Genomic DNA, 71,707 nt, shown 5'->3' with positions numbered 1-71,707 from the left:
CTCTCTCCGTGGACTCACCGTGAGAGCCTTAATTGGTAAACGGCTAAAGCTGCGGAGGCTCTGGGGGTGTTGCCCTCTTTCTCTCTCTCTCTTTCCCCTCTCTCTCTCTCTCTCTTTTTAACTTAGGTGACGTCATGACCGCGCCTTCAGGATTTTAAAGGTATGATGTCACCAGCTCCCATCACTAACATCTTTATTTCACCCCGAGGTGTGTGTGTGTGTGTGTGTGTGTGTGTGTGTGTGTGTGTGTGTGTGTGTATGTATGTGTGTGTGTGGACATCATCTATCCTGTCTCTGTATGAGTCTTTCCTGTTATCTGTTATTGTTCAGACAGATTGTCAATCCCTGCTCTGACTCAATGTGTGTGTGTGTGTGTGTGTGTGTCTGTGTGTGTGTCTGTGTGTGTGTGTGTGTGTGTGTGTGTGTGCACGCTCTCCAGCTGAGCATTGGCTCAGGAAACAGGAATGTGCGGCCTCTGCTGTGCCCTCTACTTACAGTTCATCAGTCTGGAGATGAGGGGAGGAGTGATGGGGAGGAGAATAAGGAGAGATCACAGGCTGCATATCTCTATAACTACATTATAGTGTTTCCTAACGAACCGTGAAAAGTCCCCTGGAGTCTCAGCTAGAGCCTCGCAGCTTCATGAGCCAATGAGAATCTTACTGAGCTGCTACGTTCCAGCTAACAAACCCGGGGCTTTGAGTTCAGCCATTTTAAGCAGCTGCCTTACAGTCCACCAGGTGGATTTACCTTCTAAAGCTGCTTCTGCAAACTCTAAAATCTCTCGGCCACAAAGCAAATACAGCAAAAGTTCTGCTGTTGGCTGCAAGAGTGAACACAAGAGTCTTCATGCATCCCCAGCATCTGAGGAGCTATAGATCCAGTGGATTAATTGTATTTTTGATGACCAAATCACCACAGTAATAGTAAAATCTATCATGTTAATGCGTTGTGCTAACGCTACCATTAGCATAGAACATATGACCTCAGATCCGAGCTCGGTTGAAACTGTAAAGCTGAGAGACATTAACCCTCCTGTTGTCGTCATTTACGGGCACCAAAACATTTTGTTTCCTTGTCTGAAAAAAATCCAAAAAATCTGCAAAAAAAATCCCCAAATTTCTGAAAATTTGCAAAACCTTCAGGAAGGGAACTCCAATAATCCCCTAAAAGTTTTATCCCCCAAATTTGGCAAGAAAATTCTTGTAAATATTTTCAAAAAATGAGTAAAAATCTTACAAAAAAAATCCTAAAAATATCTAAAGTCATTCCATATATATCAGTAAAACTTCTAATATTTTCTTTAACAACATTCAAATAAAAATAAACCAAAATCCAGCAGATTTTGGTTGATTTTTCCACTGGATTTTGGTTGATTTTTATGTGAATGTTCTTAAGAAACATTTTTAACATTTCTTTTTTTCCACCACAAAATGTTCAAAGATTTCCCAAAAATGTTGAAAATGTGGACTTCAGAAGTTTCACTATGAAAATATTTTTTTTGTCACATTTTCAAACTTTAAAATGGGTCAATTTTGACCCACAGAACAACACGAGGGTTAAGAGATCGTGGAAACTTCTTATATTTTAAACCAATGAACAAGGACTGGGTGGGTTTTAGTAGGATGAAATAGAGACTAAAACGTAGCCCATCAAGAATAATCAGCAGACACTTCATTGTCATTTCCAGTCTGCAGATGAACACTGCTAAAAAACTCATCAAATGTGCTGCTGGCTGCAAGAGTGAACACAAGAGTCTTCATGCACTCCCAGCATCTGAGGAGCTATAGATCCAGTGGATTAATTGTATTTTTGATGCCCAGATCAACACAACAGTAGTAAAATCTATCATGTCAGTGCATTGTGCTAAGGCTACCGTTAACTTAGAACATATGACCCCTGATCTGAGCTAGTTGAAACTGTAAAGCTGAGGGACATTAAGATGTGATGGTGGAAACTTACATTTGAAACCAATAAACAAGGCCTGGGTGGGCTGTGATAGTATAAAACATACTTCATTAAGAATAATCAGCAGACTCTTCATTGTCATTTCCAATCTACATATGAGCACCGCTAAAAACTCACCAAATGTTCTGTTGTTGGCTGCAAGAGTGAACACAGCAGTTTTCATGCATTCCCAGCAGCTGAGGAACTGTAGATCCAGTGGATTCCTTGTGTTTCTGATGCCCAAATCACCACAATAATAGTAAATTCTATCATGTTAGTGCGTTGAACAACTTAATGTTGCTAACGTTATCAGTTAGCTTTGATTGTATGACCCCAGATCTGAGCTCTGTTGAAACTGCAAAGCTGAGGGACTTTAAGGTGGTGGAAACTTTAATTTGAAATCAGTAAACAAGGACTGGGTGGGTTTTAGTAGTATGAAATAAAGACTAAAACACAGAACATTAAGAATAACCAGTGGACACTTTATCGTCATTTCCAATCTGCATATGAGCACCGCTAAAAACTGACCAAATGTTCTGCTGTTTCCCACAAGAGTGAACACAGCAGTCTTCATGCACTCCCAGCATCTGAGGAGCTATAGATCCAGTGGATTCCTTGTATTTTTGATGCCCAAATCACCACAATAATAGTAAAATCTATCATGTTCATGTGTTGAACGACTGATATTGCTAACGTTATCAGTTAGCTGTCAGGCCCGATGCTGCAGGCTCCAGATAGTACTCTCCACTCCCCCCGCCCTTTCTGTTGCTCATAGGTGTGCTTGGCAGCAGGTGTGGGTAATCAGCATCAGCAGACGCACGAGCAGGTGGAATTGGGCCAATCAGAATCATCTCTGCTACAATAAAGACTGACTCCACTCACCACTCATTGCTGGACTGTGAATGACTCCCAGTTAGATCTGTGCACCGTTCTCTCCACCCTCTGGTTCTTGTGAACTCTTGGTAACTTATGTTTGTTCTCTCCTAGTCTGGATGCCTACCTGCTCATGTACATTCTGTCCCTCGTCTTCCTGGATCCTGTGGTTATTGGCAGTTCTCCGTCACTCTGCACCCCACCCAGCCTGCCACCACTTCATGCTGTCCAGCCCTTCTGGAAACCCCTCACCTGGTCCACTACCACCACTACCTCCTTCCCTCTGCCCCCCCACACCCAGCCTGTCGCCACAGTCTCCAGCCACCATATTCCTCTCCAGCTACACAACAGCCCTCCTCGCTGCCCAGCATGTACCACCTCAGCTAGAAGGCTCTCTGGTTTTCCTGGTCCCATTCCCCTCAATTCTGTCAGCTAAGTCTCAGTCTCGGCATTCCAGACTAGAGTCGCGTTCTTATTATTTGTATTTATAGTTATCTTCATAGTATTCTGTATAGTTATAGTCCTCAGGTTAGCATTCTGATCGAAGTATTGTGTAATCCAAGTTTTTCTACCTAGTGTGTGTAATCACTCTTCTGTATTATAGTTCTGGTATTTTTGGCCTCGTAATATTGCTCATTGAATTATTCTAGATTTGTATTCTGAGTGAGTTCCTATTTCCGTATTCCAGTTTGTTTCTGATTGAATGCTATCACTCTTCTGGATTGGTTGTTCCTGTTCTTGCTTGGAGTTCTGTATTGTTATACTTGCCTGCCTAGGTATTACCTTCCGTGGGTTAGTTTGTTCCTGCATTAAGTGCCCTGCCAGTCCACTAGGGGCTCTCCTGAGCTATTCTTGTTGGTATGTTTTTGTATTCCACTTCCAGTTGTAGTGTTCCTGTTAGTTTTATAGTTTTGTAATTTTGTATTCTGTCTTTTGCAAAATAAGTCTTTATTCTACAGTTCTGTTCTCCATCTCTTTCTCTGCGCTTGAGCCTTTTGAAACCGTAACATTAGCTTTAATTGTATGACCCCAGATCCAAGTTCTGTTGAGGCTGTAAAGCTGAGGGACATCAAGAAGTGGTGGGAACTTTAATTTGAAACCAGTAAACATGGCCTGGGTGGATTGTGAAACTGTGAAATAGAGAATAAAAAACACCCCATTAAGTATAATCAGATGACCACATGTTCTGCTGTTGGCTGCAAGAGTGAACACAAGAGTCTTCATGCACCCCCAGCATCTGGGGAACTGAAAACCCAGTAGATTATGTTTATTAGTGATAATGTTACCACAACAATGAAGGTTAGCAAGTATCTTCATGCACTCCACGTCTGAGAAGTTATAAATCCAGTGGATTTATAGCTTCTGGAGAACTCCATGATTAACCTTAGTAGTAACCGATGCAGAGAGAGTCTTCTTCCTGAAGGGGGCATGGACACTGAAACAACCAGTTTAGAATAGGACTAAAAACAGAAGTTATGGTGGTGAAGTCAACCATCTTTGTGGTATTTTGGGATGAAAAACTTGGAACTGTCATTAAATTGCTGAAATGACACAATATGAGACCTTCAAAGCGTCTGGGATTGTCACTTACAGTCTTTATGCTAGGCTTAGCAGCTCCTGGCTTCACATTTACAGCACATACGTAAAGGGAACTGACCTCAGCCAACCTTTAGAAGTGCCAAAAGTGTATTTTAAAACAAGGTCCTATTTGTTTGATCTGGGTTATGATGACATTTATGGGGCCTCCTAAAAAATGTTGCGACCAGCTCACATAGCTTCTGTGTGAGAGAGGAGGCAGCAGTATGGAAGGGAAGTGGAGGATGAAGGAGAAAAGACGAAGAGAAGGTTTTAGAGCGAGAAGAAAGAAGGAGATGGATTTTATTTACCCTCAGCTAGTCCCTTAAAGTCACAAAGTTCTATTTGAGAGTGTGTTTGAAGCAGCATGTATTAATCAGAGGCAGATGTGTGCCGCTGTGAGTCCGTCCAGTCGGTCAGTGACATCATGCCTGTGCAGCTTGTTGAAGTTACCTCACTAAAGGTTTATCTTTTGGCGTAAACACACGCAGGCGAGAATGCGTTTTTAGGTAACTGAGTGGAAGACAAACAAAGCAAAACACATAAACACGAGCATTGTGACAAAAATCAATGCACATCACTGCCTTTGTTATGCAGGTGACACTCTGATCTGTAGGTTTTGAAGAGTGACAAGAGTTGACCTCTGAGCTGTGAGTGAAGCAAAACAATCAAGTTTCTACAGCACATTTAAAATGGCATCCTTAGAGCCAAAGAGCTTCCAGTAAAGAAAGATTCTCAAATTTAAATGCATTTGGGATGCTACAGTGTCACATTATTATTATTATTATTATTATTATTATTATTATTATTATTATTATTATTATTATTATCATCATCATCAAATTTATTCTTTTACTTTATTTTGTTAGTCATTTTATTCTCTTTTATTTATTTTTACTACTATAATTATTAATATTTATAGCCCTGTGCTTTTGCCCTCTATATTTTTTTATTCCATTTGCTCCTTACCTTACTTTGATTTTTTTTTTTGTTTTGTTTTGTTTATGTGGTGTTTTGTTGATTAATTTTGAAAATTTTTACCATGTTTAACTATGTTTCTATGCTTTTGCCTCTCTGGTCTCTCTGTTTTTGAAATGTGCTATATAAACAATTATTATGATGATGATGATGATGATGATGATTGTCTGGTTTTAATGTCAAATTTATTCTTTTATTTTTAAAATTTTCTTGTCCATTTTATTCTGTTTTACCCAGCTTATTTACAAGTTTATTTTATTTATTTACTGTTAATCAAATAATTAGTTTTTTTAAAATTATTTTTCTTTACCTTACTTGGATATGGCATTTTTTTTTTAGTTTATCTGGTGTTGTATTGATTAATAATTTTTATTTATTTTTTTTACTATATTTAACTCTTTTTTTTTACGCTTTTGACTCTGGTCCTCTTGTCCCTCTGTTTTTGAAATGTGCTATATAAACAATTATTATGATTATGATTATTATGATTATCTTGATTATGATGTTATGATGATGAGGATGATGATGAAGATGATTATTATTATTATTATTATGTAATGATGATGAAGAAGATGATGATGGTTATTATTGTTATTATTATTATTATTATTATTATTATTATTATTATTATTATTATTATTATTATGTGAGCTAACCTGACTATATTAGATATTAAGGTAAAGACTCTAGAATTTTACATATAATACAAATTAACTTAACTTGGAGGTGAAGGTTAAGAACCTGCAGTGTTCCACGCTAGAAAAAAAACAACTGGCTAATTTAGGATCCCATATGAGGAACTGGAAAACATTGGTGTGGAGAGGAACGTCTAATGTCCTGTTTGTCCTGCCACCACCATGGATGAGTGTCAGAAAATGGAAAGAAGCCATGATTAGATGTTGGTTATATTCCATTAAAGTAATCTGGAATAATTAATTAATTAGTTTATTTATTTATTTGGACGGGACAGCGCATATTATTGAATGTACAATCTCATAAGTTTACACAAGGTTGTAGTAAATAAGCCAGATTTAGCAAAAGTGCTGATTTCCATCCGTGCACATTTGTTTCCTGAACCATTCCATGAAGTCGACTCTTTAAAAAAATAAAAGAGTTTTGTTGTTTTGAATCCATGAAGATAGGACACAAATGCACCTGAACGTCATGCTGAAGACGTGTTTGGTGCCTCTGAGAGCACCGCATTGTTACACATTATGAAATGTTTCAAGCTGCCTGTAGAATGAGTTTTATAGGATATTTATATCAATGAAACTGGAATAAATCCTGTGGTAAAGTGTTGTTAGAAACACGACATCACATGTGGACTTCTGGTGTGTTTGAGGTACATTTCCACTTGTTTCCCGAAGCCTGGTGTGAGTGTGAAGTCTTATTTATCAAAAGGAAGCTTAAACGGGATTTGTTCCAATCCAGTGAAGACTTTTAGCTGCAGCAAGTTGGCAACTGAAAGCTGCATCTGTGTTTTCTGTCCGACTTCCTTGCAAATCAGCAGATTTACTCATTTTGTTCATTTTTGTCTAATCATAACTGACTTTATCAGTCCACTCCCTAAGCCAGTGTTGAGTCTCAGTCATCATGTTCCATTAAATCTGTTGCATATTTTCATGTGATTGCATCTCCTGAGTGATGTCTATTTAAATTGTAGCTTCTAAGGATATACTGGTCAAATTTGTCTTTTCTTTATCTTATAATCTTCATAATTACTAAGAAAGTGATTATTTGGTTAAGTTCACATACCTTTCTGATTTAGCAGCATACTGCAGGCTGCTTTTGAATAATTTCTCCATTATTTGGTTCTGCATGTGTTACATAACAACGAGATCTCAGGACAAGACAACACGAATGCCTGCTCTGACTTCCTTCAAGTAAAGCAGAGCTTGAAAGCTGACGGTCGAGAGCCGAAAGTGTGATTATGAGAAAGAACGAGAGATTCTTTATTCCCATAAATGATACGAAAACTGAACAAGCCGTCTAAGCCTCTGCAAAACTTGTTCCCAGCTGCATTGCTAAAGAGCTATTTTTTCTCCTCCTTGTATGAGATGGATCATTTTGACCTTTGCAGCTAACAGCTAGACAGGCAAAAAATGATAATAACCCTGATGAAGAGGGTGCAACAGAGCGATGCCTCACAAACGTCGAAATGTGGAGGATGAGCCTTGTGTAAAGCACAAAGAGGGACGTGCAAGAGCAGAGAAACCCACAAAGAGAGTTTCACAGAAAGTAGTTAAAAATCAGGGAGTCAGAGTCCAGCTGACAACCTCATAACAACGCTTCCCTCTGTTAGCCAGTTAAGGAGCTAAAGTGGTAAATTGTTTAACTGAAAATGACGGAGTAGGCCGTCTCAGATGGTCCGCTCGCTTTTGTTCCGCACACAAACACACACATGACGCAGCTAAATTTAAACACGCGTGCTGATACTGTACACATGAAGTCATGGCTGACATGGGACCCGTGCACTCAGATTAGACCCATAAACAGCACATTAAAACCCACTTGCAGGTAATTAAGCAAATATGTGTCTTGACACGCATTCCTCACTCACTCATCCACGCCTCTGGAATCAAAGGAGCTCACACATGCACATAAAAGTGGCTCCCATATGACAAAGTGAAGTAAATATGGAACAAATGCTACTCATTAATTGGAGTGAAGTCCATACTTAGATATGGAACGGCTTTAATGACCAGCTGAAGAGGAGCAGTGCACTGAAAAATGAGTTTTATTGATGTAATTTTATGAACAATGCATTTTTATTTTACATTTTTATTCAGTTTTGTGAAATTATATATGCTAACTAGTAAATCACAGAAAAAATAGTTAATTTGCATGCTAAATGTAAAAAAGGCCAAAATTGTACATAATGTCCATATCAATAGTTTGTTCTTTCACAGTGTCAGACCATAAAATTATACTATTTTACATTGTTTGATACCTAAAAAAAACAACATTATTTTACAAATACTTGCCATTATTTTCACATTTTAATTTTTTTTAGTCATTTTTTTGCTGCCAGATTTTTTACTGTTTTTATTTTACTGCATTTTCTAACAATCTTTTTAATGTTCTATGTGCAACTTGTGAGCAATAAGCAGCTGCCTCTCAGTCCACCAGGTTTATTTACATTCTACTAAATACACCAAATATTCTGCTGCTGGCTGTAAGAGTGAACACAAGAGTCTCCATGCACTCCCAGCATCTATAAAACTAGAGAGCCACGGGGGATTATTTTTATTTTTGATTGCAATGTAACCACAACAACGGGAAAATATTTAGTGTTGGAATGTTGTACAGATAATGTGGCTAACATTAGCATTAGCTTTGATCCTATGCTCAGGTTAGAGCTCTGTGGAAACTGTAAATGGTGGAAGCCTTAATTTGAAGCTAATAAACAGGGACTGGACGGGTTACTGTGTTTACGTGTCATCTGTCATACTTAAGTTCAACCTAAACTCAGCTGCTGTTAGCTTCTCTCCTGCTGTCTGTGCTCACATAATCTGTATTTTAATACAACTGAATTACCAATGAAGCTGTTTTCAGTTATATATTTTCTTGTTTCTGTTATCAGACAGAAGGACAAAATCAAAAACCAGAAAAGCACTCAGAGAACGCTGTTCATTCCCCCATATGGCATTGTCAGAAATGCAGCATTTTTAAAAATAAATGCAGCATTTGTTTATTAGTTATTGATGATCAGAAATCACAGCAACATAGAATGTGGCCATTTAATCTAGATGTACCCACAAACAAAATGACCTTGCGCTGAGCACAGGCATGTGTTATGCATGTCTATGTTATGTACAGATACCAAATTGCATGACCTAAATATGTAGCAGGCGGCAGGAATTGATGGGACTCAGAAACACCCCCACAATTTAATCAGTTGTTCCTTGTATGATTTCCTATGGATAAGTCCCAATAAGTCCACAGTGGTGGATTTGTAGTAGGATCACAATCATGTGATTGTCAGCAGGCAGCTGACGTAGTGTTCACTTGTTGTCATGGTTACAGTGATGCCGTGCTGCTATCTCGCAATGATAAAGAAATCTTTAACAAATCCATGGATCCAGACTATAAGCCGCATCACTGCCAAAATCTAATCACTTGGTCTTTGTGTCATTTCTGACCTTCCCTGAAAATTGAATCCAAATCCATTAGTCTGTTTTTGAGAAATGTTGCTAACAGACAGACAGACAGACAAACCAATGCCTATTGTCACATAACTCTGCTGTGTTCTTTGGCAGAGTAATTAAAGGCATGCTAATAAAACTGATTAGCAGAATGTCATAATGGTCATTTCATTCACTTCTTCTAAAGTTCTGTATGATCTGCAGCATCGTCTCACAAACTCACCAAACACACGAGTTAAAAGCAGCACCTGTGCTGTGAATTCTGTGATATTTCCATGTAAAATGATCACTCAATGGGGAAAACACCCATGCAAAACTGCAATTAAAGCTCTGTGCAGCCTCCTGCAGAAGCAGCCAGACAAGGACAGAACAAGAGTTCATTGTCATTACAGCACAAACCACCACTTAAGACCTCCTGCACCTGCACATACACTCCATTAACACACTTAATATGTGGTATCAACTGTGACCACAGGCACAGTAAACTGTACTGAAGTCATAAAGCGAAGTCAGAGTATAATCACTGTGACTCACTGAGCAGCAGACTCTGATGTCTGAGTCACACACACTGTGGACGTCAGAAGTAAAGGAATAATGGGATGTTCACGTGTGTGTGTGTGTGTGCGTGTGCGTGTGTGTGTGTGTGTGTGTGTGTGTGTGTGTGTGTGTGTGTGTGTGTGTGTGTGTGTGTGTGTGTGTGTGTGTGTCTGTATTATGGTGGATGTACAAGTTTGGGGTCCACCAAGAAATGTCCTTATTTTTGAAAGAAAAGCAGTTTTTTTCAATGAAGATAACATTCAATTAATCATAAATCCAGTGTAGACATTGATAATGTGGTAAATGACTATTCTAGCTGGAAACAGCTGATTTTTAATGGAATATCTCCATAGGGGTACAGAGGAACATTTCCAGCAACCATCACTCCTGTGTTCTAATGCTACATTGTGTTAGCTTATTGTGTTGAAAGGCTGATTGATGATTAGAAAACCTTTGTGCAGTTATGTTAGCACATGAATAAAAGTGTGAACTTTCATGGAAAACTTGACATTGTGTGTGCGTGACCCCAAACTTTTGACCAGTAGTGTACATGTGTGTACAACACGTGTGTGTGTCTGAGGGGGTTTAGTGTCTTGCATGTATGTGTGGTGTAAGTCATGGAAAGTGTGTTATCATCTCCAGTAGGGGTTTCCTTCTGGGAAAGCCCTCTGCATATACATGTGTGTGTGTGTGTGTGTGTGTGTGTGTGTGTGTGTGTGTGTGTGTGTGTGTGTGTGTGTGTGTGTGTGTGTGTGTGTGTGTGTGTGTGTGTGTGTGTGTGTGTGTGTGTGTGTGTGTGTGTGTGTGTGTGTGTGTCTTTGTGTGTGTGTCTCTGTGTTTGTGTGTGTCTTTGTGTGTGTGCGTTGGTGGAAAATGTGGGTCTGTTTTTTTTCCTGTGTATTCCCACACTGTACTAATCACACCATGTCTGCTCTTTCAACCAGTCTGGGGATGAAATCATTGATACACTCACATGTCTAACACATGTGTGAGTCTATTGTGTAGATGTGTGTGTCTGAATGCTAGCTACAGTCAAACCAGCTGGTCAGGTCCAAAGGAACAGCGAGGTGACTGAACACAAAACAGAAACGTGACATCATCTGGTGTATTTAAAGAACCAATAAAGTACACAGGTTACAACAGAAAAAGACAAATGAATACTGTGAACTTGAGGTATGATTTTCAACTCCTCAGATATCTGAATATTTCTTTTCCAGATAGGGAAAATTGCTCTCATCCCCTTTAATCCCACAACAAACCGCGATTACAGTTTAAAACAAAAACATAGACATTAGGCGCATTTTAATCGACTTTTTTTCAATGCTGACTTGAAATTTGCACACGAAAAGACAACCTAATTAGAAATGCAGATAAAAGTTCTTACAAAAATAGATGATAATGTCAATAAAACCACTAAAATTATATTTTTTCCCTACACCCTTATTGACAATCCATATAAAAAATCTGTTTCACAAAAGAGACAACGTATATGTCATGGTCTTGGGCTTTGTTCAGTTTAATTCCCATTTTATTTTGAAAAGATTTCTGTCCCATTTTCGTGTTTGGCCTGAATTCTTCTCCCACCTTTGGTTTGTACATTTAGTTTTTGACACCTTTCCTGTTTTTTTCTAGCTTCAGGGTTGTATTTTTAAAAAAAAAAAAAATTTTCTAGTCTTTGCTAGCAGCTTCTGCTTCTGATTCATCTCGACTGTGGTTTCTTTTTGTATCAGCTTTTAAATAACCTTTTGCTTTTTAAATACCTGCCACTGGTGTCTGTATTTGTGTCTTCTACTCATCAACGCATGGCAATATATAAAACTCCACAATAAAACAAAAAAACATCCAAAACCATCTGTCCGATCCACAACATTCTTTAAGATGCAGTTAGATTTATTAGTAACTTCCTCCCATTACTGTATGTAAAGCAAATAGTAATGCCATATATTGTTTATAACATTTACTTAACTAGAGCCCTTTTATTGTTATGTCATGTCACTGTGCCTTCCTCTTTTTCAATAGTTTAATTAGTTCCAACTGCAGAATTAGCAGCACCAGATGTTCATCTCAACAATTACAGTTACAATCTGGACCACATTTGGTTGACTCACTCACACCACTACAGAGCTCAGATCCTAAAGTTCCCACATTATTCCCCGAGTCTCCAGAGTGTCTTACATTCAAAATACCACAAAGATGGTTATTATTATTATTATTATTATTAATATTATTATTATTATTATTATTATTATTATTATTATTATTATTATTATTATTATTATTATTATTATTATTATTTTACCAATTCTCTATAAGTCCTGGTTTTATTCCTGTTCTGAATATGTTGTTTCAGTGTAGCTTAAAACTGAACTGTTGATGGCCACTGTTAGAAGGTTTTTATATTTTTCATTAATAGTTGTACTGTGAACTGTGTTAACCCTGATTGTGATATATGATGTTTTATGCGTTTACCACACTCATTATATTTTTCTACTCTTTCTACTTTTCTACGAGAATATATCCACACCCACATTCATTTTACTCACTCCCATTTTGGGTCTATTTGCATATCATTATCCTGTAACCCACCTGTATAAATAAAGAATGACAGGGACCACCTCTTTGTAACTTACACTAGAAGTGTCTCGTTGCACTGAGTGGGTTACCCTTGCTGCAAGTACAGAGAAGCCTCCGTGTCGTTCATCACAGCGAGCGGTTCCTGGTTGGAGAGTGAGCCGCCTAAGAGCGCTCCTCTCTGACAGCCACGCCCCCTTCAGGAAGAAGACTGTCTCTGAGTCTGTGATCGACAATGTAGAGCAAAACCGCAAAGTAGAAAAAACATTGCTAACCTTGTATTCGGAGCAGTCTAAAGCCTGAAACCCATTTTTACCAATGTTCTATGAGTACAAACATGATGCGAACAAAAAATTTTAGTTAGGACATTTGGGCTTCAAAAGTTTTGAAAAATAAACCTTCTCTTCTACAATTTTCTGCTCCATATTCATCAATAATAGGTAATAAACTATCAAAGGCTTGATTGGCTCAGCTTCCACATCAATGGTAGCATTTTTATTCCATGTTTTCTGTGTTGTCTGCTAACCCTACTCTAATCACAGTAACAGGGTTGCTAATCCATGCTAATGTGATCTTTTTCTCAGCAGTAGAAGCTAGATATTTAGCTGCTGTTACTGCTGACCAAGAGGACAAACTGACTGATGGAAAATGAAAAATAGAAGAGAGGACATAGCTTTGCTCTACCCATTCTTTAGGAAAACTGATTACGTTAATTCCAGCATATCATGTGATTCACTGTTTTCTTCTTCTTCTACCAGTTAAAAAGGTTATGCTAACAGGGTTGTTGGGGGACACACGTTCCTTGAATAATAGTTATTATTCAAAATATTATTTTGATGTAAAAAAATGTTCCCACAATTACAGGAGACATCAATGAAAAAACAATACCCAAAAAAAGGAGATTTAATTTGGTCTTCAGGCAGGTGGGACAAGAGAAACATTACATTTTAGGGGAACTCCAGACGTATTTGGCATTTTAAAAAGTATTTTCAAACATTCTTTTCTGGTCTCAGGACAAGTAAATTTACACAAATGCATGTTTTAGTAAATTCTACATGGATTACTTGAAAATTAATTGGTAGGACATAAAATGTCCTCCAATTCTGGAATGACCCACATAAGTTCCTCAATTTAAAAGAAAAACTCCACAAGGAACCTTTAAGGTGTGCTGGAAACATATTATCAGTGTTCTCTGGGTTGCAAATGCACATGAACAACAAAAATAACATTATTTAAGCGAAGCAACTCTCAACGTGTCGATTTTCCATTTACTTGACATTTTAGAACTGATTGTGGATGTTTAGTACCAGCTTAAAGTTGAGACACATCTGCTCATTCACGGCTTTTTCTCTATTTATCTTGTCCAACAGTCTTGTAGGAGTTCACCATCATGCTGAACTGTTGTTGGTGGCTTTTCCTTCACTCTGCGCTTGAAATCATTCCAGAACATCTCAGCTGGGTTAAGTTTGGTCTTTCTGGAAGCCAGGTCGTCTAGCGTAGTACTGCGTCACTATTTGTCTTGGTCAGCAGATCTTATAGAGTCTTGAGGTGTGTTTTGTTTCATTGTCCTGCTGAAAAACCAACGATGGTCCCATTGAGCTCAAACATGATGGGATGTCGTGTCTCTGCAGGATGTCGTTGTGGTCGTGCTGGTTAAGTGTTGCCTGGAATTCTGAATAAATGTCCAACAGAGTCAGCAGTAAAGCTCCTCCTGCATGCTTCATGGTTTGAACCACACATGCAAAAACCATCCATTCACTTTTCTGGGTTTTTCAAAGACACAGCAGCTGCGACCAGAATATTCGCATTTGGATTCATCAGACCACAAGCCCAGCTCCCCACTGGTTGACCGGCCATTGCTTGTGATTTTGGTCCATGCAGTGCTCTTCTTCTTCTTCTTCTTCTTGATCTCCCTTGAGACCGAGTTGTGTTTTTTTTTGCAGCAGTTTCAGGCCTGATTCTCACAGTCTTCTCCACACAGTTGATGCTGAGATGTGTCTGCTGCCTGAACTCCGTTAAGCGTTGATGTGACCTCTGAAATGAGATTCTGTTTCCTCAGTGTTTGGTAGTTTTGAGGAGTACAAAACTTTCTAAATTTTGTAGTCCCTAAAGTAATGATGGATTGTTGTCTTTCAAGACTTCATATACAGTTCTTGCTATAAATTGCATTAAAACGGCAAGAGAGCCAGTTAAATATTTACAAGGCTCATGTGCTAACTGGAAACCATTCCAGGTAATGACCTCAAGAAACTGGTTAACACATTTTAAACTGTGTGCAAAGCTGTGATCAAACAGTGACTACTTGAAGAAATCTGAAATATGAAAAATGGTTTGTTTTGGTTAGTACTTTTCATCAACTACATAATTCCATATCTGTTATTTCCTAGTGTAGAAAACTATGGAAAACAGTGACAACAAAGAAAAAACACTGAGTGACTTGATGTGTCAAGGGTTTTTTGAGTTCATCATTGCTGTAATGTTATATGTACACAGAATTTGTCACTTCAGTGCTTCCCATTTATTGTCAACATGAGAATCCTTGCAGTGCATTACTGTAGCTTTACATTGTGGTTCAAGAGACCCTGGCTCTCCTCATTTGCATAAAGTTGAGGTCTCAGCTACTTTATTGAAATAAGGAGCATTAAGCATGATCCAACGCCTCACGAAAATTTCAAACCCTTATTAATCTAAAATCTAGAAAGATTCAGCAGCTTATTTAAAATGTTTTAAGTAATATATTTGGCTGAATTGTTTCGTAATAAGAGAAAGTTTACAAATCAGCCGTCACATTAGAGCAGGCAGCCTCCAAATTAAGTGTCATCCAGTCAAGTGTAGTCAGTGTTTGTGTGATTGTAAAGAGTTTCATTCTTTGTTTAATCCCTGTTAAAATATAGCCTTCAAGTCTAAAAACACCCCAGTGGACACATACTATATGACACAAAGGTCCCATTTTTGAAAGTTTCTTTAAAGTGCAGTCTGAACACCAGTGAGAAAACTGGCTTTCATGGAGGACCATCCCAGGACAGAAAAATGAAGAGTTCCCTCTCCTTCATTTGAGTCTCACCAATTAGCTCAGAGTAGATTCTGTTCTACTTGGAGGAACAGATGAGGGTATTTCCATCCATCCATTATCTAAACACCACTGAATCCTCATTAGGGTCGTGGGGGGTTGGAGTCTATCCCAGCTGACTTAGGGTGAAGACAGGGGACACCTGGACAGGTAACAGTCTGTCTACATATAGAGATGAACAAGCACACTCACATTCACATCTACAGACAATTCAGAATTATCAGTTAACCTCAGCATGTTTTTGGACTGTGGGAGGAAGTAGGAGAACCCAGAGAAAACCCACACATGCACAGGGAGAACATGCAAACTCCATGCAGAAAGATATGAGATATATGAAAGTTAAAATGTCGCAGTAGAAAGATTGTTGTTGCATTACTTTTCAACACTGTGTCCTTTAACTTCAGTGCACTTAGTTCCCTGATGTTCAAGCTTTACTATCCCCTCACGGAAGAAGGTCACATCTTGAACCTCCGGCATGCATGACCGTATCATCACTCTGCAAGTGGTGATCACACAAGTGAGATTTCTGTTTGGGAAACAGAAGTCAGACGGTGTAGGCTGGGTGAGTAAGGTGCAACAGTTCAAAGTCACATTTGGCTGCTTCTGCAACACTTGCTGTATTAACAGACACATTGTCCTGAGGTGACATTAGTCAGCTCCAGCCTCCTGTTCTTCTTTGAATGCTTCCAACATTTGAGCTTTTGTGGACAGTGAAATAAGGGTTTATATTAGACAGCTATGCCCCAAAATGTGAGTTGTGCCCCTTGTAGCCAGATGAGGTTGAACTTTTTAAATTACTCTCATATATGAAGCATATTTTATAGTTTGTTTTTAATATTTAGCAAAAACCCTTGACTGGGTAGGTGTGGCACTGTATACAAAACTGAATGACACTCCTAACCTGCACTGATGGCCTTCTAGCTCCTCAGAATAAATACAGTAGTTTGAGGTTCATTGTCAAAGTAAATAAAGCTTTTAATTGCCTAAATCTTTCGGCGATGCTTCATAGTCCCAAGCGTCAAACCCTTCCTCTGTAGAGATTAAACAAACGCTTTGAACTTGGTTTAGTTTGGACGGGGAGGTAAGGAGAGAAGACGGATGGACTATGGGACCTTTTAGCTTCTTACCACAGTCCAGCTCTCTCCGACGCTTCTCACTCCCTCTCTGGCCATATTAAGAAAATCACTCAGATTGGCGGAGAGCAGGGATGACAAATTGAGAGAGACTGAGAGAAACCTGGACTCGTTCCCAGATCTTCAGTTCCTGTTGGGTAATGACTACATGGGAGCCGAGGCAGGATGAGCCTCTGTGTTCATGTAACCAGAACAGGCGCATATTTGAGAGTGAGCTGCAGTAAAACTGGAATAGATACTGAAATTACACAGGAGTGTCCGGCATCATGACAACACATACACAGTCTTTAAAAGGAGATTAGACTGAACTGAATGAATCACAGCTCAGGAATCTATTACTAGTAGCTAACGGCTATTTTGGCAGGAGATGCACATACACATATCCCACAATCACACAACACCTCTATCATCACTACACGGACTAGAAAGTGATGTAAGTCCCGCTCTGAAGGAGGGTGGTCTCTCTTATGTGAATCCCACCTGAAGTTCTGTTTCTCCATAAAGTTTCTTAATCCCCCCACCCATGTGTTAATATAGGTTGGGGACATTTAACAACCTGGACAGCACCCACACGAGTACATTTAAACACTCTTGACGCCCTTCTCCATCTACAAACACAGCCTTTTAAGGTAAGCTCTCCCCGTCCTTTCTCTCCGTCTGTCTTTGCCTCCTCGCACTGACTCTGTTTCTACAGCTTCCACTACCACCACCACCCCCTCCCACTGAGTTTCTGCCCTCCATATTTCTCTGGCTCTTTCCCCGAACAAGCACTGCTGGATTCCCTCATGACCGGCAGTGCATCTCTTAGGTCCTCTACTCTCTTGAACTCATCTAAACAGGCAGGATTCTTGTGTGTGCCAGCGATCAGGCCAAACAAGCCCAGTGAGGAAAAGAGTAAAGCAAACAAACAGAGGCTTGCAGCGATGCAGGGAGAGATGTCTCTGGATAGCAAGGGGGGTATTTTTGTCTTGTAACGGGGTGCAAAAACAGCAAATGCAAGTCTTAAATTTGCGCCAGGGGGGGCTTTAAGAGGTGAACAACCCCGAACTGTTTGTAGTTTGGTGGATTTGTGTGTGTTATAGACATGGAGAGATGGGCTCCAGTAGTTTTGTCCATATAAGGGGGGTAGGAATGTGGAGAGAGAGCAGCTATGAATGACTGATCTCCCTCTCACCCTCCCTCTATCTGCCCCCCCCTGTTTTTTCCTCTCTTGCGCTAAATCTTCTGCATTTCTGTTGCTGCTTTCGCACATAGCGTTCATGCATCAGTGTCTGTTCGGTGTTCGTCTGCATGCCGCTCACCTCCGGCTCAGACATAGCTGTGTTTCAGAGGCTGTCTGATCCCGATGACATCACCTTGTGTGTTACATGTGCGTGTTTGAGAAGTTTCTTGCTCAACCTGGTGACACCGTGTGAATTATGTGCATGACGTCAGAAAAACACAGGTACGATCCACACACCTGTGTGATTCATCTGCTGCGTGTGTGTGTCATCCGCATGATGAAATATAAGGTGACAGCCGTCCCCTTCACCTGCATCTGGACTGGATTCAGTGGAAACAGATGTTGAAAGAAACAAATAATGATGTCACCCCAGATGAGCGGCAGACGAAAATATTTGAAAATGATGCATTCCTTGTGGACTGTGCATGCGTGTTACTGCAAGCTACATAGATAAAGTGAGGGGCGATTGAAATCAGAAACCACTTCATGGGAGAGAAGAAGAAGAAAGCCGAGAAGAACGGGGGGGGCTTTCAAAATAAAGTATTTTGGGTGTTTGAGTTGACCCCTGCAATGTGATCCAGAGTTCACCCCTCTGCTTGTTCTTTCCTCTTGACTGTTCAGTTTGCTCTTTGCCATGCTATCACCATGTCTCTATGTATGGGAATGTTGGTTTGCTGGTTGGTTGGTCCACATCTTTGCCTAAGACTAAAGTTCCCACCAAGTAAGGATTGCTATAACATGAAACAGAATTCATGGTCCCCAGTGCTGGGCTATACCATCCTTCCATCCGTTTTTGTTTGTTTAACCGGGTTTGGGTCTTGATGGCAGCAGGCTAAGCAGGTCATTCCAGATGTCTATATTCCCAGTCAGGTTTTCCAGTTAGTCCACGGAGATCCTTAGGTCTTGGTCTACCCTGGGTTGAGTTTGGACAGGGAGGTAAGCAGTGAAGACAGATGGACCATGGGACGTTTTAGCTACTTACCAAAGTCCAGCTCTCTATGAGTCTTCTAACTCCCTTATCGGCCATATTTATAAAATCAAGGGTCAGGTTGAGGTGGCAGCAGGCTAAGCAGGGCATCAAGACATCCATTTCAACAGCAATATTTTCCTTTAACTCCTGGTGGATGCTGAGCTGTTCCCAGGCCAGATAAGATATGTACTACCACTGGGTATCCTCCCAATTAGACATGCCCGGAAATCCTCCAAAAGAAGGCACTAAGGAGACATCCCAGTTCGATACCTGAACCACCTCAGCTGACTTCTTTCAATGCTAAACAGCAGCGACTCTACTCCAAACTCCTTCCAGATGTCTGAACTCCTCAGCCTATCTCTAAGGCTGAATCCAGACATCCTACAGAGGACTCCCATTTCAATGTCCATAATTTCATTTTTTCAGTCACTACCCAGAGCTCATGACCATAGGTGAGGCTTGGAACCAAGATTGACTGGTAATTTGGGAACTTTGCCCTCCAGCTCCATTTCTCTTTTCACCACAACACTCTGGTACAACGGCAACATTAATGTCAATGCTGCACAAATCCATCTGTTGATCTCACGCTCCATTTTCCTGTTCCGAATAACTTCACCTCCTTTGCTTGGGGCAGCAGCTGACCCCTAACCCAGAGGGAGTAATCCACAAGTTTCCAGCAAAGAACCACAGCCTCAGACTTGGAGATGCTAACTCTTATTCTGGCTGCCTTGCAGTTGATGGCAAGTGTGCATCGAAAGTCACCATTTAATGAAGGCAACAAAACCACATCATCCACAATAAGCCCAGCAATAAGCCGACTTTGAGGTTCCCAAATTAGACATTACCTATGTACCAATCCATCACTAAATTTGAAGTTCTGAGGAACTGCTAATTTCAGACTAATGATCTAATAATCGATTCAAATTTATACAAGATCATGTGTCAACAACTAATGGATGGATAGTCATGAAAGACATTCAGACATTTATGTTTCCCTCCTGAATGAATACTTTGGTGACCTTTGCAGTTTATCTATTTATTACAACATAACCAAATACTTGTCAAACTGACATTCACATCAGCTGTACTTTGAAATAAAAGACACCTGAGGATTTGACTTAAAATCTAAATTCAGTTACAGGTGTAGTTTGTGATTCTGGAGAAACATTGCTGATATTTAGCTAGTTAGCATCTTTAGATAGTTAGCATGGACTAGATGTTCTGTCCCTCTCATACATACTGTCATTTATTTTAAAGTCTCTCAAGCAACTGTTAATAATTAGACAGTCCTAAACAATAGTCTCTCAAGCTAGTATCAGTTGACAAACAGGTCCAAATACGTAATGCAAATGTATCAAAATGTCAACGTAAAGGCTTATTCTCCAAAAATGTGAAACAAATGAAAGTATAAAATTACATAGTACCATATACCTCTTGGACTGTGCAGAATATGTTTACTTTGGGGCCATATGTTTTTCCTCTGCAGCCATATTTCTCCCGACCCATAATGCGACAGCTGCAGTCTGAATGACTCATCAAATTAAAACACTGCAATAAAGAGCATTACATTTTTAACCAAACATTACTTTTAAGGTGGCATATTTTACTCATACTTTAAATAGACATAATCTTTTTAACAAAACCTAACCCCTGAAACAACATTTATTAGATGTTTAATCAATTTGAATAACTATATGAATTCAAACATTAATAAAACTTTCCAGGCTGCACAGTGGCTTGGTGGTCAGCACTTTTGCTTTGCAGCTAGAACATTCCCGGTTCGTGTCTCCACCTTCCAGGGATCTTTCTGCATGGAGTTTGCATGTTCTCCCTGTTCATGTGTGGGTTTTCTCTGGGTTCTCCGGCTTCCTCCCACAGTCCAAAAATATGCTGAGGTTAATTGATTATTCTAAATTGCGCGTAGGTGTGAATGTGAGAGTGATTGTTTGTCTGTACAAAAGTTTGGGGTCACCCAGACAATTTCATATTTTCCATGAAAACTCACACTTTTATTCATATGCTAACATAACTGCACAAGGGTTTTCTAATCATCAATGAGCCTTTCAACACCATTAGCTAACACAATGTAGCATTAGAACACAGGAGTGATGGTTGCTGGAAATGTTCCTCTGTACCTCTATGGAGATATTCCATTAAAAATCAGCTGTTTCCAGCTAGAACAGTCATTTACCACATTAACTATGTCTAGACTGTGTTTCTGATCATTGAAATATCATCGTCATTGAAGAAAACTGCTTGTCTTTCAACAACATGGGCATTTCTAAGCGACCCCAAACCTTTGAACAGTAGTGTATATAAAATCTCAACAAAAACTGTCTCTCAGACAGTTACATAGCTGACTCTACCTTTAACTGAGCACTGAAATGCTTTGCAGTAATTGTTCTGGATCAAAATGTTAATGGACAGAAGTCAGTGCCATGAGGAGACAGAATAGCAGAGTAGATACGCTTTAAATAATGCAAAGATTTAAATTATTAGAAGAACAATCGGTGTTGTAGACCATGTGTTTCTGGTCAGAACCAGTATATTACAGGCTATATACACATACATATAGAGGTCTAAATACACTATAGCTCATTCTTTACTTCTCTCTGAAAGGCTCAAACATAGCAGGATTCAGGCAGACTGATGTGAGGGCTGCTCCTGCATGAACTGCATGGCATCATATGATCTCATTACTGAAGCAGCTGAGCCTGACATACAGACCTGCAGAGACACGACGAGCACAGACACACACAGACAGATAATCTGATTTAATACGCAGAACATAATTATGTATGTATTTTTTTTTACAGTCTTTGTCTTTACTGCCTTCTGAATTCTATTTAACGTCTTGTTTTTTGTCCAATTCCTGTCTTTTTTCTTTTGCAAACACATTTGTCATGCCATTATAAGAAAATAAAAACTGGGTCTGAGGTGGAATGGGATCATGTTCGAGTGCTCAGATAAGCTTCCTTTCTAGAGTTTGCTTGGAATCATTGCTCAATATATTTAAAAAACACACCAAGGCAAGCATTACACATGAACAGCATGAGAACCTCAACCTGCTGCTCCTCTGTGATGCCGACTAGTACGAGGTGAGCTGGAAAACAAATAGAAGTAATGATAAGGAAGACTAAAGGGGAGTGAGTCACCTGTTTATGTTTTCCTTGCTCTCGGTCACCATGACAACCCTTCAATTTCACTTCCCCGTCAACAACGTAGGCACCAAATGCCCATTCAGCAAAAAAATTCCCCTCCTGTTGCACAATCTGACAGAGTTCCAACAGACAAATCTATGTCGTCCTTCAGCCTCCAGGTGCTGCCTCAGTGCCAAATAATCAGCTGATTGTAGGGCTCTCCTGTCTTACAGCAATTGTTATTCTCAACAGATTCCATAAAAAGACCTAAACCAGTGTTGTGTTGATCCACTGGCCTTGCTTGTGGCTTCCTGCTTAGTCCACAGACTTCAGATTGGGGTAAAATCCCAACAGCGCCCTCTTAACTAGATGCTGAGAAGTTTTTTTTTTTTTAAAACATATGCAAACATTGTGGGTTAAAAATTCACAATAAAAAGAGCAAAAATTTACTTGTCTACTGTTTTGCAGATGTACAAACATATACAAACAGCTTTTTGAGCCTCATGCAACTGTTTAGATGTAATACCATAAGTGACCACTAGGGTAAAATTGGCGGCAATGCTAACTGACATCAAAATTACATGGATTTACATAAATTTTGTGAGACTTTTCACCATAACAACAACCAGTGCTTGCCTAAACTTTTCCCTGAGCTGGATCTTTAAGGTCCTATATTGTGTCCCTTTTTTCAGCAAAGTCTCACCTGTGCCCAAAATTCAAATTTTCAGCAAAAAACTCCTCTAGATGGTTCATTTTATACAAAATCAGCACATAAAGACCCAAAAGTCACTGTTAAAAGCTGTAAAATCACTGCAAAGACTCAAAAGCCCAACATGAAAACCTAAAAATCAACACAAAAAGAGACAAAATCTCTGCTAAAAAAAAAAGCAATATCTACCACAAGATGCAAAGTCCTCACAAAAAGATTTAAAACTACCACAAGAAAACAGAAGTCACTGCAAAAATGTTTCTCTCTACAGTCACAGTTTCTCGAGCACACCAGCTCACCTGTTACTCTGCACAAACACTGTAAAAAAGTTGGACTATTGTAGTAATTCAAGCATAGGTTTCAATTTAGGAACTGATTCTGTGGAGTAATAATGATACAGAAAGGTGCAGATTGTAAACCTATAGGATTGGAAATGTAAATCTGTGTTTTTGAGATAGTTATTGTCAGAAACGATGAGCGTAACCCCAATTTTTGGGGTATAAATGTAGACTATAAAGCCTTATATCACTGTCCACAAAAACACAGATAGGCACATTGTACCAATGTAAAACAAAAAAGTTTCTAAAAGAGGTAACTGCGCATTCTTGTTTTATAGATTAAGAAATTTAAATGACTAAACAAACAACAAATTAAACAAGACAAAGTTTCTGCATTATCAGTTATTTCAGTGAGTTTTTAACTATACAAAGCCTCAAATCAACCAGAATGCAGTTCATTCTTATGAGAACCTAAATGATCTGTGTTTGCAAAAAACTGCTCTTTCTTTTTTCATTATTTTTTTTTCCGGTGTGGAATAATTAGCCTCGAGGACTTTGAAAAATGTCAACTTTTATAGTGAATTACGGAGAGACTGGACTGTGCTCGCTAATAACAAGGGAAAACGCTAACTGGCTATTAAGCTGCTTGACTGTGTTGATGTTCTAATTGTGTACAAGGGGGTCCTCGACTTACATCGGAATTCCGTTCCTATGGCGCGATGTAACTCGATTTTTGCCGTAAGTCTGAGAACTCACATAATGTGACGTATGTGGAGTACAACTGGTGAATGTGAACAAAGCCGTCTTCCTCATATAGCGCCGTGTGACGACGTATTCGTCCGCTCCACTCACCAACTACTTACGTACGAAATTTGCTTTAAAGTTGCAAACGCTGTATGTCAGGATGATGGAACCAGACTTTCTTAATAAGTTTATGAGAGATGGTGATGTAACTACGAAATACCGTAGGCCGAGGACATCATAAACTGAGGACCTACTGCATATGCGTATTTAAAAAGAACCTTGTTTAGCTACTTTACCACATGCTAGCGGTATAACAGACAACTGTACAAAATTGTCTCGATATGCGAGATCCGAACATGTAGAAGTTTAAACTATTTTTCATACCTAAGCAGTTTTGGTGCGTAAACGTAACCAACCAGTGACTAAAAATAAAACTTACACGTTAATTTCATGAGACATGAAGCCCAGTCTCCTGGCAGAAAGTCTTGTGTAGAACCCCCTCTCCAACCTCCTAATGCTAATTCTGTAGCTCTTTGAAAGTCCAAAAGTTTCCTGCTACCTCATATTGTTACTTCAGAAAACACATTTCATTCAAAATGCAACTGACAACACAGCTTATTTGTATAGAAATGTCATTTTGACAATTTTTAAAAGTCATAATCCTACACTCGTGCACTTTTCCACTGAGCTCTACTGCAATGCAGACTTTAAGTGTTGTGCTATGGGTTCAATCTGTCTTTTGCCATCCATACTTCAGGAGGTGGATGAAGACAGACGTTGCTGCAGCTACGATAAACTTGAATTACCTTGGACCCTGTATTTGGACAGTTCACTCACACAGACACCATGTACGTCCCTGACACACTTCCGCTGTGAGAGTAGCACACAGGGTGTTAACAACCACACCCTCCTGCATTAGAAACACTGGTCAGCGGGTAGCTGTGTGTGTGTGTGAAGTTACATTACACAAGTTGTGAAGACAAAAATCTTTTTACACATTTACGTCGTGGGACTCTGCCTCCCTACAAGTCCCTGTAACGTAAATTATTACATTTTAGTATGATGAGTTGTTCTAAAAGTTTAGTTAATCATTACATTTCAGTCAGTAGTGTGTGTGTGTGTGTGTGTGTGTGTGTGTGTGTGTGTGTGTGTGTGTGTGTGTGTGTGTGTGTGTGTGTGTGAGGGTGTGGTTGGCAGAATGAGCAATGCAGTGCTGATAATGTATTTTTTCAAGCGAGCAGCATGCAGCTGAATAAACCACACAGAAGTCCTTGTTTTGACAACAGGATCATTGTTACCATCAGTGTGGTTTGCTCCACATGGGCTCTGCACAACTGATGCCACTAATAATTTATTGTCTTTCTCGAGATTTAAATTAACATTTCAACAATTCCTGGAAATCCTGTGGATGAAAAATAATTGATTACACTCTCATGTCTGGAGATGTGAGCCAGGAAAAGTGAGCATGAAAACAGGAAGCAACTGATAACATGAAGATGAACATAGAGAGCTGTGTCATCACATTGGTTTGTATCGGAGCTGCTTACAAGCCCAAGGGGCTGTGTTGTAATGAAGTTTACAAGCTCTAGCCTGCAACATGAGATCATCCTTTCTCCTCTTCATTCTGACATCTTTAACCTGTCAAAAGAAATGTCAGTGCTGCAGAGCTTAATTTGTGATTTGCAAGTGATGGTCAGTTGTGAATTGGGATCCTGTTTCTTGTGAAATAGACACCAGAACATACAGTTGATGCGATCTTTTCCTTAAGGAGCTAGAACCTCAGAATTAAGAAGCATGCTCAGGTATCTTGCACACTCTGAACCCACCAGCAGGCCTTAAAAGCATGTTATCTTTTTAAAAATGCCAAAATGGCCCCTTTTCCCCCAAGCTGGTTCCAGTGCAGCGCTAGTTCGGAGCCAGTGCCTGACTTTGCACCAGTTTTTTGTGTTTCCACCACCTAAGCATCGGCTCCAGGCTCCAAAACCTGGTGCTTAGCATGCACCAACTCTTTGCTGGGCCACAGTTAAGAACCGTCAGGGGCTGGGGGCGGGGTTATGGTGACCAATGAACAATGGCAGAAACACAGAACCACCATTTTTAAACAGCCGAGCAAGTAGCGTCTCTAATACAAGTCTAAAAAACTGATTCAAATGTTCAAATTAACACAGTGAAGTAATGAGGACTTGTAAAGTGAATCTATTTGCATAATTTAAAGGTAAAATGCTGATTAATATGAAATTATGAAGTAATTATGAACAGATTTTTTTGGGGTGATTTTTAGTTGTGCCTCAAACAAAACAAAGCATTTAGGGCTGTTGCAAATTATTACAGGTATTTTTTGTAAAACCCACCAGCAGCACTTAAAAGCATGTTATCTTTTTAAAAATGTCACACCATTCATCAGAGCTAGATAGTGTGAAAACAAAAAGAACCACCAGATTGTCAACTTTCCAACAGAACATGCAGTTCAGTTTGGAATATTTACCAACTCTAAGACTAAAATGTGGTATTTTATCAGAACCCATCCATCCATCCATCCATTATCTACACACCGTTTAATCCTCATTAGGGTCATGGGGGGTGGAGTCTATCCCAGCTGACTCAGGGTGAAGGCAGGAGACACCTGGACAGGTAACAGTCTAGCACAGGGATACATATACAGTTGACTAAAGCACCTGAGAGCCTCCAGGACGCTGCAGAAACATCACCTGGAAGGACACTGATTGGGAACATTTTCATCGATTCATTCCTCGACATGACCTCAATTTCCATGTAGGCTTCAGGTTTGTGGTTTATTGGTTGGTGCTGCACCTTTGAATCCAAATTTGGGTGAAGTAATGGTTCATTTGGGGTTTTAATTTAAGTTTTCTTCACATATTAACAGTTAAAACAGACATCACTGAGGTTGAATCTCAGTTTACAGTTTTGAACCTCAAAATAGGTTTAAAAGACATCTTATCTTGTCATATACAGACAAAAAATCCCACTCACAATGTAGAGTTACCAATTAACCTCAGCATGTTTCTTGACTGTGGGAGGAAGCTGGAGAAAGCCCACACATGGACATGGAGAACATGTAAACCCCATGCAGAAAGATCCTGAGACACAGGGATGTGAACTGGGGATTTTCTAGCTGCAAGGCAACAATGCTAACCACCACTCCACTGTGCAGCCCCTTCATCACAATCAGTTCTCATGTTAAAAAGAATGCCTGAAAATAAAACATTAACATGAACTAGACAGTAAAAATCCTAAAATTCTGAGCTCCTCTGGACAACTGAGAAGCCAAGAGTGACTCAGCGGTAAAACAAAAACTCCAGGGACTTTTCAGAGGACTTGAAGTGCAACTGTGCTTACAGAGAACAGATAGGAGACAAATGTGGAGACTCTGTAAAACCTAAGCAGAAAAATAATCTATGGAAAAAGTCACTTTGATCCAGTACTGGCAACATCTGTGTGCACTTGGGAGAATGTTGCATGTGACGATTCCAGGTTTTATCAAAGAATTCAACTTTTGTTCTTTGTTTTGTTTTTTATTTGGGGCATTATAATTGTCTAAAGATATTTTGTGTTCATCCTAGATCTAGTGATGGTTGTGCTGTTTCCATAGAGGTGCAGGACTTTATATTACACTGAAAAATAAATTTACAGTGAGTAAAAAAATGTGACAAGAGCAAAAAAAAAAAAAAAAACGCCAAAAAGCTAACATTAGCCGCTTTAACTACGTGATGCTAACAGATCTGGTCAATCAGCTGCAATCCTTTCTGAATTAGAGCACCTGAATTTAGCAGCTGACACCATAATGAGCCTTAAAAAATGATTGACTCAGTATTTGTAGAGAGAAATTGATGTTTTTGTGTCCAATTTAAGCCTGAGATTTTTTTCATTTTTGGTCAGTTGCTTCAAGTATTTCCTTATTGATTTTAGCCTTGAGTTGCAGCCAGCTTGGCTCCATCCAAACCTAAAAAGTCTCTGTAGAACTAGTTAATAAATAACATCAAGGATTTTGTGAAGTAGACTGACTCCAGCACCCAACAAACACACTTTGTCTGGACTGAGAAGTAATCTATTGATAATAAGTAAGCTTTAGAGGAAAAGAGGAGATATGTTTTTCCAGTTTTTGAGCTATTTTTCAGCTATTTAACTTTGTTTTCCAGTATCTATATGAAGCTAAGCTAATGGCATCGGCATCTAGCTTCATGTTAAATGTATATAAAGGGTATTAATCTTCTCATTTAAACTGCAGTAAAACACTGATTGAGTGCATTTCAGGTCATTATCTACTATGTTCCTGCTTGTTAACAGAACAGAAGTGTGTTTTTTGAAGCTTGGATGTAAATGGAAAATTTTGCCCCACTTTTATGTCTTGTCTGAAAACCCATGAGGCTATTTCTGTTGCAGTGTGTGTGTCTCGGTGTCTCTAAGTGTCTGTCATTGGTCACCAGAAACAGGCACAAACTCTACAACCATTTTTGGTCCTCGCTCCTTTTCCATCGTCACGCCGTCATCGCCGGTCTTCACACACAAGAAAAGTCTGGAGGAGAGTCAGACGAAACTGAGGGACCAGAAAAGATAGAGAGCTGCTTTCTGACCTTCACATGTGCAGAGTTGGGACGTTATCTTAACTAAAACCCCCTTTTAGACGTGCGTTCCTTCCTGTTAATCTCACACTATTTGCATGCATCAGCTTCACGTCTGAAAGAATACTTTGCTCATTTTTCTGTGACGGTTTACAGTCACACTAGGGTGGATCTAGTTTGATTTCCGTGTCATTTTCAACACGACACAAGCCCAAACTGTCACATTTACAGTTGAACTTGGAGTCGTGTGAAAGGATTTGGCTTTTTTTTTTTTTGAATTTCAGCATCAGTATTCATCCAAAAAACATCACAGAGAGCAAAAGATGCAATTTGTGTACTAAAATAAGACAACTTTACTCTACAATTTTCACATCTATCAGTTACATTATCATCGCACATGGACAGAGTTTACAGAAATGTAAATCATACTCGATATAAACTAAAGGTTATTAGGTATTTGAAGTATTGTGTGTCACCTAATGTAGAATAGAACAATCAGACAACATTTTTAAATGTACAGTAAAGAATGTTCAAGTAAAAAAAAATTAAAAATCTAGTGGAAAAATCATGTGTATTCTATGAAAACAGTGAAATGGCTTAACTGGTGTGTTAAGAACTTTAAAAACAGTAGTGTGAGTGATGTTGCACTTCTGGATATTACTGAACATATATGGAAATGTAATGATTTAAAGTAGTACAAAAAGTACATATAATGTGCAGCTGTATGTAAACATTTGTAGGTTCACTATATACAATACTGTTCCAAGGTTTGGGGTCACTTAGAAATGCCCTTATTTTTCAAAGAAAAACTTTTTTTTCAATGAAGATAACATTAAATGAATGATAAATCCAGTCTAGACATAGTTAATGTGGTAAATGACTATTCTAGCTGGAAACAGCTGATTTTTAATGGAATATCTCCATAGAGGTAGAGGAACATTTCCAGCAACCATCACTCCTGTGTTCTAATGCTACATTGTGTTAGCTAATGGTGTTGAAAGGCTCATTGATGATTAGAAAACACTTGTGCAGTTATGTTAGCACATGGATAAAAGTGTGAGGTTTCATGGAAAACATGAAATTGTCTGAGTGACCCCAAACTTATGGTAGTGTATAAATACAAGGTGCCAAAGGAATGGAAAGTGCAAAAGACACAGATATACTGTAAATGTAACCGTAACTATTTAACAGTTTAGACTGTTAAATCTCTTGGAGTGAAGTTGCAATGACTTCTTACATAAAAGTGGCTTCAGTCTAAATGCCATCACTCTAACAGACGGATGAAGCCAGCAATGTTACATATCTCACGTCTGAAAATGGCTTCAGATATCTGTTTTGTGTTTTTGTTACCAATGAGTGTTTCACAACTTGAAAGATGTGAAGATGTGTGAGGACACCAACCATGATGCCAGGACCGATGGGACAGAGTAAATCCTCCATGTCCTTCTCTGACCCCCACAGCGTTCAACAGTCTTTGTAATGTTGAGTGATGTCAGACTGAGCCGTAACAACAAAGTCAAGATTCCTCAGCTGGAGAACAACATTTGTTTTGCATTAACTTTAGATATGAGCTCATTGTTCCTTTTTAGGAATTAGCAAAGTAGGGCACAGTGCAGCAGTGACTGTGGATGTGTGGTACACTGGTGCCCCCTAGAGGTCACTGGATAGAATGCATTGACCTGCTGCAGTGAAGTTCACCTTTTCTGCGTCACACAAAGACACAGCGGGTGGAACCAAAGATCTCAAATATGGAACAACATATGGAATGATGTAGTAAACAAAAAATGTGACATAAGTCAAAACATGTTTTATATTTTAGATTCTTCCAAATATCCACCATTTGCTTTGATTACTGCTTTGTACACTCTTGGCTTTCTCTCCATGAGCTTCATGAGGTAGAACCTGAAATGGTTTTCACTTCACAGGTGTTCATTTTCAAGGTTCATTTTGTGCATTTCTTGCCTTCTTTTCGTAATGAGGTTGTTACCATCAGTTGTGTTGTGCAGAAGTCAGGTTGGTCCACCGTTGACAGCCCTATTTGACAACTGTTAGAATCCATATTATGGCAATAACTATAATTGACTGAGTACAGAGAAACAACAGTCCATCATTACTTTAAGAACTGAAGGTCAGTCAGTCTTGAAAACTGCAAAAAGAAAGCAAGAAATTCCACAAATTAACCTTGATAAGTCACACCTGTGTAGTGATCAAAGCAAAGACTGGCTATTTTGAGGAATCTAAAATATAAAACATGTTTTGACATTTTTCACACTTTTTTGTTTACTACATAATTCCATGTGTGTTCATTCATAGTTTTGATGCCTTCAGTGAGAATCTACAATGTAAATAGTCATGAAAATAAGGAAAAACCATTAAATGAGAAGGTGTGTCCAAACTTTTGACTGGTAGTGTATTTGTGCTACACCATTGATATGTGCATTAATGTTATTTTCTACATCCAGCTAATTTTTCATGAGCAATTTCTGAATATAAACACAGAGGAATCACTGCTCTTGAATATATTTTGTGTATTTTTGCTTTCTACTGATGTTCTCTACACATTTTCACAATCCCCTTTTGCTGAAAATCTGCAAATATTCCTGCTGTGGGATTAAAAAAGGTTTATCTTGTCTTACTTTATCTTGTCAAAAAAGTTAAAAATGCTTGGCCCAGTATATAAATACAACATCCCATATAACATGGCATCTGAATACACATACAAAACAAAGCCCAGAGGATGAAAAACAACAAAAATCTGTGAGGATTTATAGCCATCATCTGAAATTAAAGAGTTTTGGTCCTGAATCGGAGAACATGTGTATAAAGTTCAGCACAGGTTTGAAGTTGCGTTTGAGTCCTGAAGTCTGAAAAACTACGACAGCTGGTAATTATTTCAATGTCCTTTTTTTTCTTAAAGAGAAGAACCGAAGCGAGCACCACCTATCAATTTAAATAACCCTAATACTAGTTTAACTGCTCGACAATCTCACAGAGAACCTCAGCACAAGAGTGCTGCAGGAGTCATAAAATGAAAACAATAATAATATATGTGGCTTTTGTGTTTAGTTATGTTTCAGTCAAAGTTAGAGCAACATCAGTTAAAAAAAAGTTATTATTGCACAAATGCACCATGTTTGTATTGATGAAAATTACTCCTGAGGTAAGAGTCCCCCTTTTAACGATTTTATATTTTGTTTAAAAATAAGAAAAATGGAGTCTGGCATGATTTAATTACGCTCTAAATTTGTCCAGCTATATTGTATTCATATTAACAATACATTTATTTTAAAAGAAAATGAATATTGTTCTTTAAGGGCTAAATTTCAGTTAAGGTTGATGTAACGTGGCTGTGAAGTAATGTCGCGTAAAACTACATTTCCCAGCATTCAATTGAAGCCCGTCAGCGGCGGTTAAATAAATTTTACTAATCTCATATTTAAATATTTTTTATATATAAACTAATTTATACCACAAAGGCACATTATGAAGAAAAAATAAGGTAGTAATAAATATAAAATATGCTAAATCCGAACAGGTCGTGTCCATGTGACGAAGCGGAAGCAGCTTCAGCTTCCTTTCCTCCATTAGGTGAGTGCGTGGTGGGAGCGCGTTTTCTTCGGCTCTCCATCAAACTGGCAAATTAAGTTATTTTTAGCCAATCCGAGCCCCGATTTAACAAAGTAACGCGTCTTTATTTGTTAATTCACAGATCGCAACCATGGGCCGCCGACCAGCCCGCTGGTAAGTCCTCTTCTTTGTGGTTTCAGAGCCGGGCCGAGGGAGCCGCAGTCGGAGGAAAATGGCAGCGGCTCCGGGTCCGCACCATGTGGACTGTATGAGGGCAACCCGGCAGGCCTCTAGACACACTGTGGTTCAGTAATAGCATTAAAACACCTATCTTTCTCCTAACTGTTAATGTTAGCTGTAATGAATGCAAGTATACCCCGAAAATGTCACAGTGTCACTTCGCTGATACGTAGCGCTAGCTTGTTACGGTAACGTTAGCCAGCATTAAGCTAACGCTGACGCTAAACTCCCAAACCTAACTTCTACTAAAATCTACGTTACACCTGCGGTTCAGAAAGCTTTGTAATGTCAGGTTAATAGTGTGTTTTGCTTTCTGTAAGCAAACTGCTTTAATGTAGTCCTGTGAATGTTTTGGCTGTTACAAGCGAGCCACTTTAAACATCAGAAAAGCACTTGTAATATATCTGTTAGTTCCAAACATCACTCTGACAAATAGTTCCTCTACAGTTTAATTTATATTGTAGGCCAAGAATTGTTATGAAATATTACTTCTGGATAGCAGGACTGTGATGTTGACATTTAAGACTTTGGGAGCCTTAAGATGAATATACCTCTCAGATTAAAATTAAGTTCTAATCAAAATGTTGTGAAAATTGTATAATTTCCTTCGTGCCATAGAGCTCCACTGCTGATAAAAACTAATGATCAGGGACCCCACTGTTGCACTGAGACACATGTACCTTATTACAAAAACGCACTGTAGGTCAGTGGTTGTGTCTAAATTGGGTCTTTTATAAAAAGTAAGAATAAAGTAGCCGTCATTTGTTGTCCCATTATATGTTAAAATTGATCAAAAATGTTGCAGATATTATTCAAATGATAAATTAAGGAGCAGTAACATTGTGTGTTGGAAAGCTTTCCACTAACTACATATAGAACGTGACCTCTTTAAAGTAATTATCTTTAATAGCTGCAGGTGGCCCAGTAATAATAAACACATTTAATTGTTTTATATAAATTGCTTAGACAAAGTCTAAGGCACAAACAAGTTTGAGAACCTGCACTAAATGTGATGTCAATGTGGGCTAATCACAGAAGGAAATTGGGCCTTAATGACCTTAATTAGTGAGAATCAAAGCTCCTTACATTTTGTAGGAAGTTTTACTCTGAAATTACTGGAAAATGGTGCAGTTGTCAGATTAAGTCCAAACTCTGCTGGATGCAATGTGTCAAGATCCTAAAAACGCCGCTGCTGTAGGTTATTTTGACTCAGTCCTGCCTCTCCAAGGGAAATGTGCCGTTGAAGTTAGTCCTCAGCAAATGCATAATGTCCTCTTGTTTAACAAATGTTTGTTTAAAAGTACAATGTCCATTTGCCAGGACATTTCAGGACCTATTTTAAAAAGCAGCTATATTTCCTAGCTGTTTGAATCATAGAATGAATGAGTTTGAGGTTGCAGAAAGAAAAGGCTCAGACAACCACAGAGTTTTAAATAAAAAGACTCTTTAACCATGTGCACCTCAACAAGCAGTGTATTTATCGTTTTCCTCATCACATTTGTCACTGTAGTTAAAATTTTCACTGCAATATAAAGTCCTGTCCTTCATTTATTTTTGTTTTTTAAATGACACCTGTCGATTAGAAAGATTTTGATAAAATAGAATTTTAAAGTTAAATTAATTATCCTGAGTGAACCTCCAATCACACATGATTAGTTTAAGGACCATAGGAAAAATTAAAAATCGGACAATTTTTTATTTATTTTTAAAACAATAACATGTCGTACTAACCCATCTGTAGGTTTAGTGTTCAGAAGGTTAATAAGATTTATTGACTGAAAGATTAAATCAGATAGAACTAAACTAGTATGGCTAAAAGGTTCCACTTTGTGTCCCCCACAGCTATCGCTACTGCAAGAACAAGCCATACCCCAAGTCCCGTTTCTGCAGGGGTGTACCTGGTAAGCTATAGGACTCTTTACTCATCATTAGTGTTGACTTCAAAATGTAGAAAGTCAGTGTGTAGTAGCTGCTTTTTTTGGACCTTTAATTAATATGATGCTATTTTGACTTAAACGTAATCGTGTGGCAGCGGTCTGTTGTTTTTTCCTGCAGTCTATTAAGCCGACCAGTTCTGCTCATGTGCGGTTGTGGTGTGCAAAGGCTGCAGACAGCGACTCTTTGGTTGTGTATGTCCTCAGCTGGGAGGTGCTGAGTGCTTTAAGGGACCACTGAGACAAACTAGCATCGTTGCTTTTGGATAATCCATCGCCTCCTTCTTTTGCTGTTACTGTTAGTGGCGCTGATCTGAACGTCTGAGTGTAAATCCAGCTCTCTTAGATGTGACTGTATAGTTTTAAGAGCTGTTACTAAACTGTTGCCCGTTTCTTTTTTCTGCTGTGTGTAGATCCCAAGATCAGGATCTTCGACTTGGGCAGGAAGAAGGCCAAGGTAGATGAGTTCCCTCTGTGCGGCCACATGGTCTCTGATGAGTACGAGCAGCTGTCTTCAGAAGGTGAGCAGTCGAGGCGTCAGGACCAAACTTGCAGATGTACATGAGACCAGACACCAGTTTTTCATTTATTTTGCCAACTACTACTACTGTCACCAAAGAGGATTAGCAACTGTTCTTCATCATATCATTAGAAATGGAATTGTTGGAGTCTTTTTGGACTTAATAAAACATAAACAGTTCAGAACTTCTCCTGGAGCTTCACAGACTTCTGGGGTGCAGTTTGATTAATCCATGAATTGATAAATGGGGGAGAAACAATCTGAAGATGAACATGATGATGAATACAGTCTCATTTTTCCCTTCCTCTCATGTGATTATGTGCCTATACATGGATGTATGTTTTGGGATATGAAGTGTATTGTGTAGTTTTTTTATATGCAGAAATAGAGTTATGTTTATTAGGAGCTTTCTGCTGTGCATGTAAAGAAACTCTACATACATAAATGTACAGTATGCATATGAGTGTCCATTACTTCAGGTGTTTTGATGTAAATGTGTGGATACATAAAGTATGTAGGAAACATTTGCATGTGTGTTTTAATAAGGTTTTGGTCGTTCAGAGGAGGGTTTGATGCCGTTTTTCATGTGTAGTTGTACATTGAGGTGAGCTGTTGTACATCCATCATGCAGAAATACTAGTGTCACATATATTCTACTGTCTGTCGCCTCTGCAGCTCTGGAAGCTGCCCGTATCTGTGCTAACAAGTACATGGTGAAGACCTGCGGTAAGGACGGTTTCCACATCCGTATGCGTCTGCATCCCTTCCACGTCATCCGTATCAACAAAATGTTATCCTGCGCTGGAGCTGATAGGTGAGAATCTTTCGTCTTTGTATAATTCTTGCTTAAGCTTCTCATCATTAAAAGGCTAAATATGTGATGATTTGGAATTTAGACTCTGTATTCATATGCATGGCACAAATGTAAATGTGTGAAATGACTTTTTCTTCCTGGAGGTTTCAGCTAAGTGCTGTCTTAACACACTGATGTTTCGGTAACGTTCTGTTCTCGTGTCCACCTCCTGGTTCTCAGGCTCCAGACTGGTATGCGCGGTGCTTTCGGTAAACCCCAGGGCACCGTGGCCCGTGTGCACATCGGTCAGGTGATCATGTCTGTGCGTACCAAGGCCCAGAACAAGGAGCACGTGGTCGAGGCTCTGCGCAGAGCCAAGTTCAAGTTCCCCGGTCGCCAGAAGGTAATGCTCAAACCTTGTTGATGGCGATTTTGTTTTGCTCCGGACGCACACTAGCTGAGTTAGTGTGTGTCTGTAATGCTATCTGGTACAGCTCTGCAGTCTATTAAGCCGACCAGTTCTGCTCATGTGCGGTTGTGGTGTGCAAAGGCTGCAGACAGCGACTCTTTGGTTGTGTATGTCCTCAGCTGGGAGGTGCTGAGTGCTTTAAGGGACCACTGACACAAAGTTCCTTCAGCCAATTGCAGCTGGCCTTTAATTATGCTAATTCTGAGCCTGGATTGACTTCTGACTTTGCTCTTACCTACAGATTCATATTTCCAAGAAGTATGGCTTCACCAAGTTCAACGCCTGCGACTTTGACGACATGATGGCCGAGAAGCGTCTGATTCCCGACGGCTGTGGGGTGAAGTACATCCCCAGCAGAGGCCCTCTGTCCCGCTGGAAGGCTCTGCACGCCAACTAGAGCTGCTGCTGCTGCAAGCTTTCTGTCAACACACAAACAATAAAAGAGGGTTTGATTACAAAAGTGATTGTGGTCGTGGCTTTGATTTCCACTTATCAGGATGAATATACTATGAAACTGTATCCAGACTCTGATCTTCAGTAGGACGTACGCTTCTACTGGAAAGGTGAACCCTGCAGTTCTGGACAAAGATTGATATTTGTCACATTTAGCAGATTTATCATCCCTCATTTTCCCACTCTTACCTTTCCCTTGTCCTATCCACAAACACGAATGTGCACAAGATGTGCTGGAAAAGTGTTTTGTGTCCTCTTAGTTTCACATTTACAGAGCCAGGGGTGTGTACAAACACCAGATTTTTGTTTTTTAGCTCTGACAAATCATACAGTGGGACTGAGGAAATATTTACTGAACTGAACTTAGTGTCTTGGATTAAAATACCTCTAGTGAGAATTTATGTAAATGGACACATAAGCAACACATCAGTTGTATTAAGGCTGAACTAAAATGCAGTTTCAGAATGTGCATTGCTGTGTGATTAACCTAAAAAAGCAATGATCCAAGTTAAAGTGCGTAAAGTCCACAGGCCTTTTCTGTGTTATTTTAAGTGCATAATAGTCGGAAAGGTATCAGGCCTGAGTGGTTTCATAAAATGCTATACTGAAATCTGACAGTCCTAACAGCAAAGGAATAAATTTAGCTTCTGTTTTTGTTAAACTGTTCAGTGTACAAACTACTTCCTTTGAGGCACAAACTGTAGTCCCTGGTGTCCAACCCATCAAAATGCAAGATCTGGAAACAGTTTCCCCACAATGCTTCTTAAAAAATGTTTTTTGTTCATTAAACACATCTCACAGATAAATGTCCATGTGTCCTAAACTTCCCATTTGAAACAAGAAGGTTTTCGAAAAGTCAAGCCTGATCTGATGATAACACGCTCCATGCATAGTAATTATTATTTAAAATATGTTGATTAAAAAAATTTTTCCACAATTACAAGAGGCATCAATGAAAAAAATAATACCAAAAAAGGAGATTTAAATTTCATTTTAATTGTTTGATTTGAGATTCAGTTTGGTCATCAGGGGGTGAGACGAGAGAAAAATGACATTTTAGGGGAAACTTCAGACTTACTTGGCATTTTCAAAAATATTTTCAAACATTCTTTTCTCCTAGTTCTTTTTTTTTTTAGATTTGTTCTCAACACAAGTAAATTTTACACAACTGCATGTTTTAGTGTTTTGTACATGGATTATTTGAAATTTGATGGGTGGGACGTAAAATATCCTCCAATTCTGGAATGACCCTTATGCTAGTGGACTTATTTAAAGACAAGTGACAAAATAAGAATTCTGTTACTTTAAAGATTTAACAGCAACCTCAACAACCACTGGATCCTAGAACAACCTCAAAATTGTGGTTGGACCATAGACTGTATATAAAGAGTCTACGAGCTGGACTGTGTTTTAGCGCCTTCTGTTGCTATATGTGAAATACTGTCATGATTCATTTCCTCCGACAGTAAAACGGCTTTTCATCGAAAAAAACTTAAGCTGTGTGACGGTGACTCTGCACCTTCAAAGGGATGAAATATTCTGTGAAGAACATTTAAACACAGTAAAAACTTCACTTGCTAGGACAACATCAAGTTTCTCATTTGGGTTGTTTTTCTCAAATCATCAAATTTTCAGAACAGTTTCTGCTCATCCATCTCCATCTTGATATGCCATGAAGTTTTATATCCATCCATCCATCCATTATCTATACACCGCTTAATCCTCATTAGGGTCATGGGGGGGGTGGAGTCTATCCCAGCTGACTCAGGTGAAGGCAGGGGACACCCTAGACAGGTCACCAGTCTGTCACAGGACTACATACAGAGACAAACAATCACTCTCACATTCACACCTACGGGCAATTTAGAATAATCAATTAACCTCAGCATATTTTTGGACTGTGGGAGGAAGCCGGAGTACCCGGAGAAAACCCACGCATGCACAGGGAGAACATGCAAACTCCATGCAGAAAGATCCCGGGAAAGCCGGGACGTGAACCAGGGATCTTCTAGCTGCAAGGCGAAAGTGCTAACCACTACGCCACTGTGCAGCCCGAAGTTTTATATCATAAACTATAAATATTTTTAAAGATAATTGTGATTTTTTTAAAGCTTGATATACCAAATACTTTGTGAGACAATTTTGGATTATAAAAACTGCCTGCCGACCCGCTTTAAGTACATTTATTTGTGCATTAATGTTTGAGGCTAAATTTAAACCAAAATATCTCAGGAACTCATTAAGACACCAAGTCTTCACATGGATCAGAAAGAATGGAGGGCATATTGCAAGGTCTGCAGAACATATCGCAAGGGATTCAAATTGAAAGATAACTAGGGATGTCCGATAATATCTTCCCACCGAAGTTATCGGCCCGATATTGGAATAAAAATGTAACATCAGTCAGTATTGTTATTGATTAGTTTTTTTTTTGCTTGTCATGAAAAACTGATTAAATAAAGCCTGGATTTCACCGGCATTTACTGGACTCATAGAAGGAGGAAGAGAGGGAGAGAGTGAACTGTTGTTTCAGACAATTAGAAAAAAAGGTCATTTTTTCCATAACTAAAGTTGAAGTAGTTTTCATATTTTGCACAATGTTTACATTTGGAAAACCTTGTTGCATTTGAGAACGCATCCGATGGGGCATCACAATAAAATTAGGCATGATGTGTTAATTCCATGACAGGAGATACGTCATGTTGCCTAAAATTAGTTAAACATATTGGTATCGGTTGATACCGGATTTGGAAATTGGGAGTTGGACAATATTGGCAAAAAAAAAAAACAGCCAATATCATACATCCTAAGGATAGTGCATTTAAAATAATTCCCACTAGAGGAGACCACACAGATGTAAAAGAACCTTTACAATAAGTTAATCATTGTGTTTGTTTCTACTGATATTTTGGACATAATTTGGTCAATAATTGTTTCCTTTTAGAGGCTCTTGAAGTACACTTTAGGCCTCCAGATATTTGAAACTACAACAGATAATTTAACTTTTTCCTGTAAATTTCTGCTTTCACATGGATGCAGTACTACCAGAGGAGCAGTTCAATATATTACCTGCTATTCCAAACATCATTTCACTCTACTCAGTCAGTAAACTGAAATAGAACTTCAGATAAATATGTAAATTCTTGTTAAATTGAAAAACTATGTTGAATCAGTTCATACACTACCGTTCAAAAGTTTGGGGTCACTTAGAAATGTCCTTGTTATTAAAAGAAAAGCATTTTTTAAAATGAAGATAACATTAAATGAATGATAGATCCAGTGTAGACCTTGTTAATGTGGTAAATGACTATTGTAGCTGGAAACAGCTGATTTTTAATGGAATATCTCCATAGAGGTACAGAGGAACATTTCCAGCAACCATCACTCCTGTGTTCTAATGCTACATTGTGTTAGCTAATGGTGATGAAAGGCTAATTGATGATTAGAAAACCCTTGTGCAGTTATGTTAGCACATGGATAAAAGTGTGAAACTGACTGGATGACCCCAAACTTTTAAACAGTAGTGTGTATATATATGATATATATACTGCAAATCTTAAAGTTTATTTATTTCAGCGTACAGGACTAGACACAATTCAAACTCTAAAAGCTATAGATAGATATTAAAATCAGCTGGAATGCTGCACCATCATGTAAAACTGTTGCCGAAACAATTTAGAAAATAACCTGATGAAAACGAAAAAGCTTTGAATTTCTTGAGGTTCCTGTGTTTCATAAAAACAAAGATTAAAAGTGATTTTTCCCTTTAATTTAATCGTATAATTTCCAGTGATACAATCAGATGAGTAGTCCTAAGGTCCAGTCTTTAAATGTTGCTGTTGGAACGCTGGATTAACCCTTTGCAACTTGCCTGTTTTTCCTGCTCTCTAGTAAAGAGCCAGCTGTTCACACTGAGGTACAACTATTTCTTGGTGACATTTAGACTGTGTACCTTATATTCCCAGTGATGTCCTACACATCTCCAGATGGGACAAGTGAAAAGGATTTTTTTGTGCTGAATGCCTGCTGAAATGTTCCCATCTTCTAAGCCCTGATGCTGCAGAGACTGATCTCACTTTGTGTGGACTTGATACTTGAATACTTTTTACTTTCTTTCAAGAAAATGTAAATTAATGACGGTAGCATTGCTGACACTGCAAAACTGTGTTCAGGCATTATGTTCTGTCTTTTTTCTGAGTTTAAAGTTGTTCTTCAGTCTTTAATCAAAACATTTTAAAAATTTTCTCTGTGTATTGGTTATTTATCAAGATTTTTCTTCCATATTTTAAAATGGTTTAGATGCAACTGTACACTAATGATTACTTTAGAATATGGGTGGATATATAGCTGAGGGACTTTAGAAGTCCATGGGATATATCTTGCATACATTTTTATTAAAAGTGACAACAAATGAATGTTTTTTATGTTCATTATGATCATGTCTTGACGAATTCCATAATTATTCATTATTATTATCTCCTCCCTGCACGTGCCTGTAAATCGTCGTTAAGCACAAAATGTGATTTGACTCTTTTAGTTGTGTGATTGGACTGGAGTTACAAGGTGAACTTCCATCGGCCCCTTTTGCACTTGAACTTTATCTGGACCTTTTGCAGACTGACCTGATCGCTAGAAAGCTCTGAAAGCCGGAAAGCATCTGGAAACCGACCTTCCTGAAGACCAACCTCAGCGGATCACCGAGAAAAGAAGAAGAAGAACCAGAACCAGCCGGAGAAAGCAGCAGTTGGATAGAAGCACCTGCAGTAATTCAGGTAAGAAAATTCATTTCATGCTTTTCCTGCGTCTCACGCATCCTGATCTCTGTGGACACTTTGAAAGCAGCTTCAGTCCGAAGATGAGAATAATTTGTTGAATTTAAAGTCTGTTAATCCTCCTGTTGTCTTCATTTACGGACACGAAAAAATACTGTTTCCTTGTCTGAAAAAAATCCCCAAATTTCGGAAAATTTGCAAAACTTTCAGGAAGAAAATCAAATCCCAACAATTCCTTAAAAGTTTCCCTTAAAAGTTTTGTGAAAAATAAAATCCCCCGAATTTGGAAAGAAAATTCTTGTCAAATTCAAAAAAGAGTAAAAATCTTCCAAAAAATCCTAAAAATATCTAAAGTGATTACATGTATATCAGTAAAACTTGTAATATTTTCTTGATCTTTGATTGTGAAGGTTCTTAAGAAACATTTTTTTAACATTTCTTTTTTTCCACCAAAATAAAAAAAAGTTGAAAATGTGGAAGTTTTATTTCTTTTCTTTCACATTTGACGTTGAAAGTTTTGAGGAAAATGGCAACTGGACTATTTTTCGTAAATGTTGAGAATCTGATCTGTTCTGACCCCTGAAGTTCCTCAGAAGCTCTTCTTTCTAATGTAAAGTTTATTTCATGTGATGTGGTTCTTTGGTTTGTTTGTGCTGAGACCAGTAATATGACTCGTTTACACGGGAACTGTTAGAAAACAGGGAAAAGCTCTGAATATTGTCCACATCAAACATCTTTATTTTATGCAGGATTATTTGTGTTTTTGGGTTGTTTTTTTAAAAGTTATTTTAAGGTTTAAAACATGTTCAATAATTTCTGTATATTTTAGGGTTACAGTTTTAGACAAAGATGGCGACTGGGCCATTTTTCATAAAATAATTGAGATGGGTATTTTTGGTAACCATGGAGATGATGGGACTCTTCGGAGAAGCGTGGGGGGAACGTCATGACGTCATGACGTCAGGCGTTAGGAAAGCGGCTGAATTGATCTGGTTGTAGATGTCGGAGCTTCAGGTCCTTCTCAGTTCGGAGCTGATCCTGTTTCTGAACTGATGCTCAGATGTTGCTTCAAAAACTCCGTCAGATTTGTGTTGTTGTGAACTGACCTGAAGTCAGTGTGTGACTGTCAGCGGACAAACAGCTGTTGTGTTGAATCTGTCATTTGTCTATGCTGGAGCCTGCAGTTAGACTTTCTGTAGTCCCTCCCACAGGAAACTAACTGGCTGGTTTAGCTCTGACAATCACTAGAAAGGAGGAGCAAGAAACAAACACACCCTGCAAGTTTAAGAGGCAACAAAACGGGTAAGTTGCTGCTGGTTTTCTTTGACTTACTCTTTTTGACAACCAAAGCCAAGGAAAAAAGAATCCTATTGGAGAATGTGACCTGTAATCTGATGCCTGTATGTTACTGAGTGAGTGTGCTGATGACCGAGGCAGATAAACAGCGAAAGAGAGCTGAAGGAAATGCTACACACTCTGCAAGCTAAGCATATATTCAGCTGAGACTTTGTATGTTAATGATTTGGGCATAAAACCTAGGAGTGATTTTAACAGAAGCTCACATTTCAGCAGATTTGTAGCTGTCAGCTGTAGTCCACTTCCCAGGACAGTGCTGTCCAAATGGAAACAGATTTCCTGTAAACCAAGACATACATGTACCAGTGTATAGCTGCCTAAAGCTGTCACATGTGTGCTAGTTGGAAAACAGAAGTGTAACTAGCAGCGGTAAACCCCATGCTGAATTTGACTATAATTCTGATGACAACTGGTTTGTTTGACTCCTGACACTGAACAAACTCACCAGATCAGAGCAGTGCTAGAAGCCCTTCCTGCTTCTTAATCTGCTGCAGGTTTTCAGTAAAAAAATCAATAAACTAAACTAAACAAATTAAAAATAAAACATCAAACCTTGGGTGACCGTAACTGAAAAACCGTGACATAAGTAATGTGACTCTGGATATTATTTTTAGGAGATATGAACAGCTGTACCTGTATCAACTCACCGAATAGCTCAACAAGTGTTCATAATTATTTTTGTTTCAATAGAACTTGGCTCAAAATAAATTGTGTGACATTTAACTCTCCATGAAAAACAAACTAAAAAACCTTGTTGTTTTTGCTCATTAATGTATCTATAACTTGTGTTGACTTAAAATAAATAGTGTGACATTTAAAAATATATTCACCTGCTGTCTTGCTAAGTCATAGATAAGAAATTAATACCACTATCATGTCTGAGTGTTAAATGCAGAGCTAGGTTAGCATACAGCTAAACTGCTAGCATGTAACTCTGAGTGAAAAACAAGCCAAAAAACCTTTTCATCTTGCTCATTAATGTTAACTTGGTTTGGCTCTAAATAGATAGTGTCATATTTAGCAATACATGTCTTTAGTGTCTTGCCAAGTAATAGAGGGGAAAACTAACGTCACTCTCATGTCTATACTATAAATGTAACGCTGAAGCCGAGTGGTGGTTAGCTTTCAGCTAAACATATATACAGTCTATGCAACTAGCATGCACTATAACTTATGTTGGCGCTATATAAATCATATAGTCTATGATATAAATAGCATGGCATTTTGAAAATATACTCACCTGATGTCTTGCCAAGCAATAGATGAGAAACTGATACCAATATTGTCTGTGTGTGTTAAATGTAGAGCTAGGCTAGCATACAGCTAAACTGCTAGCATGTAACTGAATGAAAAACAAGCCAATAAACCTTTTCATCTTGCTCATTAATGTTAATCTAACTTGGTTTGGCTCTAAATAGCTAGTGTCACATTTAACAATACATTTATTTAGTGTCTTGCCAAACAATAGAGGAGAAAACTAATGTCACTGTCATGTAACTCTAAATGTATCGCTGAAGACGAGTGGTGGCTAGCTCGGAGTTAAACAGCTAGCATGTACTGTAACTTATGTTGGCTCTATATCAATCGTATGGTCTATGATGTGAATAGCAGGACGTTTTTAAAATACACTTACAATGCACTTATTTAAAAGGAGAAAGCTGATACCGTTCTTATGTCTGTATGCTACATGTGAAGCTAAAGCCCAGTAGTTTTTAGCTTAGAGATAAACATCTAGCATGTAAAACAATATGAAAGAGAAACCTAAAAACCTTGTCATTTTTGCACATTAATATTATTAGAACCACTAAAAACTATCTCTTGGCTCCACATGAACTGTGAAACATTTTAAGAGAAATTGATACCATTCTCATTTCTGCATGCTAAAGGTAAAGCAGCAGCTGAGTGGCAATTAGCTTACAGCTAAATAGCTTTCATGTACTTCTGCATGAAAACCTCCAGTATTTATGCTAAGCTAAGCTAAGCTAATAACCCCACAGCTCTAGCAGCCTGTGTAACAAACAGCCATGAGTGCTTAGTCTTTCCATCCAATTCTCAACAATAAAACAGTTATTTAATTATATTTACTAGAATCATTCCAGGCTTATGATTGTGGCTCAAAATTGTTTGTACAAAACAGGAAGCTCCACTGTGGGTGCTGAGTCAGTTAAAAAACAGGAAGATTCCAGACCACAATATCCTTACACGGATGTATTTAAATACATTTAATTTTTATACACAACAAACATTTTTCAATTGATCTGGTATCTCTCACTTGCATCACCCAGACTATTTGCAACCACAAGGTTTTCATTTGTGTGCTTGCATTTTTACTAGTTAGTTTAAAACTACGAAAAAGCTATATGCCCAAATTCCACCAAAGTAAAACTTTCTGGCCATGCACTAGTTCAAACTGTTTATTTCACACAACTGGTATTTTCTAACCGGCAAAGTATGGTTTTAATGGTTATCTTTGCATGTACTTATCCATGTAAAGGTTTATTCCACACAAATAGTACTTTCTAAAATCCTTAAGTGTGCCTAAATTCCACCCAAGTAGCACTTTCTGTAATTTCACTTGGTTGATAAGAGTTGTATGTTGAGCAAATAGTGCCGTTCATGATCGGATAAAAGAACAATGTATCTATCTGTATCCCTCTATCTCTACCTCTGCACCTCTACCTCTATCCCTCTATCTGTATCCCTCTATCTCTACCTCTATCCCTCTATCTCTACCTCTCTACCTCTTCTGTCCCTCTCAACCCTCCCGGCCAGCAGCAGATGGGTCCCCCCACATTAGAGCCGGGTTCTGCTCGAGGTTTTTTTCCCTGTTAAAAGGGTGTTTTCCTTGCCACTGTCGCCTTTTGGCTTGCACTGGGGGTTCAGGCATATGGGTTCTGTAAAGCGTCTCGAGACAATTTGACTGTAATTGGCGCTATATAAATAAAATTGAATTGAATTGAATTAAATCCTGATTCTAATCTCTTGCAGCTCTGGGCCATGAGGTCGTCTTCCCTCCTCCTGCTCTTCTTCCTCGCGGATGTGAGCGATGTTCTTGGGCGTTCAGACTTCAGAATCTGTGCCTTCAACCTCCACAGCTTTGGGGAGTCCAAAAGCAAGAACAGCCAAGTTATGCAGACCCTTGCCAGGGTAAGATAAAGACAGAGGTGGATTTGTTGAGGAGGTTTTGACATTTGACCTTTGTGTTAAATATCAGAGATTATTTAGTCACTATTGAAATGACAGTGTATGTATCTTTACATATTTTTACATCTGTACATCTTGTGCTGAGCACAGGCATGTGTTACGCTTGTGTACATTATGTACAGATACTGAATCACATGACCTAAATATGTAGCGGGCGACATGAACTGATGGGACTCAGAAACACCCCCACAATTTAATCAAATGTTCCTTGTACCATTTGCGACAGATAAGTCCAAATAAATCCATAGCGGTGGATTTGTAGTAGCATCACAATCATGTGATCGTCAGCAGGCAGCTGACATAGTGTTCACTTGTTGTCATAGTTACAGTGACACTGTGCCGCTATCTCGCAATGATACAGAAATCTATAACAAATCCGTGGATCCAGACTATAAGCCGCATCACTGCCAAAATCTAATCACTTGGTCCTTGTGCCATTTCTGACCTTCCCTGAAAATTTCATCCAAATCCGTTAGTCTGTTTATGAGTAATGTTGTGAACAGACAGACAGACAGATGCCAATCGTCACATAACTCCATTGTGTTCCTTGGCGGAGTAATTATAGGTAAGCAAATAGGAAAAATGGGCTGCAAAATGTTTTTTGGGGGGATGCCAGGGCTTTTTAGGCTGTTTGGCTGCACCATACGCAGCTGATATCTAATACATCCATGGCTAAACAATAACAGAGCTGGTATCCTCCTGGAGTTCTAAAATTTCAGCATCTACTCCTGTGTTACACTGCAAATCACCTTACTGTGGCTGTGTTGCTGATCTCTTTCAGATCATTACTCGCTGTGATGTGTGTTTGCTTCAGGAAGTGAGAGACAGTAAAGGAAAAGCTTTGCCACAGCTGCTGGACAGCCTCCAGAGGTGATTATCCAGTCACCATCACACTATTCCATCCACATTATTGTCTTTCTGTCACTTCAGAGATAAATGCACTTTACACTGATTTCCTAGAGACTTATTCGGGCACCTAGTCTCTACCTTTAGTCTAACTTTAAACCTTAAAGCCTTTATACTACATTTCAAGGATTTACATCACAGATACCTGTTTTTTACCATCAAAAGGGAGGGGAGTGTCTACAATATGATAAAGGTTTATGCCCCCCCACAATATTTGTCAATATTTGTCAACTAACTCTCTGAACCCAAAGTCATTTTTGGGCTTTTTTCCCCCCTCCCATCACACTTTCACTCAATTTGATCTTGTTTTTTTTTTTTTTTTACTGTAATATAAAGTCCTGCACCTTTATGGAAACAGAACAATCATGGCTACCTTAAAACCTTAAAAATGTCATTTTTTTCTTGCAGGATAACAGTTATAATGCCAAGCAATACAAAAAGAAAAAGCAAAAGTTGATTATTTATTTTACAATTTTTTGAAAAAACCTGGAATCAGTTTGCCCACAGGTGTTGCCAGTACGGGAAAAATGGTGACTGTATATGCTATAGATATTTCACAATAAAATTTTTGCCTTTTTAATGTGTTTCCATACTTTTCTCCTCTCTCCTCCATGTAAACACAGCCTGCAGTTCAGCCCAGATCCAGAATTTTAGTAGCATGCAGCTGAGTCACAATTGGGTTTATTGTTGCGTTGTAGAGTACAGAATTTAGTGTTTTTTACAGAATGTTTTTAATATAAATGATATGTTTTTGGCAATTTTGTTCAACAAGACATGTGGAATAAAGCCATTTAGATGATGTTACAATTAAAAGCTTAGATTTTTTTGAGTTTTCCACTGGACTCAGGCACATGGGTTCTGTAAAGCGTCTCGAGACAATCTGAATTGTAACTGGCGATTTATAAATAAAACTGAATTGAACTGAACTGAATAGATTGCACACACGATTAGTTCAAAGAGCATTGCAAAATTGAAAATCTCTTGAGTGTTTCTAGTTTCTAGCTGTTATCACCAGAGTCACAGAAGATTGAAAAGTGTATAACGGTAAAATAACATGCCAGTAAGAGTCAAAGAGGATAGAAAAGTGTATAAAAATAAAATAAGATGCCGATGAAGGTCAAAGAGGATGGAATAGGGTATAACAGTAAAATAAGGTGGCGATAAGGATCAAAGAGGATGGAAAAGGGTACAACGGCAAAATAACATGCCAATAAGAGTCTAGGTGATATCATCAGTGTCTTTACGGCAAAATATTTTTGAAACTTTGTGGTTCAGATGATTGAAAGCAACATTGACATCATCTTTTGTGTTCAGGTATGACACTAAACACAAGTATAAAGCTGTGGCCAGCGAGCGACTGGGAAGGTCTGAAACGTACCAGGAGCAGTATGTGTTTGTTTACAGGTGAGCTGAAACTAGGTGCTGTTTTGTATCTCAATGCACTAAAATGTTAAGTCACAGACACAATCGTGAACGATTCTAGGATCTGTAGCTGCTTTGAAATGGCTTCACGTGACCTTCTTCAAGTCATCCATTTGCTTTTTCAGATCTTTGACCTCCTCAGACTTAGCCGCTCTAATGTTTGTGGCTGAGTCTGATGAGTGATTCATATAAATTAGATCAGAGGAGTCACGAAAAGTCAAGGAAAAAACAAAACTTTCTACATGACCACGACTGACAATTCAAGTCACTGTGTGTATATTTTTGATACAGCAGATTTTGTTGTATTTCTAGAAGACCTAAAATAAAACAATGAAATATCTGAAATGCATGATTGTATTGTGACAAAGACTGGTGTTTTAGTGATTCCATCATAGAAATCTAGAGTTATAGGAATCATAACTGCCTCAGTGCTTTACAAGTGTACGTAAACTTTTGTTCACGATTGTACAGGCAGTAATGTTTGTATTGTAATTTCTGTATCTGTGCAGGACGGATTCAGTGACAGTAACTGGCCAGTATCAGTACCCAGATGATAAACCAGGAGATGTAGATGCTTTCTCCAGGGAGCCTTTTGTTGTCCGATTCAAAGCCCCGAAGACTGGTAGGGGTCTGACACTCAGGATTCCCAGTTAGGACAAGAAAAACACTCAGAGAGCTCAGTACTCTGCCAAGGCTGTTCATTCCCCCATATGGCACTGTCAGAAATGCAGCTTTTTTTTTTTTTTTTTTTTTTAAGATAAATGCAGCATTTGTTTATTAGTTATTGATGATCAGAAATCACGATAACATAGAATGTGTCCATTTAATGCAGATGCACCCACAAACAAAATGACTGCGCTGAGCACATGCGTGTGTTATGCATGTGTACGCTATGTAGCTACGGATACCGAATTGCGTGACTTAAATATGTAGCGGGTGGCGGGAATTGATGGGACTCAGAAACACCCCCACAATTTAAAATTGTTCCTTGTATCATTTTTGACAGATAAGTCCTGATAAGTCCAGAGTGGTGGATTTGTAGTAGGATCACAATCATGTGATCGTCAGCAGGCAGCTGATGTAGTGTTCACTTGTTGTCATAGTTACAGCGACGCCATGCCGCTATCTAGCAATGATGCAGAAATCTATAATAAATCCGTGGATCCAGACTATAAGCCGCATCACTGCCAAAATCTAATCACTTGGTCCTTGTGTCATTTCTGACCTTCCCTGAAAATTTCATCCAAATCTGTTAGTCTGTTTTTGAGTAATGTTGCAACAACAGACAAACTGATGGACAAATATACGCCAATCCTCACATTACTCTGCCGTGTTCCTTGGCAGAGTAATTGTAGGTAAGCAAGTAAGAAAGATGGGATGCAAAATGTTTTTTTGGGGGGCGCCTGGGCTTTTTAGGTTGTTTGGCAGCATCATATGCAGCTAATATCTAATGCATCCATGGCTAAACCTACTAGCACGGTGCTCACTAAGCAACAACAGCACTGGTATCCTCCTGGTCCTCTTGGTCCTTGTGACATTTCTGATCTTCCCTGAAAATTTTATCTAAATCCGTTTGTCCATTTTTGAGTAATGTTGCTAACAGACAGGAAAACAGACGGACAAACCAACGCCGATCGTCACATAACTCTGTCATGTTCCTTGGCAGAGTAATAATGAAAAGTGTAAAAGTGATGTTTAGCAGTTTGAACATCTTTTCCCTGCATTCTCTTTCCCTACAACCTCCATTTTTATCTGCAGCTATTAGAGAATTCACCCTCATACCGCAGCACACGACTCCAAGCAACACCACCAAGGAGCTTGATGCACTTTACGATGTTTTGCAACGTGTCAGAAAGATGTGGAGAACCGAGGTAAACTCTCATTTTGAAAACAACAGTGTTAAAGTTCAGGTTATTAATATGCTGTATTCTGACTGTGACTGTTGCTGTGTGGATGTGAGCAGAACGTGATGCTTCTTGGAGACTTTAATGCTGACTGTGGCTACCTGGCTAAGAAGAACAGGAAGTATGTGCGCCTGCTTACAGAAAACAACCTCTTTTGGCTCATAACAGATGACGTCGACACCACCGTGCGATCGACCACATCCTGCTCCTACGACAGGTGAAGGGACTCATGTTTGGGAACTCTGCAAGGAACTAAAACATTCCTTCGGCTGTTTGTGCTCTGCATTTTCACAGCAGCATCAAGATGAGACAAAGTGGTGAAATTAAAGGTCATTTTTTGCACTCAAAAATACAAAACAATGATGAATTTAACAACCTTCTCATTGTGGATCACAGTTCTCAGACTCTCACTGGGTGCCTACCTTTGTATAAATACTTAAAAAAAGGCCTGGCTTTTGTCGTCAGCCCATGTAAGGCTAAATAACCACTAACCACTGGAGTTTTGGGATAAAAATCGTAGCAGAAACTTGTGTTCAGCCCAGATAGTTTGGTAATCCCAGCAAGCAAGGAGAAAACTTTCCCACAACATTTTCTAACAATATTCACAGGTTCTAATATTGTCTTAAAGAAAACATTTTAATCTAATGTGTAAAGAACATTTTAAGGACATGTATCATTTCAAATAATGTTCCTACAATGTTAAAAGTGAACTAAGACAGGACATTTTAACACTCAGAGGATATTTGGAAGCTGCGGTCAGATTATTGTTTCATGACAACAAAATTCACAAACCAACATTCAGAAAATGTTTTCAATTCCTGAGACCTTTTTTTTTATAAAGCATTCCTGTAAGGTGACATAATAACAAAATACTGAATGTTCTTCCATGAAAATCCCACAGTGTAAGAAGTTCCTGAGACTTTATTCTGCCTTTAAGTACATTCTCGTTTGGCTTAAAAAACACATCCGGCTTTGCAGAACTTTCTGAGAAAGTTATTAGAACAGAACAGAACGAAAACTTTTTTTTCTCCTTTGTTTTGTAGTTGCAGATTTTTAAAAGGCTGGAGAAGATGCTAGTTATCATTCAGCAACCCCAAAAGTTTCTGAAATTTTAGGAAATCTCCTTTTTGAGGGTAAAACATACTTTTTGGACTTTAATTGGACTCTGGCTCTGGTGGAAATGCAGTTAAAGAACTAAAATTTCACATGCTAGAGTGAAGCCAGACGCCAATCATTTACCCTGAGTGATGGTTGTGAGTGGTCCAATGAACCTGATTGTAGGAAACAAAAGTTCACACAGTTTATTCTAAAAACATTCTTTGCATATTAATCTCACTGGAATAAATTAGTGTAAATTCCATTGGACCAAAATACAAAAAATACAAAAAATTATCAAAAACAAAATGACATTATTTTCAATATCTGTGTTTTGTTTTTCAAAGGGAACTTTTTCCAGCCTCAAATCTTTATTTAAATACTCGTTCATTCATTCATTCATTACATGTTTCCTTTTTCAGTTCAGGCTTTGTTTTCAAAGCCAGGCTGTTCTGTTAGAGTTCTGGCCTCTTAGATTTCACCAGAGTTGAATTGTGGCGCTACTTTAACTACGTTCTATAAGCGAGGCTCCTGATTCTGCAAAATTCTTTGAAATTCATGTATTTTGCAGAAAATGACTTCATTTTAAAAGCTTATGCAAGGTCAGCTCTTTAGCATACTTTCATATTCTGAAAAATTAGCAACATGGGTAAAACGTGTGCTTTTTTTCTGTATGTTCTGACAGGATCGTTGTGCACGGAGAAACATTTCACAGAGCAATTGTTCCTTCTTCAGCCAAACCATTTAACTTCCAAGAGGCATATCAGCTAACAGAGGACCAGGTAACATAAAGTTCTGTGTGTCTGTATGTGTGTGAATTTACCTTCTCATACATATTAAATTCCATCAGGATGTAGGTTCTGAAGGAACACGTGATCTGGTTCAGTACAGAAAAGCCACAGGACATAAGTTCTGTATTAGCATTTATCCGTCATTAACCTCAACCAAAGTGCTTTTGTTGCCTAAAACTGATCACAGATGTGAGTCTGGATGTTTGTATGCTTTGTAGGTCCTCCATCCACCCCAATCACCCCCTGCTGACTCTAATGCAGTTCATTTATGTGTCCTTTAAATCAGTGGTCCCCAACCTTTTTAGCACCACAGACCGATTTAATGTCAGAAAATATTTTCATGGACTGGCCTTTAAGGTGTGGTGGATAAATATAACAAAATAAAATGATATGACTGGCATAAAAACTGTGGTATTTTCTAAATATAATAATAAATGTGAATCCACTGTGTACTCATATGCAGCTTTATTAGCAGAGTCCTCGTAACATCACGCCAACAACATGAGCATGAGTAACATCCTTTCTGCCTCCTAACACTCTCTGGTCACTATGGTAATGTTTAAACATGCCTTCACAATAAGATACACCACAAAAACAAATACAAAGTGCATGAAAAATACAACTCACCATAATGCTGAATCAGTGGGAGGCCTGAGCTTGTTTCTCTGCAGCGACATCTTTTTAAATGCAGCCTCTCCTAGAAGTTCACAGCAAATGTCTTTAGTGGTGGCCAGGATCAATTCTTCACCAGTAGTGAATGGCTTCTTAGCCTTAGCAACACGGTTAGCCACCAAGCATCATGCTCTCAGTGAACTCGCAGTTGTTGATCTGGTGGCCCTCAGTAACTGCTTCTGTCCTTCTTGTCCACACTTTTTCTTTTAAAATACTCCAGAGGCTTGTCTTTTAATGCAGGGTGCTTGTTCTCTAAGTGGTGAAACAGTTTTGAAGGCTTCATTGCCTCATTAGAGAGTCGGTCGCTGCATATTATGCAGAGCAGGTTTGGTGTGAGGGAATCACTGTCACAATAAATCCATATTTTAAGTAGGACTCCTGGTGTTGTCTGTTAAATGCAGCTTTCTTTTCTTGGAAGTCGTAGGCTCTTCTTCTGTCTCCTCACTGGGCCTTTTCCCCTTTGCAAAGAAACTTTCCAAAGACGTTTGTTTTTTACTCATTTTGCTAGCTTGTGGGTTTAATTTTAGCGGTAATGTATCACATGACAGAGACAAGCGTCTTGACATGCGTGATGAGTGAGTCACATACGGATGTGACGGAGAGAATCCGGTCATTTTTCCAAATAAACCATCACTCAGACTCAGATAATAAATAAAACAGAAATAAAGTTAGTTATTAATTCTTTCTGTGCAGACCGGTACCACATGACCCATTGACCAGTACCGGTCCGCAGCCCATGGGTTTGAAGACCGCTGCTTTAAAGAACATAATTCTGACATCAATTACGTTGAAACTAACTGGAAAAACAATTTACTTGTTAGCGTAAATGTGACACAATTCGACAAACAGAGCTAAAAATATGTTAAAAAAAAAAAAAAAAACAAATCAAAGAAAGCCAGAATTTAGTTTTTTAAATGTGTGCTGATGCTAGCAAACTGTTGCTTTTGTGCTTTTTGTTCAGGCTCTGGATGTCAGCGACCACTACCCTGTGGAGGTCCAGCTGAAGGTCGATAACAGTCCCTTCGGTGGCGCAAACAAACCAACAAATCAGGAATCGCTCTTTTCTTTCCTCGTCCTCGGCCATTTTGTCCTTCAAATGTTACCATGGTAGCTGAACAACAAACCAACAGCATTAGAATCTGAGGACAGCTGACTTCATGATTCCTCAACCTGTGGAGTCCAACTTGCCAAAAACCTGAATATCCTGAAATATTTAGGCAGAATTTTTATAAACTGGATGACACCTGCAGCATCATCAGTGTCTTTATGACAGTCTGTTTGTCATGTAAAATAAACTGAATAAATATCAAATATACAAATGTTTCTCTGATAAGAAACTTACCTGTTGTAAATACTCTTGTTGAATGTTGCTTTGAGTGCTATTTATAATGGATTAAACTCAAGTCAGATCTTAAACTGTGGTGACTTTGTCTTTTAGTCGACATCTTCAGTCAGCACCGTCTCCTTAGGGCTGCTCTGGGTTTTCAGGCAGATGTGTTCTGTAAAGCGTTTTGAGACAATTTGACCTGTAATTGCTGTTATATAAATAAAATTAAATTGAATTCAGTTCTAAGAATAAGAAAAGCAAACTGTGTTCATAAACCACCAGACAAATAAATTTCTTCTTCCTCCTGCGCAACAACACTTGAATTTAACACAAAAACCTACCAATGTGTATTACCAGGACTTAAAGACAGTGCCGTGTCGACAATCCTTTTTGGGACACGAAAAATCCATCCTTCTTCTGTTTTTTTATTTCTAACTTTTCAGGAACAGTAATTCAAAATGAAGGTGATTCCTTTATTTTTGCATTTTAGAGCGTCTGATAATGTTGACTGCAAAGTAGTGGTAGGTGAGAGTGTAGCCTGATTGGATGGTGGTGTGTAGGAAGACTCCGGTGGTGAGGAAGATGAAGAGGACGAAGGCAGAGCAGAGGATAAAATGGTGGAATCTGAAAAAGGAAGAGCGTCGAGTGGTTTTCAGGCAGGAAGTGAAACAGGCTATGGGTGGTCAGGAGGTGCTTCCAGATGACTGGACAGCTACAGCTAATGTGATCAGGGACACAAGTAGGTGTGTCATCTGGAAGGAAAGTAGAAAAGGACACTTGGTGGTGGAATGAGGAAGTGCAGGTGATTAATCAGAGAAAGATGTTAGCTGAGAAGTGGGACACTGAGAGGACTGAAGAGAGAAGACAGGAGTACAGGGAGATGCAGCGTTAGGTGAAAGTAGAGGTGGCAAAGGCCTAACAAAGGATGACTTGTGTGGTTGTTGGACAGTGAGGAGGAAGAGACTGATTTATTGGGTTGGTGGGGCAGGAAGATAGAGATGTGAAGGACGTGCAGCAGGTTAGGGTGATTGAGGACAGAGATGGAAATGTTCTGACAGGTGCCAGAAGTGTGATGGGAAGATGGAAAGAGTCTTTTGAAGAGTTCAGGAATGAGGAAAATGAGAGACAGTGGAGAATAGAAGAGGTGACTGTTGTGGACCAGGAAGTAGCAGAGATTAGTACAAGAACTGAGGAGGACATTGAAGAGGATGAAGAGTGGAAAAGCAGTTGGTCCTGATGATATACCTGTGGAGGTGTGAAAGTGTCCAGGAGAGGTGTCAGTAGAGCTTCTAACTAGGTTGTTCAACAAGATCTTAGGGAGTGAAAAGATGCTAGTGCCAATTTTAAGAGCTTTTTAGGCAACTACAGAAGAATTGGAAAAAGTGGAAGCTAGACAAAGGACAGAAGTGAGCATTTGTGAGCAACAGCATGGTTTCATGCCAAGAAAGAGTGCTACAGATGCAATATTTGCTTTGAGGATGTTGATAGAGAAGTACAGACGAGGTCAGAGGGAGTTGCATTGTGTCCTTGTAGAGCTAGAGAAAGCAGATGACAGGGTGCTGAGAGAGGAACTGTGGTGTTGCATGAGGAAGTCTGTATGTTAGACTGGTGCAGGACATGGATGAGGGCTGTGAGACAGTGGTGAGGTGTGCTGTAGGAGTAACAGAGGAGTTTAAGGTGGGACTGCATCAAGGATCAGCTATGGTGATGGACAGGCTGAGAGATGTGGATAGACAGGAATGTCCATGACTATGATGTTTGCAGATGACACTATGATCTGTAGTGAGTGCCGGGATCAGGTGGAGGAAAATCTAGAGAGGTGGAGGTATGAAGCGATGTTATATGATTTAGAGACACTGAGGAAAAGTCAAGAAGCAGAGCTGGAGGTAGCAGAGGTTAAAATGTTGAGGTTCTCTCTGGGACTGACCAGGATGGATAGGATCAGGAATGAGGACATCAGAGGGACGTTAGAGGTTTCGGAGATAAAACCAGAGAGGCCTGACTGAGATGGTTTGGACATGTACAGAGGAGGGACAGTGAATATATCGGTAGAAGGACGCTAAGTTTTGACCCAGAGGAAGGCCAAGGAGGAGGTTTATGGATGTAGTGAAAGAGGACATGAAGACATGAAGGATGTACAGGACAGGGTTAGATGGAGACAGATGATTCGATGTGGTGACCCCTGAAGGGAAAAGCCGAAAGGGAAAAAAGACCTATAAAATAACTGTATATTTTATTTTCTGTTAAATACAATTTTAAAACAGAAATTCATAATTGTTCATTAAATACTATAAATTTTCTATATATTATTTTTATATTTTATTTTCTATGAAATATAATTTTAAAATACTAATTTATAATTGTGTGTATTGGTGTAATTGAATAAATTTTATTAATAACGTCTATTGTTTTTTACTGTGTACCACAGTAATAAAATAAAAGATGCAGGCAAGTAAAAATAACGTGAGCATGACCCAGTAAACTTGGACTATCACACCGAAAAATGGTGACTATCTGGATGATCAGATAAAAGGTTAATGATGAAGAAAATAGCACACCTTTTGCTACTAGTGTCACATGTCACCCCCTGCATTCCATTTCCCATGGTTATCCACAATTCTGTTATCTTTATTTGTTACTGTCTGTCTGACATCCCCCCCACCACCACCATCACCTGCACTTCCCTTAACTTTTGGTGTCACACCTTGACCATTTGCATCTGTATGCCAGATCCTTTGATTGAACTGCTCTTTGTTCTTTTTGTCTTACCGTCTGGTTACCAACTATATGCAGATTAACCACTATTCACCCTTGTGTTTACATACGGCCCCTCTCTCTACCCTCTGATCCACCCTCTGACATCCCTATAAAAGGGGTACTCGCAGAATGCTCTGGGTCGGTTTACCTTCACAGACTCATGCTCTGTGTTGGTAAGCCCACTGTATGCCAGAATACCAATAAACACCCCACTACAGCAAACTTCGCAGAACTAAGAGTGAAATTTCTTCAACATTAACTAATGCTAAGCTACCTGCTGCCATATCTTGGTAGCTAATTTAATGTCTAAAGATGTCACATTCTACATACACACATGGACAAAATTGTTGGTACCCCTCAGTTAATGAAAGACAAACTCACAATGGTCACAGAAATAATTTGAATCTGACAAAAGTAAAAATAAATAAAAATTCTATGAAAATTAACCAATGAAAATCAGACATTGCTTTTGAACTGTGGTTCAAAAGCAATGTCAGTCACCACCTACCTGGTGGTATTGGTTCTGATGATTCTTCTTCATTTTCCTTTTTAAACAAAATTGGGAAAAAATAATGTCATGATTCAATTTCATTGATAAACCAAGCGTTGTCAAAAGTGAACACACAAGACAGAAACTAACTTACCACTATGAAAATGCTTGAATTTGTGTATCTTCCTGCTATTAAACAAAACCAAGAAAAACATTGTAATCAGTCATGATTTGGCAGAAATATTATCATCCAGCAAAACCATGTTAACATTTGTATCGTTCTCTGTCATCCTCACCTTGTTGTGAACCTGTTTTCTTCAGTCTGAAGTAAAACCAATAAACTAATCCAGCAGATATTAATGAAAAAGTACAACAGAGATGATGCTCACAGCTACTGTGACATTTGAACTTTTTTCTCCACATTCAGCATCAGTAGAAGCAGTTCCTGCTTTTATCAGTTCAAGGTTTATTGATTCACATCTGTAAAGACAGAAGGACATTTTTAGAGGAAACTGTTCAGAAACAACAGATTCTCTGCTGTTGTTAGAAGTCAGGTGTCTCCATGTGTGATTTAAAGCTTCACTTACTGAGTATGTGGCTGACAAGATGTAAATGTTCCATCTGAAAATGTTCCATTGCTGCAGTCAGAGCACACAGTGTCTGTGAAGGCTGTTCCTGCACAAACACAATCATAGATCTGTAGAAACCACTTCAGAATCACATTATGAAGGACTCAAAGTGTTACATGATGAATGATGAGCAGACGAACAACAATCCAACATATTTAATCAGTTAATTATTCTGCTGAGGAGAAGATCAGACTGGAATCAGCAGAAGAAAAATATTAAAGGACAAATCAGCAAACATTCATTAATAAAGTCTAGTTTTAGCTGCAAGAACCACAAAGAATCTTTGGTAAAACTGTGTGTAGTGGTTAATGTGAAGACATGGTTGAAGCTGGTTCAAGACAAAAAGACAAAGAAAAGATCAGGTGTGTAGATGATGTAGTTTTATACAGCTGTTGGTCAGATCAGAGATTATTTCATCTTCCTTTTATCTAATTCTGGTGCTTCTTTACTCAAATCAACAACTTAATGAGGTCTGACTCCCTGAATTCTTGCCGTTTCATTTAAAATTTTACCAGAAATACCGACCTGTTTGGTTGATGTATTGTCCTGGATGACAGATTCTGTGTTTACGTGCTGCTACACAGTTGTTCCCTATTGGGTCAATACAGTAGAATCCATCCAGTGGTTCACAAACTGCATCTGATGTTGTTGTACATGATGTCTTTACCTTCAGACTCCAACCTGTCAGGAAAGATTGAAGATACACAGAGAACTTGAGAAAATGGATCATTTGGATTTGATTTAAAGCAACTATAATAATGACTGAGTGGACATTTGATTTCAGAGGGGGGAAGGAAAGATCAGTCTGTCATTACTGCAACTAATACAGCAGCTCATCATTTACAGATAACTATAATATATACACCGATCAGGCATAACATTATGACCAGTGACAGGTGAAGTGATTATTTCTTTATCATGGCACCTGTTAATGGGTTGGATATATGAGGCAGCAAGTGAACATTTTGTCCTCATAGTTGATGTTAGAAGCAGCAAAAATGGGCAAGGGTAAGGATTTGAGCCAGTTGGATAAGGGCCAAATTGTGATGCCTCCACGACTGGGTCAGAACATCTCCAAAACTGCAGCTCTTGTGGGGTGTTCCTGGTTTCAGTGGTGAGGATCTATCAAAAGTGGTCCAAGGAAGGAACAGTGGTGAACCAGCAACAGGGTCATGGACGGCCAAAGCTCATTTATGCCCGTGGGGAGGAAGGCTGGCCTGAGCGGTCCGATCCAACAGACCAGCTACTGTTGCTCAAAATGTCAAAGAAGTTAATGCTGGTTCTGGTAGAAAGGTGTCAGAACACACAGAGCATCAGGTTGTTGTATATGGAGCTGCATAGCTGCAGACCAGTCAGGGTGCCCATGCTGATCCCTGTACACTGCTGAAAGACCAACAATGAACACGTGAGAATAAGAACTGGACCACAGAGCAATGGAAGAAGGTGGTCTGGTCTGATGAATCATACACAGTGGAACAAGCAGTAACCAACCAAGTTTCCACCAGAACATCTCTAACATATCAACACAAATCTACCTTCATCACAGCTGATGCAGGGGAGACACTCCTTGAGCCCAGTGAATCTATTCATGAAGGTTCCATCGATGCAGGGCAGACATGATGTCAATCTAAACTCTGAACAGTCAGTTTTAACTCGACTTCCTGGTGGAAACAAAACGGTTAGTTTAACACAATCCTGCTTCCTTTTAACTAAAATGTGATACAATCCATGTTGCTTGCTACACTGTTACCCCAAATAGATGAAGCCATACTGTAAAAAAATTTAATTTTTAAAAATAACTCTATACTTACACCTACAGCAGTTTTCCTTTTTTAATTGTATAGATCGGTCCATAAAATTAGACATTACCTGTTAATTAAGAACAAAGCAGCTATTAAATGACAAGAAAAATCTCTAATTAAGTTAAATGCAGCTCCTGCTACAAATGTTAATTCTAATGCTATCAATGTAATGCTTTTCTTGCTCATTTTATGCTAAATCTTATTAATTTTATATTTGTCTGTACTTTCATATTCAAACTCTGTAATTCTACTTACAAAATAGACAAACTTTGTTTTATTACTTCCAATTTATTGTTTGATATTCTACATTGTATCTGAATAAAATGAAATAAAGTGTATTAATTCAATAGCGTACTTTCTTTGTCTTTCAAAACAAGACAATCTTGAGCACCTGTTAACACTTGATTAAAGGTGTTTGTTTGTAATAATTTAGCCGAAAACTGTGAAATTAAACTGTTTTAGAGCGGATTTTAATTAAATTAATTGAAGATTTTTGATTGGAATGACTCAGAGAAAACAATCTGTAAAATAATAATGTTTCTCTGCAAAATATATTTTAAAATGTCTCTGAATGTATTGTTTTTGCACTTCACTTAAATTAATATATTTTGCTGTTTTTTTGAGTCATTTGACTGTTTTTTAATGTTTTTTTACAATGCAAAGTTCACATAATAAATAGACATTAATTCCAATCTATATTTACTTTTTTCCTCTTGTTATTTGTCAGATGCATGTTCTAGGACAAGATTTCACATGTGATGACAAACATCCAGTTGGATCTTACCTGCAGGACACATTGGACAGCATTCATTCCTGATCTGATATTCTGCTGGATGACATGTTAGAGTTTGACCAGTGAAGACTTTTATCACGATGATCTGTGGAGATAAGAAAAGTTTTTCTGTCTCAGTGAAGCCTCAGTTGAAATTGAGACCCTCAAATATTAAGAAAGAGCGTTTTGTCCGACAGCTACCAAACAGCTGCAATGTAATCTAATGGGTTATTATGTTTGTTTCAGAGTTAAAGTGCTGGTTTTTGCCATCGACAGGCTCAGATTGTGATTATAAGAACATTACAGATTTGGTTTTCTATAAAGGCAAATGTGTGTCTAATATGTGACAGAAGTCTTGTTCTGAAATGTTGCAGGAAGATAGAGTTGGAATCATCCAGAGTCCAGAAAGTGTAACATGATGTCTCCTAAAAGACAAAAAAAATAAACTGTTTGTGCCCTTCCAAGATTGGGGCAATAAAATGACTTTGCAAAGCTTTCACAGACTACATCCTGGGTGGGACACACTGAAACTGTGGTTAGTTGTTCTACAAACACATGAAAACTCTTCTGTTCATACAGAGACCGTCATGTTTACAGAGACCTGCTGCAGAGAGAATGACTGTAATGGTGTCAGAAAGTTGTTCTGGTTTCAGTCCACATAAAACATGGCAGGAAAACGGCAGAAACAATCACTGTGAGCCAGTAATGTTTAAAAATGCCTCAGATTGGATTGCAGCTGTTTAGCTTTTATCTGTCCATTTATTTCTACTCTCATGAATCATTTACATCTAAAAACATGATCCACCAGAGGACAAGTTAGGAAACACTGGTGTTATCCTTTAAGTCAACACAGACACACAGCAAGGCCAACATAGTGGTTTTACTGAGGTGAAATCAAATGATATTTAGAATACATGTTGTCTTCAGTCAGTCTGGTGGACTCAGCTGTCTGGACCTGAAAACTCCTCCTTGGTTCAATCACAACAGCTTGACATCATCATTAATCCACCAATGGTGCTGATCAAATAAACGCTACTCGTCTAGCAGCACTCACTGGGGCTTTTTTTTTTTTTTTTTTAAATTGAGAAACTGCTGTTTATTGTGACAATTTGAGACTAATCAACTCAGTTGAGTGGATGAACTCAAAAATGAAATAAAATTTCAAATAACAAACGTTTATTTTCCATTTTACAAGTTTTTAAGTTTGATAATTCCACCATCTGACACCAGCTCTACTCTACTGTACAGCATAGTCGTAATTATTGTTGTATATAATGATAACAGTGAAATTACTGCATGAATAAATGCACACAGTTGTAGGTGTGGCTCTGTTAGTGATACCTAAGTTCACAATAACTGAACTCATCTGAACCTCAAAGGTCCAACAGGTTAAAGTCAGACGTCCTCCTACTTTACTGCTCTACCAGAGACATTTCTGGACCTCAGTCTAACATCACCTTCACCAAACTGTCTCCTCCCAGCTCACATGATGAACACAACAGCTTCAGTTTCTTATTTTATTCATGTAGGTGGAAAATGAAAGTACTGCATCAAAGTGACAGTCAGAAAGAAAAAGTCAGAAAATAAAGTTTACAGAAATGTTGGAGAGATGAAACCTGATCAAGAAATGACTGATTGTAAAATACAAACTTGTTTTACCAAAAATGTTGGAGGCGTCAAAACATTCCTTCTCCAAATCATTTTATAGGCTGGAAGTTGTAGTTTATCTTGATCTGAAGACACCACCTCACTGAGAACTGGGATTTGTTGAGTTGTAGCTGCAGGAAAATATCTGAAAGCAGAAAGAAACCAGGTCAAAACTGCTCTAACTAGAAGTGAAACCTGGTTCTTAAGCTGCTTAGTACCAGATTTGTGCAGGAAAAGAGTTTAAAGTATCAACATGCAGCTGCAGAGCTGTTTAGAAGCAGCTTAAATGTTTTATCTCTTTTGTGAGTAATAACAGAGATCATTGAACCAAGACGAGCTGCTCAAAGTTCACTTTATTTCAACTTCATCTGTTTGTTTCCTTTCAAAGTTCCTTTTGTGACACTGATAGATGTTCAGATGAGCTGATTCAGGAATAAATCTGAATGTTTCTGGTCACACAGCAGCATGTGATTATTAGACTCTTTCAGTTTTCTCAGGTTTTTCTACAGAAACAAGTTTTCAGCTGCTGCATTTTAGGAAATCACTTCTGACGTCTGAAGACAGGAAGTAAATAAAATCACATTCAGCTGCAGTTTTCTGCACAAACTGGAACACTGAGAAGTTCTACTGACATTATAACATTATACAAAAATACACAGTATACTGATTATAGATACTTTAACAATTAACATTCAGACATGAATTCAGGACTCTTACCGTCGTGTGATTAAACGTCTCCGTCACGGTGCTGTGAGTAGATCAAGGACCATTGGAAACATGACATTCGATTTAAAACAATAATGAAAACGATGACGATGGCAGATATCAGTTCTAAACTCTGAGCACTTTCCTCCCAGATCCTTAGTGAGAACCTTCTCGTCTCTTATGGTGTTAAAAAAGGTCATCTGGATGAGGACAACACAACTTGTTCAACCAGGACAGATCTACAACTCCTCCCACCCATAGAAAAGAGGACTGTCCCAGCTTTATAAAGAACAGTGGAGATTTTACCACTAATAATCCAAACCATCAAACTCTTCATTTATATTTGTTGAGACATTTTTGCTTTGTTTTGTTTGTTTTAATAACTGACTTTTGACAGTCACATTCAAAATTACAACAGTTTGCATCAGTCTGTTTGAGGTTTGACAACTTCGAATGAAATTATGTTCAACAAATTACATTCAGTTACAGGAATTAATTTTCTCTCTACAATCAAAATTACGGCAGTTTGAATTTAAATATTAAGTTGATGCAATCACCAACTTTACTATGTAAATCCAGCTCATCAAAATAATGTTTACAACCTAGAAGAGTTTGTTCAAATCTGTGAGTTACTTCTTGTTAATCTCACCACCATGTCTTTAAGTAGGTTGTAGGGAGAGATTCCTCTATTACTGTTATGGACTGAAGCCTGTTAAAGGTTAAAGCAGATACCAGGAGTTGTTCACCTCCAGAATTCTCAGATGTTCTTTTACTTTCACTTCCTTTTCACTTGGCTCTTTATGAAACCAGCTTCTGTCCTCAGTCAACCTCAGTCTTCTCTGATTAAGTGTCTGCTGTTAATTACAGAACACATTTCTACACATTGATGATGCTGAATTCAGAACTTTCATGTTTTTTTGTTAAAGTGTCCACATGTGATGTAAAAAAATAAACAAAGAAAACATTTCTGATGAATTTCTGTGTGATGTCCCAAATGTGTATAAATGTTTTATTGCACTAAATAACTGGTGGACATTTGAATTTTGTGAATTCACCATTTGTACACTTTCCACAACAGTTAACACCTGCTCTAGATTGTTTTGGGGAAAAAAAAACTCTATTAGTACACGTATTTACTCTAAAAAAGTTTATGCATTATGTTGGATTTAAGGAAAGAAGCTAAATTTGAATTTAAAAGTATGAATAAGTATAAAACTACATAAATGTACCTTTAAATGATAAGAAAAAGTGTTAAATTAATATTATGGACATAGACTTTTATATAAAGAACTGCAAGTTTATAATTAGAGATAATTATTGTCATTTTACCTAAATTTGCAGAGAAGTTAAGAAAGCAGGAAAAACACTGCATAAATGAAGTAGTATATTTTCTGTAAAATATAAATACATTTAAAAAAGAGAGCGCAAAGGACAAATAAATGGAGTTTGGGATTATTGTAATAATACAAAAAAAATATTTTTGGGGTTGTTAATTTATAGAGAATGTCTGCACTTTCATAGACTTTTCTTTGCAACTTTAAAAATAACAGAAAACAATTGTAAAATTCAGAATTATTTTTCAGAAAACTATATATATATATATATATAGTAGTCATAACAGTGTATGTCACGTTTTTCCAAATCATGCAAACATCTCTGTGATCTTCTTCTGTTCTTATGAGGTTTACATTAGAACTGATTGTTTTCATGTAGTTGTAGCACATATAGACTAAATATTGTTTTATATATCGTCTGTTCAAAATCCAATACAATACCTGCATTGCTTGTTCTGTTAGCATGAACATCTTAATTATTTTTATCAGTGATACATTAAAATAGTCTTTGTGTGGGATAACTGGTGACTTTTGGTAAATTCAGTAAATGTATGTGAATATATAAGTTCATTACACATAAAGAAATATTTACACAGCAATAAAATTCTGACAAAGTATTTTTTTAAAGGTGCTGTGGGTTTCTTTGTTCTTTATTTTCACATAAATGGCCAAATTGTATTTTATTTAAGTATTTTCCTATACTAACTAATGCCAGAACGTGCAGCAAGCTGTGCACAATGATCAAATCCAAAATGATGTTTACTGTTAATGACAACAGATGATGTCAACTGATAGGAATGATATAGTTTAAAATAAATGTAGATAAGATCTGAAGTAGCAAGTTGCTTATCTGTCATGTTGACATCATTTACTTATAACACATCAGTAGTAGTAAAGGACAGAGGAGTTACTTCTGTGTTTCCATCCTGACCTTGGATGATCAGAACCCCTTGAGTTAGAACTGCTGCTCATAAGACGGAACATGAGACCTGTTTCTGTTCATAAACATTAAAAAATAAAGAGAGGTTGGTGACTCATCACATTGCAACATGTGACTTTAAACCAAACCACATTAGTTTCACATTGTAACCCTGCAACACGTTTTTATTCCATGAAGTCTTCTGATCAAACTTCTTCGCTATATCACCCACAATGCACTGCAACCACCAACACTTCAGTTGGAGGTTTAGTTGTGTTTCCTAGAAGCAGCCGATGGAGCCATGAGAGGAAAGTTAACATCTTTCTCACTAAACCACCAGCATTTTTACATTTTCAAACTGCTTTGTCTTCAGACAAAACTGCTGCTGACTCAAGTGACGTAACTAACTTCAGTTTTCCACCTGCAGTGTGTGAAACTGGAGGAGTTCCTCTTTGAAGAATCACATTCTTACTCTTTGTAGGACCTTTTATTATATCGACAAAACAACACTAATCATTGCAACTATCTACATCCTAAAATTAGAATTTTTTTTTTTATTATCTTGGAGCCGAATATTTATTTAAGCAATAAAATTCTGACAAAGTATATTTTAAAGCTGCTGTGTATGAGTACCTGGGTTTCTCTGTTCTTTATTTTGACATAAATGACCAAATTATATTTCATTTCTTTATTTTCCTATACTAATGTTAGAATGTGCACCAAGCTGTGCACAATGATCAAATCTAAAATGATGTTTACCGTTAATGACAACAGATGATGTCAACTGACATAAATGATATAGCTTAAATAAATGTAGATAACATATGAAGTAGCAAGTAGTTATCTGTCATGTTGACATCATTTACTTACAACACATTGGTAGTGGTAAAGGACAAAGGAGTTACTTCTGTGTTTCCATCCCAACCTTGGATGACCACATCCAAGGTTGGGATGGAAACAACAACAACTTGGGGAACTGCTGGCCACAAAACAGAACATGAGATCTGTTTCTGTTCATAAACCTTAGCGATAAGAGGAACCTAATCATCTCTCACTAAACCACCAACATTTTTACATTGTCAGACTCGGTCTTCAGACAAACTGCTGCTGACTCAAGTGACTGTAGTGTTTGAAACCGGAGTTCCCCTTTATATAAATCACATTCTTACTCTTTGTAAGACCTTTTATTATATCAACAAAACAAAACTAACCACTGTGTGCTGATTTTTGATGCTCAGCATCCTGTGAGAACTGGGAGAACTGAAAATTTCAATTATCAGCAAAAAACAAATCAAATGTGGGTGAATTAAGAGGTCAGAGCTGTTCTATGAACCATCGGACTACACTGTGACAGTGAACACATCACCCAGTACAGATCTCCTTCCATAAGAAAGAATTCCTTTTATTGTATTCACACACTGAACAATGAAGCTTTCATGTATGAAAAACATGTTTGTATTTTCTATTTGTGTGTATTCGTACCAGTTAAAGAAGGTAGTAAAGGGGACCTGAGAGATGACGTTACCTCAACCTGAATTCAGTTTAAAATTAACTAATGTGGAAATTTCAGTCTAAATTACAGACAATATTAAGTTGATGAACATTATATGAACTCCATCAAAATAATGCTTGCAACTTATTTATCTAAATCCTAAAATTAGAATTTTTTTTTTTTTTTTTATCTTGCAGCCAAATATTTAAGTAAGTGGTGGGAACAAGTAGCTTGAAGAACTTCTTAGAGTGTAGATTTATCAACACACTATTGTTGAAAACTGTCAGTGTGAGAGTTAATCATTTACAAACTGATATGGTTTAGTGATGGTTGCTAATGATATGATTAATACAGGTTCAGTTAAAAATGTTTTGGTTTTCAGGGTGAAAACTGTTGAAAAATAATCCAGGAGAAGAGATGCTGCAGAGAATCTGAGCAGAGAAAGTTCCCCTACAGGTAAAACATTTCTGCTTTATGTATTAAACATTAAAATTATGTCAGTGTGTGAAAATAATCTAACTACAGCAACTAATGTGACAATAAAATGTGCTGTTGCTGCCACTTTGATTGCCACAATTTGGTAGTTACTTAAATAACTAAGTCAGGTTCTTTAAAACATCCATATGCACATTAATGTCACTGCTGCAAACATCCTGCAGTGAATAAAATAATAATAAAGAACTAAATATGTTGTTACAGAGACATTTAATTTTAGTAAATGGTTAAAAATGGACTCCTACAAACAGCTGAAAGCAACAAAGTCTATTTCAAGTCCTGTTAATAATTCTTTAGGTCTGTGTTTGTCAACTAAAAGCACTTTTTGACTGATTCAGTCACGTGGATGCTGTAGCTGCATTCACTGAACCCTGGACATCAGAGTTTACATGTTCAATGATGACACCTGCTGGTAAAGATCAGTGAGTACAGCTGAATCATAAACGTGCAGCTTATGCTGTATACATACACTCACTGGCCACTTTATTAGGTACACCTGTTCAGTCACTTGTTAACACAAATAGCTAATCAGCCACACGAAGGAACTCTGAACCAGCATGGTTCTACCACAGCATCCTGCAGCGACATGCTGCGTTTAGTTGGACCATCATTTATTGTCCAACAGGACAATGACCCCAAACACACCTCCAGGCTGTTGAAGGACTATCTGACCAGGAAGGAGATGATGGAGATGACCTGGCCTCCACAGTCACCTGACCTAAACCCAATCCAGATGGTTTGGGATGAGATGGACCTCAGAGTGAAAATAAAAGGACCAACAAGTGCTCAGCATCTCTGGAACTCCTTCAAGACTGTTGGAGAACCATTTCAGGTTCTACCTCATGAAGCTCATCCAGAGAATGCAAAGAGTGTGTAAAGCAGGAATCAAAGCAAAGGATCTAAAATATAAAACATGTTTTGATTTATTTCACCCTTTTGTGTTTACTACATAATTCCATATGTGTTCATTCATAGTTCTGATGTCTTCAGTGAGAATCTACAATGTAAATAGTCATGAAAATAAAGATAGGTATTTACCAGCAATCTTGACAATTTTAGATTTCAGTTGTTCCAATTTCTCCATTATGATGTTCTGCTGCTTTTTTTTTATTTGATATCAATTCAAAATAATTGGTCAGACAAAATAAGGCATTTAAAGATATCACCTTGGGTTTTTTGAAGCTTATTGACAGAATTGCATTAAGTAATAACAGTTAACAAATAATTAACGGAAATTACTCATAAAATAAAATTTAGCAGATGAAAACAGTATTTTGTTACAGCTCTATGTTGCACAAACTGTGGAACATCATCAATCAACACTCAAGAAGTAGAAAAGGAACAAAAAATAATATTAAGTTATCAGTTTCAAGACTAGAAAGACAGTGATAAAGACAAAGTTTGATGTGCATAAATGTGTATTAAACTTTAATTTACTTCTTAAATGTCTGTCTGTTGACTTGCATCACTTGATTTCTTTTTAAAATCTTATTATTCTTCTCTTAATCTCCTGCTTGTCAGTAGTTACTGTGACGTCACCAAATCACAGCACCAAATTATGATGTTTAAGCCTGTTTGGTCACAAAACTGATTTACCAGCAGCTTGCAGTTACGCAGACTGAACACGAGGTGGCGGTAAAGCCAAAGGAATTCTCCACATTGAGTAGAAACACACCAGAGGAACTGCAGAGTTTAAATCAGGTAACAGGGTTCATGTGGAAGTGACATCACACACCGATCAGTCAGAACATTAAAACCACAGAATAAAACCAATCATTTCGTCATAGTTCACCGTTCTGCTGGGAAATCTGACGTGTAAATTCCACCTGAACACCGATCACAGTGTTCTGACAGTATGAGGACGACCTGTGTGATATTAAACAGGCGGTTTTAATGTTGTGGCTCATCAGCTGTGACGATGTCTAGCAACAGGGATAATTTAGGCTCCACCCACAGACAGCTAAATCCCACTGAGGAACCCAAAAAACTCCCAAAATGCCCACAACTCATCCAGTTAAGGTTTGAAGAGAATCAAATGAACAGTTGTGGAGACATTTGAAGAAACAGGCAGAGATTTCTTCATTTATTGATGATGTGAATGTTGCTTATTACCATTTTATCTCATCACTGCTGAACCCAACAAGCAGGGAACGTTCTCACAACATTGTCTAAAATTACCTACAAATTTTAATAATGTTTGAAGCAAAACATTTTAATCTAAAGTTCAAAGAATGTTTAAAAGATATTTATCATTTCTAATAATGTTCCTGTGAGGTTAAAAGTGAACTAAGACAGAATGTTTTAACATTCAGAGGATGTTTGGAGGATGTTGTCAGATTATCTTCCATGATAACAAAAGAAGAATGTTCTCAAACCAACATTTAAACAATGTTTTCCAGATGTTATCGAGACCTCAGAAGAAAGAATGTGTTTTTATAAAACTTTCCTGTAATTTAAAATATTAACAAAGATGGAACATTTTACCTGCAATGTTCTGAGGACGTTTTGGGGATGTTGGTATTGAGAATGTTCTTCTATAAAACGTTCCCACAATGTTACATGATAACAGAGGAAGGGCGTCCTTGATGTAGTGTTTGGAAAACGGTTTCAGAACATTTTTAGAGCGTCTTCAGAGAACTTTATTTTGCCTTAAAACACAAAAACCAAAAAGAAAACGTCCCACTGAAACCATTAGTAGAACTTTTTCAGAATGTTTTTAGGTGGAAGGTGGAACATTTTTCCTGCAATGTTCTGAGGATGTTTTGGACTTGTTGCTGTTGAGAACGTTCTTCTATAAAACGTTCCCACAATGATAACAAGGGAAGGCTGTTCTCGAACAAACATTTTTAGAGCATCTTTGGAGAACTTTATCCTGCCATTAAGAAGAAAATTCTGGGAACTAAAAGAAAACTTCCTGCTGGAAACTTTACTAGAACTTTCTCAGAACGTTTTTAGAACACAGTATTTCTAGCTATTTTGACAACCTTTTATACAGTTGGATAGTTTAGTCCAGAGGTTCTAAGCTTAGGGGTCAACTCCTTGTAGTAGCTCAAGATAAATATCACCAACTAATAAGCAGCTTAGAGGTTTTATTACAATTCAAACAAATGACTACAGAAGAGTAATTTGTAAAACTCATGTTCTTGAAGGTTAATCCCTAGACAGAAAGTCTAGAACCATGTGAAGGCTTGATAGTTAGTTTGCAGAGAGGATATCAACTGTTGCTGTGGTTACCTATTGATTATTATGGATGCATTAAAGTGTAAAGTGTTCATACACACTGCACTGATACCATAAATTAATCCACATCCTAATTAGAATCTAGAATTTGAATGCAACTCAGCTACATCTTGCACTGTTGGATATCATCTCATTCTGGAGGCTTAAAACCAAGAGCTGCTGTTATTCTGAACGCCTCCTGTTTTTGTTTCTCTTCCAGATTAGCAGTCCTTGGTGCTGACTTGTCAGAGCGACACATTCCAGTCGGCGGTGGGGGTCATCGAGCAGGAACGAGGGTCGCTGTCAGCGAGTTCTGTCAGCACCACAGAACCTCCCACAGGAAACTCCCCAGAAAAATACCCGCGTGATCTGTTTCCGGAAGCTGTTGTCCCGGGAGGAGGGCCAACGCAAAGTTATGAAATCCGGCAGTCCGGCTTGTTTACATTCATTGGATGTCTTAGTCTCTGTCAAAGATTATTATAGGAAACTCAAACCAAAAGTGACTGAGTGCCTGATTTTGTTACGCTTTCTAAGACGCTCAAGTGCAGGAAATGAACAGGAAGGAGTTTAACACAATAAAGATTGTTTATTTACAAAACTCAGAACGAGATTAACTAAGCAACAACAGAAAACAACTATAGGAAAGCTCCAAGACAGGAATGAGAACTTGAACTTGGAAGACTCCTAGCGACTCCTAGAGACATGGAGGACTAATTACACAACTCAGAATGGCAGACTCACGATGGGTAAAACCCAGGCAAGAAAGACTGATAATTCAGAAAACTAGAATTCAGGGTGCTTGCTCTAAGCGTAGCTAATTCAGGAAGCTTGGAATATAATCAACAAAACTCAAAATGAAGCACAGAGACGTACTCAGGAAACAGTGAATCTTTAAACTAACTGAACGATGAACTAACTATACTGTGCTCAGGAGAATTAGGTTACAGATACAGAGTCTGGAGTAACATGCAGTGAGCTGTTTACTGGCTGTGTCACAATCCGGCACTGAGAGGTGACTGGCGTCTGGTAATATGTGGTGAAGGTGGAACTTGATTGGTTGCTTCCATCTGCTCCTGCACCAGCTGATGAAGACTGTGATGAGGAACACCTGCCGCTGCAACTTCTCCACTGACACACCTAAAAAAGAAGAAAGAGGCGGAGGAAGAGGAAGAGGGAGAGAGCACTATCTAAGCTTGGCAGCTGCTAACCTGACAGATTTTACCTTTACTTTCAGTGTTTACAACATGATTGCATGGTCATTTTATTAGCTGTTTATGTGCAAATTTAGCAAAAGGTTCCCTGCAAGGCTGCATATGCCCTGATATTGAAGATAAAGTTGATTCAAACAAAAGTAGATGACAAAAAGAGTCACTTCACCCTTCTTTACCTGCTGTCAACACCAAGAAAATTGCCTCAAATTGTAAAAATGGAAATTGTTTAGGAGAAAAAGTGGCTCGAAACTGGATTCTTCACGTCCAAAAGTATAAATGGTATTCTCCAATGGTAGTCACTGCACTAAAATTAAATAAAAAAGTAAATACTTTGAATT

General features: G+C 38.3%; 3 protein-coding genes, 2 long non-coding RNA genes and 2 other non-coding genes across 7 annotated transcripts; 4 read left to right on the top strand and 3 right to left on the bottom strand.

Annotated features, from left to right (window-relative positions):
* Window positions 1–32,113: 32,113 nt before the first annotated feature.
* rpl10 (ribosomal protein L10) lies at window positions 32,114–36,459 on the top strand. Its single transcript, XM_023265176.3, has 6 exons — window positions 32,114–32,213; window positions 34,122–34,180; window positions 34,627–34,734; window positions 35,409–35,547; window positions 35,767–35,929; window positions 36,237–36,459. Exons 1-6 carry the CDS (start codon window positions 32,191–32,193, stop codon window positions 36,390–36,392), a joined length of 648 nt encoding a protein of 215 aa, XP_023120944.1. The 5' UTR covers window positions 32,114–32,190; the 3' UTR covers window positions 36,393–36,459.
* LOC111565164 (small nucleolar RNA SNORA70) lies at window positions 34,329–34,461 on the top strand. Its single transcript, XR_002745851.1, has one exon. It is a non-coding gene; the product is annotated as a small nucleolar RNA SNORA70 (small nucleolar RNA).
* LOC111565165 (small nucleolar RNA SNORA70) lies at window positions 36,023–36,155 on the top strand. Its single transcript, XR_002745852.1, has one exon. It is a non-coding gene; the product is annotated as a small nucleolar RNA SNORA70 (small nucleolar RNA).
* A 5,798-nt stretch (window positions 36,460–42,257) lies between the features above and the next one.
* Window positions 42,258–53,986, top strand: dnase1l1 (deoxyribonuclease I-like 1). Its single transcript, XM_023265161.3, has 9 exons — window positions 42,258–42,522; window positions 45,565–45,723; window positions 46,562–46,650; window positions 48,001–48,090; window positions 48,618–48,730; window positions 49,867–49,979; window positions 50,072–50,229; window positions 51,793–51,889; window positions 53,532–53,986. Exons 2-9 carry the CDS (start codon window positions 45,574–45,576, stop codon window positions 53,679–53,681), a joined length of 960 nt encoding a protein of 319 aa, XP_023120929.1. The 5' UTR covers window positions 42,258–42,522; window positions 45,565–45,573; the 3' UTR covers window positions 53,682–53,986.
* Window positions 53,937–57,445, bottom strand: LOC129349403 (uncharacterized). Its single transcript, XR_008602393.1, has 3 exons — window positions 57,299–57,445; window positions 57,163–57,199; window positions 53,937–54,069 (listed from the first exon to the last, which is right to left on the bottom strand). It is a non-coding gene; the product is annotated as an uncharacterized LOC129349403 (long non-coding RNA).
* Window positions 57,446–57,449: 4 nt separating this feature from the next.
* LOC111565161 (tumor necrosis factor receptor superfamily member 14-like) lies at window positions 57,450–60,308 on the bottom strand. The gene is made up of 5 exons (XM_055012663.1): window positions 60,279–60,308; window positions 59,309–59,516; window positions 58,299–58,454; window positions 57,732–57,819; window positions 57,450–57,624 (listed from the first exon to the last, which is right to left on the bottom strand). The coding sequence occupies exons 1-5, from the start codon at window positions 60,306–60,308 to the stop codon at window positions 57,501–57,503; spliced, it is 606 nt and encodes a 201-aa protein (XP_054868638.1). The 3' UTR covers window positions 57,450–57,500.
* A 33-nt stretch (window positions 60,309–60,341) lies between these two features.
* On the bottom strand, window positions 60,342–62,888 carry LOC129349402 (uncharacterized). The gene is made up of 3 exons (XR_008602392.1): window positions 62,712–62,888; window positions 62,007–62,139; window positions 60,342–60,453 (listed from the first exon to the last, which is right to left on the bottom strand). It is a non-coding gene; the product is annotated as an uncharacterized LOC129349402 (long non-coding RNA).
* Between the last annotated feature and the right edge of the window lie 8,819 nt (window positions 62,889–71,707).

Source organism: Amphiprion ocellaris, chromosome 8 (genome assembly GCF_022539595.1).
Source record: "Amphiprion ocellaris isolate individual 3 ecotype Okinawa chromosome 8, ASM2253959v1, whole genome shotgun sequence".
Lineage (NCBI taxonomy): Eukaryota > Metazoa > Chordata > Actinopteri > Pomacentridae > Amphiprion > Amphiprion ocellaris.
This window is presented reverse-complemented; position numbering and strand designations above follow the sequence as displayed.

What these genes read in the sequence shown, in the direction of transcription:
- LOC111565161 (XM_055012663.1), bottom strand. Translation starts at nt 60,308, where the DNA reads ATGCATCTGACAAATAACAAGAGGAAAAAA. An exon ending in CAAATAACAAGAGGAAAAAA is followed by an intron (nt 59,517 to 60,278) that starts GTAAATATAGAT and finishes TTGGGGTAACAG; the next exon opens with TGTAGCAAGCAACATGGATT. An exon ending in ACAATACATCAACCAAACAG is followed by an intron (nt 57,820 to 58,298) that starts GTCGGTATTTCT and finishes GTGTTTGTGCAG; the next exon opens with GAACAGCCTTCACAGACACT.
- dnase1l1 (XM_023265161.3), top strand. Translation starts at nt 45,574, where the DNA reads ATGAGGTCGTCTTCCCTCCTCCTGCTCTTCTTCCTCGCGGATGTGAGC. An exon ending in GAAAGATGTGGAGAACCGAG is followed by an intron (nt 49,980 to 50,071) that starts GTAAACTCTCAT and finishes GGATGTGAGCAG; the next exon opens with AACGTGATGCTTCTTGGAGA. An exon ending in ATCAGCTAACAGAGGACCAG is followed by an intron (nt 51,890 to 53,531) that starts GTAACATAAAGT and finishes CTTTTTGTTCAG; the next exon opens with GCTCTGGATGTCAGCGACCA.
- rpl10 (XM_023265176.3), top strand. Translation starts at nt 32,191, where the DNA reads ATGGGCCGCCGACCAGCCCGCTG. An exon ending in TCCTGCGCTGGAGCTGATAG is followed by an intron (nt 35,548 to 35,766) that starts GTGAGAATCTTT and finishes CCTGGTTCTCAG; the next exon opens with GCTCCAGACTGGTATGCGCG. An exon ending in AGTTCCCCGGTCGCCAGAAG is followed by an intron (nt 35,930 to 36,236) that starts GTAATGCTCAAA and finishes TCTTACCTACAG; the next exon opens with ATTCATATTTCCAAGAAGTA.